Below are 72,089 nucleotides of genomic sequence, written 5' to 3' on the forward strand. Positions count from 1 at the left end.
AATAGTAACCGGGTTCTAGAAGGATCTCAAATCACCGACCTTCCTTTAAGTCCACTTCAGTGCAACACCAAGTGGTTGACCGAAGCTTCCCTAAATTCCAATCTCAAAGAGTGTAGTATCGAGTCTCAACCAACCCCAGTCGGAACCGAAGTCAGTCATCTCACCACTTTCTAATGGCCAGGATGAGTCAATTAGGGTTCTAAAGGTCTGGTTAATGCTTTGATGACACCACGCGGAAGCCAAATTTTTCCTCAAGTAACATGAGGAACATCAGGACAACCAAAGTGTCACATTAACCGTAGCCATCATTTTAACCATTCCAGTATACGCCGGATAGTCGCGATGATCTATTGCTACTTACCTAAGGTACACTAGATCCGGGTGTAGGATCTTTCACTCAAAAATACCCAAGCAATCCCTTAAAAGTAAATCAGACAATTTGGAATAAGTGATCTTGTTTTTAAGGTAACCTCTCTTTTTAAAGTATTCCCCAGCAGAGTCGCCAGTTCTGTCATACGGTGAACTGACTTTAATGTGTTTTTAATCGCAATGTCGCGGTTAGCAAGAGTCGCCACCGACTTTTCTTTTATCCAATAAGGAAAGGTGGAAAAGAACAGGAAAGACCTTAATTTAGATTCTTAGGTTCGGGAGGTACATTATACAAAGGGAAGGTGTTAGCACCCTTTGTATCCATGGTTATCCATGGGCTCTTAATTGCTCAATCATTTATGTTTTTCTAGTTTGAAGAAGTGTTTGAGAAATGTATAGGAAATGTTTTGAAAAGGAGAATTTAACTTTGTAATGATTCTTGTATGAATGTATACAAAGTGGTTATCTCATTTAGTTTTGAAAATAGTTTAGAAAAATAGTTTGGAAATGTGTGAGGTGTGAAAAGTATTTTAGGTTATGAATGAGCAATTAAGGGTTATACCTGTCCGAGGTCTTTCCGGGCATTTCCTATCCTTATGAGGGTAAAACTGTCCCTACTATTGAGAAGTAGGTAGTTTTATCCTTTGGATGTAAAAAGGGTCATCGTAGGGTCATCGATTGGTCATTGAAGGCAACAGTTGTAAGGATACCTTAGCATTCGAAGGGACGATCATCATTTAACCGTAGGCTACACCGAAGGGTCATCGAGGGACAAAATCGTATTTTTGAAGGCAACATCCGAGGGACCATGATTTATTTTATGATGATTTAATCGGAGGGTCTTTGCTAAGTGTATCCCTACATTCGCGGGACATGACCATAATACCGTAATCGTAGGGTAACAAAAGAGAGGTCCGAGATCGCATGTTTAACGGCAAAGTTTTTCAATTAATTATATAGTCGTAATCAATTAAGTAATTAGGTCCACATTAAAATTGATGAAATCAATACATTAAAATCAGCTAGGTAATTTAGGATTAAATAATTCAACATCCATCTCCATAAGGGTATCCCACACATAAAGTGGAATACCTAGCCGGCCGTTTCTGCGGGAATATGTAAGCCTTTACACAATTCAACACACGGGTTAGAACATCGATATAAAGTGCAATTGAAAATTGCACTTATAAAATGAACACAATAGTCATAAGATCAGGCCAAAACATGCAGAATTATAATAAATCTTGATTAGATAAACATAAAATGGAACAGCAAGGAAATGAAACACCCACTGCCTCGTTCGCCCCTGCTTCGCCTAGCGAAGGCCTAGCGAGTACTCGCTACCGGCTCGCTTAGCGATGTGCTAGCGAGCGGCTGCTGGTTTTGAATTTGATATCAGTACAATCTCAACCAATTTCATGCTTTATGGATTTCATTACTGCAATTATATGGTTAATCATTTGAGGTCTGCAGGTATATACTAAAGTTCACATGCCAATCTTAAGGTATTTCATAAATCTAATCATGAAGCCATATGCAACTTAAGAACATAATAATAATAGCAAAGTAAACCTGTTAGCAACTGAGTTGTGACTTCGAATCGGCAAATTGGATTGAATTGGGCAGAGATAGACCTTGGTGCCGCCGAATTCCTTCAGGGTTTGCCTCCTGTGAGTATCAGGGTTTGCTTGCTAGAGCTCTTCTTTCTCCGTTTTCGTTCTCCCGTCTCCGTTTTTCTCCCCCTTTTCGTGACTGAAGGCTTGGCTATTTATAATGCTCTTGCTATGACCTAATGAGCTCAGAATGAGGCCCAGAAATTCTGATATTCGCAAGCTTCGCTAGGCGAAGGAATTGCTCGCCTAGCGAGCAAGCTATTTTGGGCTTTTGCTGGATCTGGCGCTTCGCTGGAGCGAGTGTCATGACGAGGGGTTCGCTAGGCGAAGGAATTGCTCGCCTAGCGAGCAAGCTAGTTTGGGCCTTTTCTTGGATTGGGCCTATTGTGAGCTGGGCCTTTGTTCCTTTAAGATCAGTGCCTTGCAGAATAAGTCGGAGTGTCTTGAAAAATGCCTTGTAATATTAACGGGCAAATTTTGGGGTATGACACATACACATACACATAAAAAAAAATACACCTAGCACTCAAATGATTATAACATGTTGTCATACCCTAATTTTTAACCCTAAGATCTCACATATCATTTGCACCATTTTCATACAAGCAAGGTCACATTTTGATCTTTCCCCTTATCCATCTTTGGATTTGCTTTTGCAGGGATCACCAAGCACCTCTTTGATGGTGTTTTTACCTTTGTATTTATATGATTAATTTCTTATCTAACCACTAATCAAATACAAAAAATATGTATTATTTCCCTTAAGTCTATTATGCAAGGTAGGCTTCTCAAATCAAGAGCATCTCAAAGTTTAGTTGCTTACTTCTCAAGGAAAGTCAAAGGTTCATGTGTTTATTTCCATGCCTTCTTCAACAAGCAAATTCAAGATTTGAGAAATTTAATCAAGAGGCTATCAAGAACACCTTATTTTGAGTTCATATGATCACCCATGTGCTTTGGAAAGCAAGAAAAGTCCAAGTACACAAGCTTGTTCCAAGAAGTTTGACCTAAAAGTCAATATTTTGAAGTCAAAGTTCCAAGGATTACAACTCCCACAATTCTTAACATTTTTGAATTATCCTTTTTCATATGAATCTTCTCAAAGTCCTCTACGACTTATCTTTACATGACAAGATCCAATTATGCTTGGAGGATCATCAAAAGTTTGGAGACATTATAGGTCATTTATGGACTTAGTGAATTTTGACCCATTTTCAAGTGACTTTTCCTCAACTTTCAAGGATCATAATTTCCTCAATTTTCAACATATGGAGCTGATTCTTTTTTCACAATGTCATTTATGACGCCATCTACAAGTTTTCTTCAAGGACCAAGGTCAAAATATGCTTGGAAGACCATGGAATGCATTGGGACATTATAAGTCATTTTCAACCATGAAGCACTCAAAATTTTCTAAGTTATGTGACCAGTATTTTATGCCAACTTCAACATGCCATAACTTTGTGCTCAAACATCCAAATACAAATTTACTTGGCACATTGTAAACTTGGACATGATGTTAACACATTACGAAAAGAATGGGATCAAAAAGCCTCTTTAGTATGATGCCCCATTGAGTTGAACATGGTGACTTGGAACAAAAGAAATCACCATTGCCCAAAATTTGATAATGAATAATCTCAACTCCAAGCCAAATTAGCAAGTGTTTTGGTCCTAAACATGTCTAAACAAGTCTCAAGAAGTTAATTGACACTTAAAATGCATCACTTGGCTGAGGTTTGATGAGTTTCAAGTCACACTTTTCATACACTTGGATCAAATTCGTTTTGCACGAATTATGCATCATTCCACACGTATTTGGATCCAAACACATTCCTTATAAATAGAGGAATTTATTTCCTTCATTTGCAAGCTTTGGAGAGCCAAGAAACCCCAGCTGTAAATTGAATTTTTTTCCAGAAAATTCAACTATCGTGTTTTAAGTTTCAACTTATTTCAATCCAATTTCTTGATTCCATTAGCTCCATCGGCATCCTCTGAAACTTTTGCAATAATTCCCAAGCTCTGAGACCTTCTTAAGTGCTCTAACCAGACCGAGCTTCATCAACTTTTGATCACCATCTAGACAAGGTAGTTCTAAGCATCATTTGAACTCAAACAAGTTACCATAATGTACTGCTTCACTCTCTGATGCTTTCCCCTAACTTATATGATGTTGATTGATCATGTTCATCATTTAATTTTATTTTTCGTAGATTGCTTATTTTTGAAACTTCTCTGATATTGCCTTTGCTCAATTTAGATAAATGAATTTGGAGCATGATGTTGAATTCGTAATGAGAAGGCGATCACATTGGTGTTGGTCTTGTGTTCTGAATTTACCAAACGATGAAGCTCCGGTGAAGGATCATCGAGGAAGATGACTGAAGTATTTCAGGTCGTCTAAGTTTGATTGGTTGGATTTAAACTAGATCCCATGTTTAGCTTGCAGCGTGTTCAACCATGCATCATAACCTTTGGAGTGTTGGATCTGCCACATCAATTAATGAGGCGTGATCCAACGCTCCATGTTTTTTCTGATTTTAATTCTTTTTCTTTTATTATTTTAAATTTCTTTTTCTTTAAAAATTCATAGTAATTAAATTTTTTTATCCAAAAAATCCCAAAATAGTTTCTAAAATTCTCTTTTATTTTTCTTCATCTGATTTTTATTTTTCCATATTTTATTTCATTGATTTCCTATTTTTCATGAATTTTCTCTTTTCTCCTTTGTTTTAATTGGTTTAAAAATACTTTTCTGCCTTTTAAAATTCTAAAAATTTATTATATGTTTCTTATTTTATTTCCAACTTTCCATGATTTTCTTGGTTATTTATTTGGTGTTTTGGAGAACTTTATAGATTTTCCATTTTATTTCTATTTAAAAATTCATTTAAAAATACCTTTGATGCATTTTTATTTCTTTTAATTGCATTTTATATTTGTGTCACCTTATGAACTTTTGTTGGTCTTGGATCATGATGGTTTGGACTTCAAGTCCCATCAACCTCAATGGATCTTGGTGTTGATAGGGTGAAAACCCTAATCCACCAAAATGGATGATTGATTTTGATGATGACTTGATCAAACATTTGGTCCAATTTGGGTGTGACTTCTCTTGATTCCTTCTTCTTCATCTCCTTTTTTCCCTTTGATCAATTGGATGGTTTGTGTCCATCTTGTTCATGATGTGTGGTTTGATACTTGATGAACTTTCATCATTTCAAATCTACCTTCTAAGTGATCATGAATCATTTAAGGTACTTTGGATTGATACATAAGTTTTTTCTAAGTATCATAAGTATGGATTAAAGTAATGAACCATCCTCCTAGCCTTTGTGCTTGATAATCCCCTTTTTCTTTTCTTGTGTGACATGGCTTTAGGAGAATGATTTACATATCATTTCTCTAGCATGTATTAACACAAACATTATTATTGACCGACGTCGGACAGTTGTGACTTCTACATAAGTCCAAATACGATTGTTTAACATAACCCTAAATTTGTTCCCAAAGCAAAGACATTTTTATAAGTGAGATTGTAAGTCTATTATTCCTCATGGTATTGTGTGAAAATGTTGCTTCTTTTCCATTTGTGAGAGCTAGTGACAGACTTGTTGATTTTATCCAAGTTGGAGCCCTTCTCACAAATGATGTATAGGTTCATATTTTTATGCTTGTGAGTGGATAGTTGAGTGTTCCCCCAAAAATGACCAAAAAACATCTTTTCATTTTCACTAACATCTTTTACCAACTCTTCACTTGTATTAAATTTTATTTCCGAGTCATTTACTTTACGCCATTTACTTATACTTTATGTTTAACATTTCATATCATATTGTTTGTGATAATGTCATTTTGTTCTTTGTCCATTTGGACCTTTCTTTTATATCATTGTATAGAAAATGTTAATAAGAAAAAACCTAAAAAGAAACTTGTTTCTCCTAACTCATGGACTTGTGGTTACTATCCTTAGCATAATTATGGAGTTATGAACTTAGAATTAGGATCTAGACCTTTGCTTTGGGACTTGTGATTTGAGACCTTAGAATTCATCTGATACCTATGACTTTGGTATTCTCTGTGAAGACTTGGTTTGGTTACTTTAGTCTCATCTGATACATGGATTATTATTTGGTTATTTTGCTTGCTTAAGGCTTAATCCAAAGGAGATAATTCTTTCTTGACCTATGTCATAAAACTTTCTATCTCTTGGTTAGATCTTTCCTCCTTAGCTTTTACTTTATGCTCTAGGATAGTCTTTTCTTCTCCTCCCCTTCTTCAATTTTCAAATCTTCTCCCCCTTTTTCAAAACCTTCTTGTTTTTCAAACTTGAATCATCTTTCTCAATAAACCTTGACTTTTGTTAAGATATTTTCAAACCTTTTTTCTTAATAAATATTAATCTATCTTAAGCATGTTTAGACCAATTTTAAAAGACTAAAAAATACCTAACTCATTCAAACCATTTTGCGCCCTTGTGCATTTTTCCTTTTAAAACTTTTCTCAAGGCATTAGACATAAGTCATTTCCATGGTTGAGTTATAATTCTCCTATTTCCATAGTATTGATGATAATTATTTTCCATCTGTGGGAGCTAGTGGCATACTTGTTAATCCTTATCCAAGTTGGAGCCATTCTCATGATGATGCAAAGTTCTCATATTTGTGGGTGACTAGTTGAGTATTCTCCTTAAAATGACAAAATGTATTTTTCATAAAAATGAGTCAAAACAAAACCCCTTTGTTATTTTTACCATGAACTACGAGGTTTTGATCATCCATTGCACTTTGTTGGTATGTTGGCATGAGACTTCAAAAGTCTTGGCAAACACAAAAATAAGAAAAATATACTTCTTTTCCTATCTCTCCAATCTTTTAGCAAAACAACACCCTTTTTTCAAACCAAAATATACACATTTTCAAAGAGGTTCCCATGGTGTACCAAGGATGTTTAAGGTGCTAATATTTTCCCTTTGCATACATAACCTCGTACCCTTGTTCTCTTTTTATTAGTTTTATTTTAAAACTTCTTTGGATTTTGTTCATACTTTTTTCCCTTTTCCTTTGGAAACAATAAAAGTGTGGGGCCGACTCTTGCTTTGAGAGTTAACTTAATCAATAACTTAATCTCAAAATTTTACCTACACATGTATACAGAAAAAGAAATTAAGGAGGGCTTGAACGATCATACCAATTTAGACGATATAGACTTAACTTGATACACATGAAAATGGTTAGTAATCAACAACAAGAATATCATAAGCAAAAACACGATCAATCATACACTAATTGGATACAAATCCTCTTGCATGTCTAAAGAATACTATGAGACTCTCCTTCATAAGGTTTCATATGAACTCGAATGACGATTGTTACAACTATCATTGATTGACACATCTTATCAACCGTGAATAACTAATTTACCTATTTGAATATTATTAGCACTTCAAGGAACACATTTCTACCCTCGAATCTTTTATAATTTTTGAAACTTCAGAGAACATTGCCAATGGTCATGAACTGCCTTCATCTTCTTTTTACGATAACCTTGGAAGAATAGGTCGCTTAGAAGATGCTTTTTGTTTATTTATTTTATCTCTAAAAAACTTCAAGCATGTTGTCATATGAATGTGTCGCATTACGCGAAAAACCGGCGGGAAAACAGAACAACAGAGCCGCCACCGTGCGTTATTTATCCCAAAAGAGGGAAAGGAAACGCTCAGAGTAAACCTGGAAAAGAACATGGTCTCGCGACCAAAGAGAAAGGATTCGGGAGTCGGTTATGCGAAGGGAAGGTATTAGCACCCCTACGCATCCGTCGTACTCGACGGGATCCACGCACAATAGAAAGGAAAATGGTTGCTAAAACGCTGCTCACACACACACACACTGGCTGAAAGAGACACAAGAAAACAAGACTGAAACTGACTCGGCAGGATGTCGCATCCTGGGCCTACTTAGTCTATCAGGCATAGACATCAGAGTCGAAGTAGTTCGGACTGGGGAAACGACACATGCTCGCTAGGATATCGCATCCTATGCATACGTATCTCCTTGGACGAAGGAGAATCAGAGCATTCGTAGCTCAGCTGACACGCACGCAAACAAAACAAACACAGGCAAACATGGAGCCCGAATGCCAATCACTGGACTTACATCAGCATCCGAACCAACAAACACACACAGGAAACCAACTGCCAATCGCTGGACTTACGTCGGACTCCAACCAAAACACACACACAAAGGGAGACTACGACTCGAGCCTAGATGTTGTCATGCAAAATCGTCCCTAAGTTAAGGTTTCTAGCTAACTTGCACAGGAAGCAAGCCTATCCTAAACATGACTTGCACAGGAAGCAAGCCACACCTAACCTAACTTGCACAGGAAGCAAGGGTCTCGATTGCAACTAGGGCAAGAGAAGGGGGAGGTCTCAATCGCAACGAGGGCGAGAGAAAGGATCGCAACGAGGGCGAAAGCAAACAAGGATTAGTTGTTAGTTGTTAGTCAAACTCGACAAGACATCGCATCTCGTGCCTACGTATCTCATCTGAACATGAGAATCAGAGTTGCCGTAGTTCGACTAAACTATTCCCGTTGGTTTGTGTTTTTTAAGTGGACAACGTCACTGCGCAATCTACCTGATGCTCGACCTTTGGAGACTTACTCACCTGTAGTAGAAGGAGTGGACGTATCCTTTAGAGGGGATAATGTGTTTGTGTTTTAAGAAAGCTCAAGCAAGAAAGGAAGTCCTATACGAAGGAACCGTGCTACCTTAATTGACATGCAAACGAGACTACGCGGAGTCTAGCAAACCTAGGGGATACAATCACACCACACAAGCACATACAGCATGAAATAAACACACCAACAAGGGGCTCAAACATCAAGGCTAGGTTTTAGTCGAGGGGTCATATCAACCTCAACAAACAAACCTCTGGAACGGGGTAAATGGTGCTCTTAACCTTGCCATTGAGGGGCTAAGGTGAAGCAGATGAAAGGAGATGAGGGGTGTGCCTCATTGCTCTTATCCCTGGCCAGGGAGAGCATTTGACAAGAATGTGTGGGTTCAGAAGGTGGGAACCCTTCTACACATTTGAAACTGACTCAACTGTACAATTGTACAAGATCTTGGGTTTGTGTCTGCAATGCATCAACACAGTGGTGTGAGCAAAGCAGATGAAACACAGAATAGCAGGGGATAGGTTGCATATCCCTTGGGTTCTGCCAATTGCCTCTTCACTTAGGAGGTCTTTGACTATGTACAGGGACAAATTATAAACATACACAAACATTGCCTCTTAAGGAGGACTTCAGACAGTTGCCTGGCCAAGTAACGGGCCAGGTCTTCCAGACTACATGAAGATTAGAAGTATACCTCAATGCAAATTGCTTATACAAGCAAAGCAAAGCAAAAGTTCACAAGGAACTGAGCAACTAAAAGCACCTGAAATAGTCAAGCAGATGTTAGTATACAACTTCAGACAAAGCAAAAAGAAACAGACATCAACAGTTAATCAGAAGCAAATGGATGTGCAAAGCACAAGGCTTAAGGCATGTGAGCCAAGCCACCTACAAAACAAACAAGTTAGTCAATGATATTCAAGCAAGCTCAATCAAAAAGAAATGGTCTCATTGGTCATTTGTTGATCAACCTGAAAAAATGAACTCAAAGGTAAGTAACAGGACCACTAGGGCAAGCCTAGGGTCAAAAGGGAATGAAAAAAGTCAAAACAGCAAAGGGCAAGCATCCAAAATCATGTTCAAACAATCAAGAATCAATGCCAATTTGGTTCACATTCATATCAATCACTATCATCATTTCATGAACAATTTAGGTCAAGGTATAGCAAACAAAAGCTCATAGGAGTCAACAGAAAGACTTGCATAAAAAGCAAACTAAAACATTTCCAAAAATCACCAAATAAATCATGATCAATCCTAACACATAGCATGGTAAGCATGTCAAATTTCATCTTATTTGGACAAGTGGAAGGCAGTCAATGAAAATCAGAAAGTCAAAGCAATTTTGAACATGCTCAAAGAAGTCAACCAAACATGCATCAACTTGAAAAATCATAAATCAGAGATGGCATATGATAAATGAATGGGACTAAAACCATGGCAAAGCTTAGGATGTCTAGTCATCTCATGTAAAATTTCATGTCCATCTAATAAAGTATGAGAATTTCACAAATGAAATGGCAACATGTATCACACAAAGTCAACATTTTGGTCCAACAGGGGAGAAAATCTCAAACAATTAGGAAATGGCACAAATAATTCCAAGAAAAATCACATGTAAACTAGACATACAAGAGTAGGTTCATGCAAAAATTCAGATCAATTGGAGGTCAATAGGCATGGCTATAAAAATCAACAAGTTACACATCAATGGTGTGACACTAATTGTCACACCCTACTTCAAAAATTCACAACTCACAATCCAGATAAGATAAATTCACAAACTCTACATCAAAATAAACATGAATGTGTCTAGTTTGTGCTCAAAAAGTTTCAAGTCCATAGGATAAGTCATGACTATTTCACAAATGATTTGGTGGAATGTGCAAAATATGTATACATGTTACAAACCAATATGCCAAATAAAATCCAATGATCACAAAATTCTGGAAAAAATATGATAAAAAAGTAGAGATCATGATGAAGATAATGCAAAAATTCCCACGAAATTTGGATCAAAGATGATGATGATATGATTTTGTAAGTTAGAGATCAAAAGTGAAATTAAAATGAAAAGAAATAACTTAATTCCAATAAGCCATGTGCCACGAGTGGCAAACTTGTAAATAAGGACTCCACTTAACAAAACGGTCGCGTTTAGGGCCACGGAAAGAAATGTTTTCATTGGCCAGTATGGGTGAATAGTGGCATGCAGCACGTGAACAGGGGACAGCCATGGAAATTAGGGTTTGGCATGTACAGTACAGCAACTTCATCTTCCTAATTCGACTCAGCACGAAATTTTTCCAGAAATCTCGATTGGATATACCAAACGACTCAGCAAACAACCAACAACATGAATCCAACAACAATTTCAACAAAATCAAATCACACAGCATGAATCGAGCAAGAACATGTTTGAACATCAACATTCATTTCAACATAACTTGCATAATACTTAGCCATTTTTAGTGATTTCAAGTTCATTGTGACCAGCAAAGCCTACTCTAACTAAAGCATGGCATAATTTAGCGAATAGTGAGAGTTGAAAACTTACCAAAATCGAAGAGCAGCTGCAATTCTGATGTTGTTTGGCTCCAAATACTCAAAACAGGTGAAGGTCCAAGCTCCAAAAGATGAATGGTGGAAGATTTTAGCTCAGTGATGCTTGAAACAGACCAAATCGAAACCTGCCATTGATGAGGTTCTTGAATGCAACAGTCGTGCCCCTTGGTTCCAGTTGGGAAAAGGTGATGGAAACGTGCTCACAATGAAGAGAAATGATGAAGCAAACCAAGCCAGGCTCGAGGGTTTTGAGTTTTTTCAAGGAAAGATTCAAAATGCAAAATGGAGTTTTTTTTTTGAGAGTGAGAGGATTCTCTGTATTTCTGGAGGCAGCTAGGGCTTCACAATGAGCAGAAAATGTGTTTATATCTTCTGTTTATGCTTTAATCCATGTATGCTAATCATGTTTTGCTTAAATGAATCAATTTGCTAAGTTGCCACATTGGTCCAAATGGTGGGGTATGATGGTAGGAGCACGAATTTGGGCCTTGTAGCAAGTCACAAATGACATTTCAAATCAATTCCAACTGGCCATTCTGATTGACAATGCTTACTTCAACAATTCAATTTTGTACCACACTTGAAAATAACCATGTAAGTTCAAAAAAGGCCATTTTGATCCATAGAGTTTTGGTACATGAAAGTTACATTTTTGGAAAGAGGAGGTTAAATATGACTTGTTGGAAAAAACCTCACCAAATTTGGCCAAATGGTTTGAGAGATATGGCCTTTTGAAGTTCAAGAATTTTTGAAAATGAATTGATCATATCTTGCCAACCACACATGGGAATTGAGAGTTCTTGGACTTTTTGGAAATGGGAGAACAAGATCTTCAACTTTCATGTTGGGCAAAAATTCATTTGAAGCTTGTATCATGATGTAAGTTTAGGATCAAGAAGTTTCCATTTTTGGCAGTTAAAATTACAGGTCCAGTTTCTATTTTTGGAAATTTCTGATTTTGCTTCACATTCTTCAATGATGTTGTTTGCCATGATATATGAGGCCTATTTGGACATGAATAAGCTCTCTCAAACCAAACCCATCCATCAAAACCATAAAATCAATCACAGTTGACCAAGTTTGACTTTTTAAGGTTTCTGACTGACTGTGCATGGACTGATGACCTCTGAGCCTCCAATCTTTGACCTAATCACTTCAAAAGGATCCCCAAGTCATGTGAACATGTTGGACCAACCCTAGGGCCTTGGCTCCTTGAGAAACACACTTGCTTGCTTGGTTGACTGATCTCCTGATCAGTTTGACCTAATTTCTTGACTGGCTTGCACTTGAGGCAAATGGGACAATGCAATGCTATGCAGTGGACCATGTTATGTTATGACCTAATATGAGAATGTATGTACAATGATAGGTGCAAATTTGAGGTGCTACAGAATGCACGTCCATCTTTAATTAGGATCAATCAATAACAACTTTTAAGACATAGTTTCAGGTTTTCGATTACACTATACATACCTTAAAATATTGCCAGTTCAATCATGTATAAATCAAAACTTAGAGAATATCTTAAATACAATTAATGTTTGAAGAATAAAACTAGTAAGGTTTTACTTTAAGCTAATCAATGTAATGTATGGAATGCATGATTAGTCATCAGGAAACAAATGTAACAATGTTGGAATTTATTGAATTACATAAGCTTCGAAACGGATAGAAAAACTCATATATGATCGAAGGAACCATATCCTTAACTTTTGGAGTCACAAGACTTTGACCATAAGCCCTACTCTTATACCAATTATTAGGTGAGAATATGGATACAACATTAAATCCTTATAAGTATGGTCTAACCTAGATGATATACAATCGAAAGATTGACCAAAGAGTGCATGAGATATATTATCTATAGCCGTCAGAACGTAGATAATAACCTCGCATGGAAGATTATCCAAAATCGGGTTGTAGGTTGTTAAATGGATAAACGACCGAAAAGAAAGGCATCGGTACCAGGACTAGGTATGCAAAGATGACCAATCAGAAGAGGATAAAGTTGCTAACTCGGAGCAAGTATCCAAAAAGAAAGGGAAGACCCAAAGGGGACAATACTGCTTGATCAAGGCAAGTATCCAGAGGGGAAAGAATATCAATATCACAAACCGGATACTGATAACTGCAAAGAGGGGATTACATCTACCGGTTAGTAGGCAGAAAACCACGGAAAAGTAACCAGTCATCGATAGGATGAGCACAAAGGGTTAACTCCAACAAGGGGAGGAAAGTGGGATTTTACAACTACCAGCTAGTGGGTAGAAAACCACGAAGATAGGACTTACAGCTACCGGTTTGTAGGTAGAGGCCAACAAATTCCACTGAGGATAAGATGAATGAATGCCGGTTAGTGAGCGACTATTCATTTATGCCCCAAGGAAGTACAGGAGACAGCCAACAGGAAGCCAATTTAGGATCGATCCAAAAAGGCAGACTGAAACAAGACTCATCCTAATGAGGAAAGAACTCAATAGGGAAAACCCATCCCAATGTGTGTTGGGAGGGAACGGAAACAACCGTCATCCACGAGGATGTATCTCAGTGGGGAAATGGCAGGAAAGGATAGACACTTTCTGCTTAAGGGGTTGGCTCTACATGGAGAGATCAGACACACCCACATCTGCTAGGGGAAAATCTACTGGAGAGATTCTTATCACCAAACAGCAAGAGACAACCATCAACAGATACACGGCAACAGCTGCAACATGAGTACCTGAATGTTATGATTATGCATGTATGCTTTATACCTAAAATGTATGATGAATGCTGACAAACAGACATGCTCAACACACAGGTCCGGGAATCAACCACCCGGTACTACTCTTCTCCCATAGGGAAGGCCAAAAACACCAGAGAGCAAACGCGATCTGCTGGAAATCGGGATATCAGGGAACAACACCATCCTGCGGGGAGAGGAGAAGACTGCTCTGCTGGAGAGAGGAACGCTAACGTCTTCAGTAAACACTCTGCTTGGGGAACTTCCCCACAAAAGTATTTCAACAGCAACCTTGCTGGGAATGCCCCACGGTAGGGCTCAAACAAACCTATACTGGAGATGCCCCACAATAGGGCTAACAGGGATCTGGAGGAAGAATGTTGTATTGCCGGGAACGTGAAGATAAACAACTTCAACCAACACTGCAATGAGCAACCTTGCTGAGGAGAAACCAAGGTTCGACAGGAGAGAGATAAAGTTATGCTCGAGATACGAACAAATGTCTTACCTGTTGGTAATCATACCACCCTCGGGAGAGCACTGTGGATCTCCTAAGTATCCTTCCATCATTGTGAATGTTCCCTTTGTTTAAGAACAATTTTTGAAAAATTTGTTTATTTTGAAAACAATGATACTTTATCAATTAAAAACATGCAAAACATTTATTGAGTTGAAACAAATAAGAGTGCAAATAATTGGATAAAAGCTCAAATTGATGTGATGGAATGGTAGTCTGCAAAGGGCGAGACTCCATAGATCTGTACAAATTTGAAATCGGTGATATATATTGGAGAGGGCTACATTGAACATAATGACCTTTCCTCTACCATTCTGAATTTTCGATGTATTCAAAGCTTCAGTCGACGACGAATCGAGAATCCCTGACGGATGACAGATATAGAGCACAGTCTTGTCAAGATGCAGTTACTTGCCAAATCCCTAATTTTTGCCTAGATTGCCCCAGTGTGAGGTGATCAATCTAGCGGGATGCAAATTCTTTTTCAATGTCTCTAACTTTTGCCTGGGTTGCCCTTTCGGGTTTTCAATCCACCGAGACGCTCTTTTTTTGCCTAAGTCGCCCTTTGGGGTGTTCGACTTAGCGAGCTGTTTTGCTTTTTTTTTTTTTTTTTAGGCAAAGTATTTCTTGACTGCATCTGGATTCACAGGACGAGTGAACTTTTCCATCCATCGTTGTAAGTGTCAAAACATTGCCTGAAAAGGCTCTCCTGACAACATATGAACATTTATAGCTTGGAGTCCACTTGTCCCTGGAATCGGGCACGAAAGACAGGACTTTCTTGAGCACAGGGTCCTTTTCTCAGAACTCGAGACTTGACCTTCTTGTCGAATGCTTTTTCACTCTCTGCTGATATGACTGACCATGACACATGGCAGTTGATCTCTTCTTTTCGATCGAATTCAGCATCAGCCAACTAGGGACTTTGAGGGTGCTATTTTCTTTTATTTCTTTCTTTCTTTTTCTTTCTTTTGATTTCTTTTGATTTTGCACCCTCCTCTTTGTTGTTTTTTTTATTTTTTTATTTTTTATAAATGCCCCAGTTGGCTGTTCTGCTGATTCTCGAGATGCAGCTGAGTGATCTTCTTTTCTTGCTCAAGAAGTCGGGAAATCTCGTCAGGAATCCCTTCAACATCATCTTCGTCTGCTTCAAATACAGGGAATTCAAAATTGGGAGATGACGTCCGATCATTATGTTTAATGGGTTTGAGAAACAACCTGCATAAAGATTTTGATATGAAAAGCTCTTTGAAAATCAAACAAGACAATCGTTATGCAGATGAAAAGATTGCTTTTATTCTTGTTTTTAGGGTTTTTTGTGATCACCAATTTCATGCAAAAAGCGAAAAGGGAAAACAAATGAAAAACAAATGTTTAACATGAATTTATTTGAATGAAAATATCATTGCACAAAATGTTGCCAACAATGTCATCACTTCTCCTTTTGGCATGGGAGAAGGGTTTTTAAACAAAGTGATTATTACTCTGACTTATGAACAACTATAGGAACGCCCACAGTGACCCAATTGTGATAGATCCCACCGGGGATGACAACTGTCAGAATCTCTTGCATCAGTGTCATGAACCGGGCCATGTTCGCCCTCATCTCTGCGAGCTCTGCTTGTAGATTCTCCATTGCTCTTTGCTGATTTCTGCGGGTACCGTACCGGTGAATTCCTGAATCGGCTATCCTGCCCCTTGATTCCAGTCTCACGAGAAAATCGAGCCATAGATAAACTTCGGAGATCAAGATGCAATAGAGAGAAGGTCTTCATACAGATAAATTCAAAGAGAATGGTCTTAGCCAATAGTACATCAAAAGAGGACCTCCACAACAAGCCTGTGGATCATCACTACACAACAACAAAGCAATAAGTAAAAAAAAAAGAGGAGCAATAATCAGGACTCAGCCTCCCGTGTACAAACCATGAGGACTGCTCCTCACTTCAGCCAGCAATGCTATCGTGTCAGGATGATCTGGGAATTCTATCAAACGCCGGATAAGCAGATTCCTTTGGTGAATAACTCCATCCAACTCGTTGATGTGCTCTCTGTAGTAATTCCCATCATCCTCTCCGAATACCTCTACAAGTCTGGATTTCTTCAAACCCGCCAACACCTTAAGTTCTTCAATCTGTCCTCGAGCCTCATTGAGTTGATCGGTGATGTAACCGTTGGTAGAACGGGCACACATAAGCTCATGGTTCTTCTCTTTCAACAAAGTCTTCAATTTCTCCATCTGACCAGTCAGTTCGGTCACCATCTCCTCCTCCTTTGCCTTCCGAGAAGTTGAAAATGCATCCCATCACTCTTGCCACCCAGCTAATTTACCATGAGCATCCATTAATTGTTGCTTGACTCGCCTCAACTCAGAACTGGATGATCCCAAGGCCTTGTCTGTCTTCCTAGAGAAGTCCACCTCCACAGCTAATTTTCCTTCTGCTTCCTCTTGCAATCTGACGGCTTCCCCCTTCTGATATTCTGCCTCATGGAATTGATGCATATAGTCTTGCAATTTCACACTTAACTCCGAGTTTTCAATTTGAAGCTCCTCCATGGCTTTCTTCAATTTGTCATACTCCTCTCGGCTCACTACTGTTGACTGTGCAGGAGTCGGTGGATACAAAGGTTCTTCTATAGGAAACGGCAGACCAAACTCTTCAACTCTTCCTTGAAGCCACTCTTCATACAGAGGATAAGTCCTACAATCTCCTTTTCCAAGCACAACTCCTCCTCTCTTGATCACCTTGAGCCAGGCCTCAGCTGCCTTACGGGATACAGTCAAATCAGGCGAAGAATGGAAAAACAGTGATTCTTCCACGTCCTTTTCCAAAGGCGGAGTTCTTAAAGCATATCCAAACTGTCTAACTGCTAGAGAAGGATTATAGTTGATTCCTCCTCTTCTTCCTACCAACGGTACATTTGGGAAATTCCCACAACTGTGAATAATGTCTGCCCGAAGCAAGCTCCGATCAGACCACCAAGAAATATCTTCAGCTCTCAACCCCATCAATCTCTTCGACCAACTCAACGAGTCCTCGACATCAACGAACGCTCCTGATTTGGGTAGGTGAGAACTGAACCACTTATAAAACAAAGGCGCACAACAATTCAACAATCCTCCTTTTCTATTCTCATTCCTGTGGTGCACCGAATGAAAGAAATCTCCTAGCAAGGTCGGCACTGGATTTCCCAACACGAAGAGGCGTATTGCGTCCATGTCCACAAATTTGGCAACATTAGGGAATAGGACAATCCCATACACACAAAGAGCCAACACAGCATTGAAACCCCTCTGGTCACCATCTTCAAGTTTCTTCTTTGCCTCTCCCAGCAAGAAACTCAAATGAAAACCACTGACTCCTCCCTTCTGACATATATTAGCCTTCAAGACTGATTTCCCCAAATATGTGGCCGAAGCAACCATGCTGAGATCGGGTAGAAGCTCAGATCTGTAGAATAACAACTGTGACTTAATAGGAACTCTGAGAAAACTGGAAATCTCCTCCAAAGTAGGGACCAAAATATAATCCGGGAATGTGAAACACCTCAATGGAGGGTCATAGAACTACAGCAATGTAAAGAGAGCATCGTGTTGATCTTTGGAGAGAACTGTGACGAAGCTTAGAATCAAACCGTAATCCTTCCGGAATCCTTCTAGAGAATCGTGATCCATTGACTTCATCAGTTGTTGAATAGGCTCCAAACAAACCACTGGAAACTTGTAAGCGACGTGTCTCTTTCTGCCAATATCCATCTCAGGAGAACCAGAAAACCCCGACCGGAATCAAGAAGAAGATGTAAACCCCCTAGAAATGGATAAACATGTGTTAAATGATATAAATGCAAAATGATGTGATGCAAATGCATGAATGCAGGTTACTGTGCCACCAAGTCATCTGTAGACCCATTAAGTCTCTGAACCAGTCACAGTTATCTGAAGGACTAGGTCACCATAAATCCAACTTGGGGAAGTTCCGAAATAAACGGAACTGGAGATTACATCACTATCATCACAGAAATATCCACTGAACGGTTGACAGTCAGGTCCTCTGAACAAGTACTCTCAAATTCAACCCGGGGATCCGAAATAAACGGAACTCGCTGATAAACCACGGACAGAACTCCGGCGTCCCAGAAATAAATGTCCATAAATTCGGCTGAACCAAAGTCACCATCACAGCATCACTGGCAGAAACCGTGTCTGTAGAGATCAAACCCTCCCCTCACTGGTAGGTTCTAAGAACAGAAGTTTGTCAGCTTCAGCCCTTCAATCGAGAATAATACGTTTACCACTGAAGGTTTGGCATTATTACGGGATAAAAGACCTCTGCTAACTCCCCTCAACAGGATATCCTAGAGCAAGTTCCCAGTCTCGGGGTCCTCGGATTGAGCAGCGAGAATGCGCCCACCAGAGCTAACATAATCACGTCTCGGAGGAGAGGCCTCGACTAAGTTCTCGGGAAATGGTCACCAGAGTCGACGATTTCTAAAGGAATATCTGTCGTTATGGAACACCCATAGGACAAAATATATCCAACAGAAACCTCGTCTGGAATGTGGGTCTCATGAACGACTTATCATAGCAACATGCCATGCAAGCCTCATGACTATCCACTCTAACACCTATGTGTACACTCAAGCCTGGGTAGTGGGCTTATTTCTCACAAAATATCCCATCCCAACAAACAGACAACCGGCAGATGAATATGAATGCAAACATTAATGCAAACAATAAATGCAAACAGTAAATGCAAATATATACAAATGAATGCAATAAATAACAGCACAAAGCAACCAAAGCCCTAACCTAGAGAGCGCTAGGAGAGACTCGCTTAGGGAAGACGGACCAGCACAGGTCAACTTTCCACCCCAGCAGAGTCGCCAGCTGTCGCATTACGCGAAAAACCGGCGGGAAAACAGAACAACAGAGCCGCCACCGTGCGTTATTTATCCCAAAAGAGGGAAAGGAAACGCTCAGAGTAAACCTGGAAAAGAACATGGTCTCGCGACCAAAGAGAAAGGATTCGGGAGTCGGTTATGCGAAGGGAATGTATTAGCACCCCTACGCATCCGTCGTACTCGACGGGATCCACGCACAATAGGAAGGAAAATGGTTGCTAAAACGCTGCTCACACACACACACTGGCTGAAAGAGACACAAGAAAACAAGACTGAAACTGACTCGGCAGGATGTCGCATCCTGGGCCTACTTAGTCTATCAGGCATAGACATCAGAGTCGAAGTAGTTCGGACTGGGGAAACGACACATGCTCGCTAGGATATCGCATCCTATGCATACGTATCTCCTTGGACGAAGGAGAATCAGAGCATTCGTAGCTCAGCTGACACGCACGCAAACAAAACAAACACAGGCAAACATGGAGCCCGAATGCCAATCACTGGACTTACATCAGCATCCGAACCAACAAACACACATAGGAAACCAACTGCCAATCGCTGGACTTACGTCGGACTCCAACCAAAACACACACACAAAGGTGGTTAAGACACAAAGGGTGAAGAAAGAAAAAGGGCGGAAAAAGAAAAAAAGGCGCCCGGAGAGATCAGCTCATCTCCTGCCTACGTACCTCATCTGGTATGAGGATCAGGGCGACGTAGTTCCCCTACGCAGGGAAAAAGGACTAGCCTAACCAGATAACAGAGGGAGACACAACACTAGGGAGACTACGACTCGAGCCTAGATGTTGTCATGCAAAATCGTCCCTAAGTTAAGGTTTCTAGCTAACTTGCACAGGAAGCAAGCCTATCCTAAACATGACTTGCACAGGAAGCAAGCCACACCTAACCTAACTTGCACAGGAAGCAAGGGTCTCGATTGCAACTAGGGCAAGAGAAGGGGGAGGTCTCAATCGCAACGAGGGCGAGAGAAAGGATCGCAACGAGGGCGAAAGCAAACAAGGATTAGTTGTTAGTTGTTAGTCAAACTCGACAAGACATCGCATCTCGTGCCTACGTATCTCATCTGAACATGAGAATCAGAGTTGCCGTAGTTCGGCTAAACTATTCCCGTTGGTTTGTGTTTTTTAAGTGGACAACGTCACTGCGCAATCTACCTGATGCTCGACCTTTGGAGACTTACTCACCTGTAGTAGAAGGAGTGGACGTATCCTTTAGAGGGGATAATGTGTTTGTGTTTTAAGAAAGCTCAAGCAAGAAAGGAAGTCCTATACGAAGGAACCGTGCTACCTTAATTGACATGCAAACGAGACTACGCGGAGTCTAGCAAACCTAGGGGATACAATCACACCACACAAGCACATACAGCATGAAATAAACACACCAACAAGGGGCTCAAACATCAAGGCTAGGTTTTAGTCGAGGGGTCATATCAACCTCAACAAACAAACCTCTGGAACGGGGTAAATGGTGCTCTTAACCTTGCCATTGAGGGGCTAAGGTGAAGCAGATGAAAGGAGATGAGGGGTGTGCCTCATTGCTCTTATCCCTGGCCAGGGAGAGCATTTGACAAGAATGTGTGGGTTCAGAAGGTGGGAACCCTTCTACACATTTGAAACTGACTCAACTGTACAATTGTACAAGATCTTGGGTTTGTGTCTGCAATGCATCAACACAGTGGTGTGAGCAAAGCAGATGAAACACAGAATAGCAGGGGATAGGTTGCATATCCCTTGGGTTCTGCCAATTGCCTCTTCACTTAGGAGGTCTTTGACTATGTACAGGGACAAATTATAAACATACACAAACATTGCCTCTTAAGGAGGACTTCAGACAGTTGCCTGGCCAAGTAACGGGCCAGGTCTTCCAGACTACATGAAGATTAGAAGTATACCTCAATGCAAATTGCTTATACAAGCAAAGCAAAGCAAAAGTTCACAAGGAACTGAGCAACTAAAAGCACCTGAAATAGTCAAGCAGATGTTAGTATACAACTTCAGACAAAGCAAAAAGAAACAGACATCAACAGTTAATCAGAAGCAAATGGATGTGCAAAGCACAAGGCTTAAGGCATGTGAGCCAAGCCACCTACAAAACAAACAAGTTAGTCAATGATATTCAAGCAAGCTCAATCAAAAAGAAATGGTCTCATTGGTCATTTGTTGATCAACCTGAAAAAATGAACTCAAAGGTAAGTAACAGGACCACTAGGGCAAGCCTAGGGTCAAAAGGGAATGAAAAAAGTCAAAACAGCAAAGGGCAAGCATCCAAAATCATGTTCAAATAATCAAGAATCAATGCCAATTTGGTTCACATTCATATCAATCACTATCATCATTTCATGAACAATTTAGGTCAAGGTATAGCAAACAAAAGCTCATAGGAGTCAACAGAAAGACTTGCATAAAAAGCAAACTAAAACATTTCCAAAAATCACCAAATAAATCATGATCAATCCTAACACATAGCATGGTAAGCATGTCAAATTTCATCTTATTTGGACAAGTGGAAGGCAGTCAATGAAAATCAGAAAGTCAAAGCAATTTTGAACATGCTCAAAGAAGTCAACCAAACATGCATCAACTTGAAAAATCATAAATCAGAGATGGCATATGATAAATGAATGGGACTAAAACCATGGCAAAGCTTAGGATGTCTAGTCATCTCATGTAAAATTTCATGTCCATCTAATAAAGTATGAGAATTTCACAAATGAAATGGCAACATGTATCACACAAAGTCAACATTTTGGTCCAACAGGGGAGAAAATCTCAAACAATTAGGAAATGGCACAAATAATTCCAAGAAAAATCACATGTAAACTAGACATACAAGAGTAGGTTCATGCAAAAATTCAGATCAATTGGAGGTCAATAGGCATGGCTATAAAAATCAACAAGTTACACATCAATGGTGTGACACTAATTGTCACACCCTACTTCAAAAATTCACAACTCACAATCCAGATAAGATAAATTCACAAACTCTACATCAAAATAAACATGAATGTGTCTAGTTTGTGCTCAAAAAGTTTCAAGTCCATAGGATAAGTCATGACTATTTCACAAATGATTTGGTGGAATGTGCAAAATATGTATACATGTTACAAACCAATATGCCAAATAAAATCCAATGATCACAAAATTCTGGAAAAAATATGATAAAAAAGTAGAGATCATGATGAAGATAATGCAAAAATTCCCACGAAATTTGGATCAAAGATGATGATGATATGATTTTGTAAGTTAGAGATCAAAAGTGAAATTAAAATGAAAAGAAATAACTTAATTCCAATAAGCCATGTGCCACGAGTGGCAAACTTGTAAATAAGGACTCCACTTAACAAAACGGTCGCGTTTAGGGCCACGGAAAGAAATGTTTTCATTGGCCAGTATGGGTGAATAGTGGCATGCAGCACGTGAACAGGGGACAGCCATGGAAATTAGGGTTTGGCATGTACAGTACAGCAACTTCATCTTCCTAATTCGACTCAGCACGAAATTTTTCCAGAAATCTCGATTGGATATACCAAACGACTCAGCAAACAACCAACAACATGAATCCAACAACAATTTCAACAAAATCAAATCACACAGCATGAATCGAGCAAGAACATGTTTGAACATCAACATTCATTTCAACATAACTTGCATAATACTTAGCCATTTTTAGTGATTTCAAGTTCATTGTGACCAGCAAAGCCTACTCTAACTAAAGCATGGCATAATTTAGCGAATAGTGAGAGTTGAAAACTTACCAAAATCGAAGAGCAGCTGCAATTCTGATGTTGTTTGGCTCCAAATACTCAAAACAGGTGAAGGTCCAAGCTCCAAAAGATGAATGGTGGAAGATTTTAGCTCAGTGATGCTTGAAACAGACCAAATCGAAACCTGCCATTGATGAGGTTCTTGAATGCAACAGTCGTGCCCCTTGGTTCCAGTTGGGAAAAGGTGATGGAAACGTGCTCACAATGAAGAGAAATGATGAAGCAAACCAAGCCAGGCTCGAGGGTTTTGAGTTTTTTCAAGGAAAGATTCAAAATGCAAAATGGAGTTTTTTTTTTGAGAGTGAGAGGATTCTCTGTATTTCTGGAGGCAGCTAGGGCTTCACAATGAGCAGAAAATGTGTTTATATCTTCTGTTTATGCTTTAATCCATGTATGCTAATCATGTTTTGCTTAAATGAATCAATTTGCTAAGTTGCCACATTGGTCCAAATGGTGGGGTATGATGGTAGGAGCACGAATTTGGGCCTTGTAGCAAGTCACAAATGACATTTCAAATCAATTCCAACTGGCCATTCTGATTGACAATGCTTACTTCAACAATTCAATTTTGTACCACACTTGAAAATAACCATGTAAGTTCAAAAAAGGCCATTTTGATCCATAGAGTTTTGGTACATGAAAGTTACATTTTTGGAAAGAGGAGGTTAAATATGACTTGTTGGAAAAAACCTCACCAAATTTGGCCAAATGGTTTGAGAGATATGGCCTTTTGAAGTTCAAGAATTTTTGAAAATGAATTGATCATATCTTGCCAACCACACATGGGAATTGAGAGTTCTTGGACTTTTTGGAAATGGGAGAACAAGATCTTCAACTTTCATGTTGGGCAAAAATTCATTTGAAGCTTGTATCATGATGTAAGTTTAGGATCAAGAAGTTTCCATTTTTGGCAGTTAAAATTACAGGTCCAGTTTCTATTTTTGGAAATTTCTGATTTTGCTTCACATTCTTCAATGATGTTGTTTGCCATGATATATGAGGCCTATTTGGACATGAATAAGCTCTCTCAAACCAAACCCATCCATCAAAACCATAAAATCAATCACAGTTGACCAAGTTTGACTTTTTAAGGTTTCTGACTGACTGTGCATGGACTGATGACCTCTGAGCCTCCAATCTTTGACCTAATCACTTCAAAAGGATCCCCAAGTCATGTGAACATGTTGGACCAACCCTAGGGCCTTGGCTCCTTGAGAAACACACTTGCTTGCTTGGTTGACTGATCTCCTGATCAGTTTGACCTAATTTCTTGACTGGCTTGCACTTGAGGCAAATGGGACAATGCAATGCTATGCAGTGGACCATGTTATGTTATGACCTAATATGAGAATGTATGTACAATGATAGGTGCAAATTTGAGGTGCTACAGAATGCACGTCCATCTTTAATTAGGATCAATCAATAACAACTTTTAAGACATAGTTTCAGGTTTTCGATTACACTATACATACCTTAAAATATTGCCAGTTCAATCATGTATAAATCAAAACTTAGAGAATATCTTAAATACAATTAATGTTTGAAGAATAAAACTAGTAAGGTTTTACTTTAAGCTAATCAATGTAATGTATGGAATGCATGATTAGTCATCAGGAAACAAATGTAACAATGTTGGAATTTATTGAATTACATAAGCTTCGAAACGGATAGAAAAACTCATATATGATCGAAGGAACCATATCCTTAACTTTTGGAGTCACAAGACTTTGACCATAAGCCCTACTCTTATACCAATTATTAGGTGAGAATATGGATACAACATTAAATCCTTATAAGTATGGTCTAACCTAGATGATATACAATCGAAAGATTGACCAAAGAGTGCATGAGATATATTATCTATAGCCGTCAGAACGTAGATAATAACCTCGCATGGAAGATTATCCAAAACCGGGTTGTAGGTTGTTAAATGGATAAACGACCGAAAAGAAAGGCATCGGTACCAGGACTAGGTATGCAAAGATGACCAATCAGAAGAGGATAAAGTTGCTAACTCGGAGCAAGTATCCAAAAAGAAAGGGAAGACCCAAAGGGGACAATACTGCTTGATCAAGGCAAGTATCCAGAGGGGAAAGAATATCAATATCACAAACCGGATACTGATAACTGCAAAGAGGGGATTACATCTACCGGTTAGTAGGCAGAAAACCACGGAAAAGTAACCAGTCATCGATAGGATGAGCACAAAGGGTTAACTCCAACAAGGGGAGGAAAGTGGGATTTTACAACTACCAGCTAGTGGGTAGAAAACCACGAAGATAGGACTTACAGCTACCGGTTTGTAGGTAGAGGCCAACAAATTCCACTGAGGATAAGATGAATGAATGCCGGTTAGTGAGCGACTATTCATTTATGCCCCAAGGAAGTACAGGAGACAGCCAACAGGAAGCCAATTTAGGATCGATCCAAAAAGGCAGACTGAAACAAGACTCATCCTAATGAGGAAAGAACTCAATAGGGAAAACCCATCCCAATGTGTGTTGGGAGGGAACGGAAACAACCGTCATCCACGAGGATGTATCTCAGTGGGGAAATGGCAGGAAAGGATAGACACTTTCTGCTTAAGGGGTTGGCTCTACATGGAGAGATCAGACACACCCACATCTGCTAGGGGAAAATCTACTGGAGAGATTCTTATCACCAAACAGCAAGAGACAACCATCAACAGATACACGGCAACAGCTGCAACATGAGTACCTGAATGTTATGATTATGCATGTATGCTTTATACCTAAAATGTATGATGAATGCTGACAAACAGACATGCTCAACACACAGGTCCGGGAATCAACCACCCGGTACTACTCTTCTCCCATAGGGAAGGCCAAAAACACCAGAGAGCAAACGCGATCTGCTGGAAATCGGGATATCAGGGAACAACACCATCCTGCGGGGAGAGGAGAAGACTGCTCTGCTGGAGAGAGGAACGCTAACGTCTTCAGTAAACACTCTGCTTGGGGAACTTCCCCACAAAAGTATTTCAACAGCAACCTTGCTGGGAATGCCCCACGGTAGGGCTCAAACAAACCTATACTGGAGATGCCCCACAATAGGGCTAACAGGGATCTGGAGGAAGAATGTTGTATTGCCGGGAACGTGAAGATAAACAACTTCAACCAACACTGCAATGAGCAACCTTGCTGAGGAGAAACCAAGGTTCGACAGGAGAGAGATAAAGTTATGCTCGAGATACGAACAAATGTCTTACCTGTTGGTAATCATACCACCCTCGGGAGAGCACTGTGGATCTCCTAAGTATCCTTCCATCATTGTGAATGTTCCCTTTGTTTAAGAACAATTTTTGAAAAATTTGTTTATTTTGAAAACAATGATACTTTATCAATTAAAAACATGCAAAACATTTATTGAGTTGAAACAAATAAGAGTGCAAATAATTGGATAAAAGCTCAAATTGATGTGATGGAATGGTAGTCTGCAAAGGGCGAGACTCCATAGATCTGTACAAATTTGAAATCGGTGATATATATTGGAGAGGGCTACATTGAACATAATGACCTTTCCTCTACCATTCTGAATTTTCGATGTATTCAAAGCTTCAGTCGACGACGAATCGAGAATCCCTGACGGATGACAGATATAGAGCACAGTCTTGTCAAGATGCAGTTACTTGCCAAATCCCTAATTTTTGCCTAGATTGCCCCAGTGTGAGGTGATCAATCTAGCGGGATGCAAATTCTTTTTCAATGTCTCTAACTTTTGCCTGGGTTGCCCTTTCGGGTTTTCAATCCACCGAGACGCTCTTTTTTTGCCTAAGTCGCCCTTTGGGGTGTTCGACTTAGCGAGCTGTTTTGCTTTTTTTTTTTTTTTAGGCAAAGTATTTCTTGACTGCATCTGGATTCACAGGACGAGTGAACTTTTCCATCCATCGTTGTAAGTGTCAAAACATTGCCTGAAAAGGCTCTCCTGACAACATATGAACATTTATAGCTTGGAGTCCACTTGTCCCTGGAATCGGGCACGAAAGACAGGACTTTCTTGAGCACAGGGTCCTTTTCTCAGAACTCGAGACTTGACCTTCTTGTCGAATGCTTTTTCACTCTCTGCTGATATGACTGACCATGACACATGGCAGTTGATCTCTTCTTTTCGATCGAATTCAGCATCAGCCAACTAGGGACTTTGAGGGTGCTATTTTCTTTTATTTCTTTCTTTCTTTTTCTTTCTTTTGATTTCTTTTGATTTTGCACCCTCCTCTTTGTTGTTTTTTTTATTTTTTTTATTTTTTATAAATGCCCCAGTTGGCTGTTCTGCTGATTCTCGAGATGCAGCTGAGTGATCTTCTTTTCTTGCTCAAGAAGTCGGGAAATCTCGTCAGGAATCCCTTCAACATCATCTTCGTCTGCTTCAAATACAGGGAATTCAAAATTGGGAGATGACGTCCGATCATTATGTTTAATGGGTTTGAGAAACAACCTGCATAAAGATTTTGATATGAAAAGCTCTTTGAAAATCAAACAAGACAATCGTTATGCAGATGAAAAGATTGCTTTTATTCTTGTTTTTAGGGTTTTTTGTGATCACCAATTTCATGCAAAAAGCGAAAAGGGAAAACAAATGAAAAACAAATGTTTAACATGAATTTATTTGAATGAAAATATCATTGCACAAAATGTTGCCAACAATGTCATCACTTCTCCTTTTGGCATGGGAGAAGGGTTTTTAAACAAAGTGATTATTACTCTGACTTATGAACAACTATAGGAACGCCCACAGTGACCCAATTGTGATAGATCCCACCGGGGATGACAACTGTCAGAATCTCTTGCATCAGTGTCATGAACCGGGCCATGTTCGCCCTCATCTCTGCGAGCTCTGCTTGTAGATTCTCCATTGCTCTTTGCTGATTTCTGCGGGTACCGTACCGGTGAATTCCTGAATCGGCTATCCTGCCCCTTGATTCCAGTCTCACGAGAAAATCGAGCCATAGATAAACTTCGGAGATCAAGATGCAATAGAGAGAAGGTCTTCATACAGATAAATTCAAAGAGAATGGTCTTAGCCAATAGTACATCAAAAGAGGACCTCCACAACAAGCCTGTGGATCATCACTACACAACAACAAAGCAATAAGTAAAAAAAAAAGAGGAGCAATAATCAGGACTCAGCCTCCCGTGTACAAACCATGAGGACTGCTCCTCACTTCAGCCAGCAATGCTATCGTGTCAGGATGATCTGGGAATTCTATCAAACGCCGGATAAGCAGATTCCTTTGGTGAATAACTCCATCCAACTCGTTGATGTGCTCTCTGTAGTAATTCCCATCATCCTCTCCGAATACCTCTACAAGTCTGGATTTCTTCAAACCCGCCAACACCTTAAGTTCTTCAATCTGTCCTCGAGCCTCATTGAGTTGATCGGTGATGTAACCGTTGGTAGAACGGGCACACATAAGCTCATGGTTCTTCTCTTTCAACAAAGTCTTCAATTTCTCCATCTGACCAGTCAGTTCGGTCACCATCTCCTCCTCCTTTGCCTTCCGAGAAGTTGAAAATGCATCCCATCGCTCTTGCCACCCAGCTAATTTACCATGAGCATCCATTAATTGTTGCTTGACTCGCCTCAACTCAGAACTGGATGATCCCAAGGCCTTGTCTGTCTTCCTAGAGAAGTCCACCTCCACAGCTAATTTTCCTTCTGCTTCCTCTTGCAATCTGACGGCTTCCCCCTTCTGATATTCTGCCTCATGGAATTGATGCATATAGTCTTGCAATTTCACACTTAACTCCGAGTTTTCAATTTGAAGCTCCTCCATGGCTTTCTTCAATTTGTCATACTCCTCTCGGCTCACTACTGTTGACTGTGCAGGAGTCGGTGGATACAAAGGTTCTTCTATAGGAAACGGCAGACCAAACTCTTCAACTCTTCCTTGAAGCCACTCTTCATACAGAGGATAAGTCCTACAATCTCCTTTTCCAAGCACAACTCCTCCTCTCTTGATCACCTTGAGCCAGGCCTCAGCTGCCTTACGGGATACAGTCAAATCAGGCGAAGAATGGAAAAACAGTGATTCTTCCACGTCCTTTTCCAAAGGCGGAGTTCTTAAAGCATATCCAAACTGTCTAACTGCTAGAGAAGGATTATAGTTGATTCCTCCTCTTCTTCCTACCAACGGTACATTTGGGAAATTCCCACAACTGTGAATAATGTCTGCCCGAAGCAAGCTCCGATCAGACCACCAAGAAATATCTTCAGCTCTCAACCCCATCAATCTCTTCGACCAACTCAACGAGTCCTCGACATCAACGAACGCTCCTGATTTGGGTAGGTGAGAACTGAACCACTTATAAAACAAAGGCGCACAACAATTCAACAATCCTCCTTTTCTATTCTCATTCCTGTGGTGCACCGAATGAAAGAAATCTCCTAGCAAGGTCGGCACTGGATTTCCCAACACGAAGAGGCGTATTGCGTCCATGTCCACAAATTTGGCAACATTAGGGAATAGGACAATCCCATACACACAAAGAGCCAACACAGCATTGAAACCCCTCTGGTCACCATCTTCAAGTTTCTTCTTTGCCTCTCCCAGCAAGAAACTCAAATGAAAACCACTGACTCCTCCCTTCTGACATATATTAGCCTTCAAGACTGATTTCCCCAAATATGTGGCCGAAGCAACCATGCTGAGATCGGGTAGAAGCTCAGATCTGTAGAATAACAACTGTGACTTAATAGGAACTCTGAGAAAACTGGAAATCTCCTCCAAAGTAGGGACCAAAATATAATCCGGGAATGTGAAACACCTCAATGGAGGGTCATAGAACTACAGCAATGTAAAGAGAGCATCGTGTTGATCTTTGGAGAGAACTGTGACGAAGCTTAGAATCAAACCGTAATCCTTCCGGAATCCTTCTAGAGAATCGTGATCCATTGACTTCATCAGTTGTTGAATAGGCTCCAAACAAACCACTGGAAACTTGTAAGCGACGTGTCTCTTTCTGCCAATATCCATCTCAGGAGAACCAGAAAACCCCGACCGGAATCAAGAAGAAGATGTAAACCCCCTAGAAATGGATAAACATGTGTTAAATGATATAAATGCAAAATGATGTGATGCAAATGCATGAATGCAGGTTACTGTGCCACCAAGTCATCTGTAGACCCATTAAGTCTCTGAACCAGTCACAGTTATCTGAAGGACTAGGTCACCATAAATCCAACTTGGGGAAGTTCCGAAATAAACGGAACTGGAGATTACATCACTATCATCACAGAAATATCCACTGAACGGTTGACAGTCAGGTCCTCTGAACAAGTACTCTCAAATTCAACCCGGGGATCCGAAATAAACGGAACTCGCTGATAAACCACGGACAGAACTCCGGCGTCCCAGAAATAAATGTCCATAAATTCGGCTGAACCAAAGTCACCATCACAGCATCACTGGCAGAAACCGTGTCTGTAGAGATCAAACCCTCCCCTCACTGGTAGGTTCTAAGAACAGAAGTTTGTCAGCTTCAGCCCTTCAATCGAGAATAATACGTTTACCACTGAAGGTTTGGCATTATTACGGGATAAAAGACCTTTGCTAACTCCCCTCAACAGGATATCCTAGAGCAAGTTCCCAGTCTCGGGGTCCTCGGATTGAGCAGCGAGAATGCGCCCACCAGAGCTAACATAATCACGTCTCGGAGGAGAGGCCTCGACTAAGTTCTCGGGAAATGGTCACCAGAGTCGACGATTTCTAAAGGAATATCTGTCGTTATGGAACACCCATAGGACAAAATATATCCAACAGAAACCTCGTCTGGAATGTGGGTCTCATGAACGACTTATCATAGCAACATGCCATGCAAGCCTCATGACTATCCACTCTAACACCTATGTGTACACTCAAGCCTGGGTAGTGGGCTTATTTCTCACAAAATATCCCATCCCAACAAACAGACAACCGGAAGATGAATATGAATGCAAACATTAATGCAAACAATAAATGCAAACAGTAAATGCAAATATATACAAATGAATGCAATAAATAACAGCACAAAGCAACCAAAGCCCTAACCTAGAGAGCGCTAGGAGAGACTCGCTTAGGGAAGACGGACCAGCACAGGTCAACTTTCCACCCCCAGCAGAGTCGCCAGCTGTCGCATTACGCGAAAAACCGGCGGGAAAACAGAACAACAGAGCCGCCACCGTGCGTTATTTATCCCAAAAGAGGGAAAGGAAACGCTCAGAGTAAACCTGGAAAAGAACATGGTCTCGCGACCAAAGAGAAAGGATTCGGGAGTCGGTTATGCGAAGGGAAGGTATTAGCACCCCTACGCATCCGTCGTACTCGACGGGATCCACGCACAATAGGAAGGAAAATGGTTGCTAAAACGCTGCTCACACACACACACTGGCTGAAAGAGACACAAGAAAACAAGACTGAAACTGACTCGGCAGGATGTCGCATCCTGGGCCTACTTAGTCTATCAGGCATAGACATCAGAGTCGAAGTAGTTCGGACTGGGGAAACGACACATGCTCGCTAGGATATCGCATCCTATGCATACGTATCTCCTTGGACGAAGGAGAATCAGAGCATTCGTAGCTCAGCTGACACGCACGCAAACAAAACAAACACAGGCAAACATGGAGCCCGAATGCCAATCACTGGACTTACATCAGCATCCGAACCAACAAACACACATAGGAAACCAACTGCCAATCGCTGGACTTACGTCGGACTCCAACCAAAACACACACACAAAGGTGGTTAAGACACAAAGGGTGAAGAAAGAAAAAGGGCGGAAAAAGAAAAAAAGGCGCCCGGAGAGATCAGCTCATCTCCTGCCTACGTACCTCATCTGGTATGAGGATCAGGGCGACGTAGTTCCCCTACGCAGGGAAAAAGGACTAGCCTAACCAGATAACAGAGGGAGACACAACACTAGGGAGACTACGACTCGAGCCTAGATGTTGTCATGCAAAATCGTCCCTAAGTTAAGGTTTCTAGCTAACTTGCACAGGAAGCAAGCCTATCCTAAACATGACTTGCACAGGAAGCAAGCCACACCTAACCTAACTTGCACAGGAAGCAAGGGTCTCGATTGCAACTAGGGCAAGAGAAGGGGGAGGTCTCAATCGCAACGAGGGCGAGAGAAAGGATCGCAACGAGGGCGAAAGCAAACAAGGATTAGTTGTTAGTTGTTAGTCAAACTCGACAAGACATCGCATCTCGTGCCTACGTATCTCATCTGAACATGAGAATCAGAGTTGCCGTAGTTCGGCTAAACTATTCCCGTTGGTTTGTGTTTTTTAAGTGGACAACGTCACTGCGCAATCTACCTGATGCTCGACCTTTGGAGACTTACTCACCTGTAGTAGAAGGAGTGGACGTATCCTTTAGAGGGGATAATGTGTTTGTGTTTTAAGAAAGCTCAAGCAAGAAAGGAAGTCCTATACGAAGGAACCGTGCTACCTTAATTGACATGCAAACGAGACTACGCGGAGTCTAGCAAACCTAGGGGATACAATCACACCACACAAGCACATACAACATGAAATAAACACACCAACAAGGGGCTCAAACATCAAGGCTAGGTTTTAGTCGAGGGGTCATATCAACCTCAACAAACAAACCTCTGGAACGGGGTAAATGGTGCTCTTAACCTTGCCATTGAGGGGCTAAGGTGAAGCAGATGAAAGGAGATGAGGGGTGTGCCTCATTGCTCTTATCCCTGGCCAGGGAGAGCATTTGACAAGAATGTGTGGGTTCAGAAGGTGGGAACCCTTCTACACATTTGAAACTGACTCAACTGTACAATTGTACAAGATCTTGGGTTTGTGTCTGCAATGCATCAACACAGTGGTGTGAGCAAAGCAGATGAAACACAGAATAGCAGGGGATAGGTTGCATATCCCTTGGGTTCTGCCAATTGCCTCTTCACTTAGGAGGTCTTTGACTATGTACAGGGACAAATTATAAACATACACAAACATTGCCTCTTAAGGAGGACTTCAGACAGTTGCCTGGCCAAGTAACGGGCCAGGTCTTCCAGACTACATGAAGATTAGAAGTATACCTCAATGCAAATTGCTTATACAAGCAAAGCAAAGCAAAAGTTCACAAGGAACTGAGCAACTAAAAGCACCTGAAATAGTCAAGCAGATGTTAGTATACAACTTCAGACAAAGCAAAAAGAAACAGACATCAACAGTTAATCAGAAGCAAATGGATGTGCAAAGCACAAGGCTTAAGGCATGTGAGCCAAGCCACCTACAAAACAAACAAGTTAGTCAATGATATTCAAGCAAGCTCAATCAAAAAGAAATGGTCTCATTGGTCATTTGTTGATCAACCTGAAAAAATGAACTCAAAGGTAAGTAACAGGACCACTAGGGCAAGCCTAGGGTCAAAAGGGAATGAAAAAAGTCAAAACAGCAAAGGGCAAGCATCCAAAATCATGTTCAAACAATCAAGAATCAATGCCAATTTGGTTCACATTCATATCAATCACTATCATCATTTCATGAACAATTTAGGTCAAGGTATAGCAAACAAAAGCTCATAGGAGTCAACAGAAAGACTTGCATAAAAAGCAAACTAAAACATTTCCAAAAATCACCAAATAAATCATGATCAATCCTAACACATAGCATGGTAAGCATGTCAAATTTCATCTTATTTGGACAAGTGGAAGGCAGTCAATGAAAATCAGAAAGTCAAAGCAATTTTGAACATGCTCAAAGAAGTCAACCAAACATGCATCAACTTGAAAAATCATAAATCAGAGATGGCATATGATAAATGAATGGGACTAAAACCATGGCAAAGCTTAGGATGTCTAGTTATCTCATGTAAAATTTCATGTCCATCTAATAAAGTATGAGAATTTCACAAATGAAATGGCAACATGTATCACACAAAGTCAACATTTTGGTCCAACAGGGGAGAAAATCTCAAACAATTAGGAAATGGCACAAATAATTCCAAGAAAAATCACATGTAAACTAGACATACAAGAGTAGGTTCATGCAAAAATTCAGATCAATTGGAGGTCAATAGGCATGGCTATAAAAATCAACAAGTTACACATCAATGGTGTGACACTAATTGTCACACCCTACTTCAAAAATTCACAACTCACAATCCAGATAAGATAAATTCACAAACTCTACATCAAAATAAACATGAATGTGTCTAGTTTGTGCTCAAAAAGTTTCAAGTCCATAGGATAAGTCATGACTATTTCACAAATGATTTGGTGGAATGTGCAAAATATGTATACATGTTACAAACCAATATGCCAAATAAAATCCAATGATCACAAAATTCTGGAATAAATATGATAAAAAAGTAGAGATCATGATGAAGATAATGCAAAAATTCCCACGAAATTTGGATCAAAGATGATGATGATATGATTTTTGTAAGTTAGAGATCAAAAGTGAAATTAAAATGAAAAGAAATAACTTAATTCCAATAAGCCATGTGCCACGAGTGGCAAACTTGTAAATAAGGACTCCACTTAACAAAACGGTCGCGTTTAGGGCCAAGGAAAGAAATGTTTTCATTGGCCAGTATGGGTGAATAGTGGCATGCAGCACGTGAACAGGGGACAGCCATGGAAATTAGGGTTTGGCATGTACAGTACAGCAACTTCATCTTCCTAATTCGACTCAGCACGAAATTTTTCCAGAAATCTCGATTGGATATACCAAACGACTCAGCAAACAACCAACAACATGAATCCAACAACAATTTCAACAAAATCAAATCACACAGCATGAATCGAGCAAGAACATGTTTGAACATCAACATTCATTTCAACATAACTTGCATAATACTTAGCCATTTTTAGTGATTTCAAGTTCATTGTGACCAGCAAAGCCTACTCTAACTAAAGCATGGCATAATTTAGCGAATAGTGAGAGTTGAAAACTTACCAAAATCGAAGAGCAGCTGCAATTCTGATGTTGTTTGGCTCCAAATACTCAAAACAGGTGAAGGTCCAAGCTCCAAAAGATGAATGGTGGAAGATTTTAGCTCAGTGATGCTTGAAACAGACCAAATCGAAACCTGCCATTGATGAGGTTCTTGAATGCAACAGTCGTGCCCCTTGGTTCCAGTTGGGAAAAGGTGATGGAAACGTGCTCACAATGAAGAGAAATGATGAAGCAAACCAAGCCAGGCTCGAGGGTTTTGAGTTTTTTCAAGGAAAGATTCAAAATGCAAAATGGAGTTTTTTTTTGAGAGTGAGAGGATTCTCTGTATTTCTGGAGGCAGCTAGGGCTTCACAATGAGCAGAAAATGTGTTTATATCTTCTGTTTATGCTTTAATCCATGTATGCTAATCATGTTTTGCTTAAATGAATCAATTTGCTAAGTTGCCACATTGGTCCAAATGGTGGGGTATGATGGTAGGAGCACGAATTTGGGCCTTGTAGCAAGTCACAAATGACATTTCAAATCAATTCCAACTGGCCATTCTGATTGACAATGCTTAATTCAACAATTCAATTTTGTACCACACTTGAAAATAACCATGTAAGTTCAAAAAAGGCCATTTTGATCCATAGATTTTTGGTACATGAAAGTTACATTTTTGGAAAGAGGAGGTTAAATATGACTTGTTGGAAAAAACCTCACCAAATTTGGCCAAATGGTTTGAGAGATATGGCCTTTTGAAGTTCAAGAATTTTTGAAAATGAATTGATCATATCTTGCCAACCACACATGGGAATTGAGAGTTCTTGGACTTTTTGGAAATGGGAGAACAAGATCTTCAACTTTCATGTTGGGCAAAAATTCATTTGAAGCTTGTATCATGATGTAAGTTTAGGATCAAGAAGTTTCCATTTTTGGTAGTTAAAATTACAGGTCCAGTTTCTATTTTTGGAAATTTCTGATTTTGCTTCACATTCTTCAATGATGTTGTTTGCCATGATATATGAGGCCTATTTGGACATGAATAAGCTCTCTCAAACCAAACCCATCCATCAAAACCATAAAATCAATCACAGTTGACCAAGTTTGACTTTTTAGGGTTTCTGACTGACTGTGCATGGACTGATGACCTCTGAGCCTCCAATCTTTGACCTAATCACTTCAAAAGGATCCCCAAGTCATGTGAACATGTTGGACCAACCCTAGGGCCTTGGCTCCTTGAGAAACACACTTGCTTGCTTGGTTGACTGATCTCCTGATCAGTTTGACCTAATTTCTTGACTGGCTTGCACTTGAGGCAAATGGGACAATGCAATGCTATGCAGTGGACCATGTTATGTTATGACCTAATATGAGAATGTATGTACAATGATAGGTGCAAATTTGAGGTGCTACAGAATGCACGTCCATCTTTAATTAGGATCAATCAATAACAACTTTTAAGACATAGTTTCAGGTTTTCGATTACACTATACATACCTTAAAATATTGCCAGTTCAATCATGTATAAATCAAAACTTAGAGAATATCTTAAATACAATTAATGTTTGAAGAATAAAACTAGTAAGGTTTTACTTTAAGCTAATCAATGTAATGTATGGAATGCATGATTAGTCATCAGGAAACAAATGTAACAATGTTGGAATTTATTGAATTACATAAGCTTCGAAACGGATAGAAAAACTCATATATGATCGAAGGAACCATATCCTTAACTTTTGGAGTCACAAGACTTTGACCATAAGCCCTACTCTTATACCAATTATTAGGTGAGAATATGGATACAACATTAAATCCTTATAAGTATGGTCTAACCTAGATGATATACAAATGATGCAATAATGCACTAACATAATAGAAATATCAATGAATGATGAAAAATTAAGGAGGTAAGGAAGAGAGAAAATATACACAAAGATATATAATGGTTCGCCATTCATACTCACTTTGCCTATTCCACTCTTCAATGGTGTTAAAGAATCATTGGGAAATAATCACAATCTTCCATTATTTTGATAAGTTTGATACGAGCATTTTGATTATAACAAAATATAACATGATAATTCTCGATGTTGATGCAGGCACTCAAACTGTTAACAAAAATAATATCCCCAATGATCTTGATCCAATAACCTTGCTATCCACAATAATTCTTCTCCAAGTCTTCATGTATGGCAATCCACCTTGATCCCCCCGATTTCTTGTCTGAGCGATTGCCATATCTAAACGTTAATTAGATAACTCCTAAATTAGTTTGCGACGGTCTTTCCATAATATCACCAAAGTTGGATAACTTCCAACTCCCCATTACGAATAATATGTACTAGACTTATCCAAAGTCTTACATGAATTATAATGAAAATCCCTTCTTGATAAGTACCAATAAGATCCAAAATGAATTCAAGAAATTATACATGCGCACATTACAAATAACAACTTCACACAAAAACATTAGATACCCTAATGTACCACTAGTCTCCCTCAAACACTCAATCTTTAGAGACGAAGGTCCACAACAATGGAAAAAGACTAAGGATGAATATGATGAACAATGCCAAAGTAATATCACAAACACTATAATTAACTAGGTGTTAATCAAGGAATTAGATGTAGATGAATGAAGAACACAGACAAGGTTCTCTCAAATTTCTGGATAAATGGGTTTTGGTTCTTGTTAGATATCATGAGATTGATCAATCATGAATCACTACAATATTGATCAACTCACGCTCTCTAACTTCTCTCAAGCAACAACAAATTACATAATAACAAAGTGTAACGAAAATAAGTGAATCTGACATTGATTAACACTTAAGAAGTTGTTTTAGAAAACAAGAGAAAGATAGAAGTTGCTTGAAAATAGACACACTAGAGAAGAGATGACAAATTGACATTTTGTCTCTATGGGTTTCACCTACATAGTTTCACCCCTCTTATATTTGGATCAAAGAAAGAACTATTTAAATCTAAGATGGAAAATTGTATTTGCGAATATATGATTCGAGTCAAGAAGAAATCATGATTCAAGTTGCAAGGTATTGTGATTTGAGTCAAGTTAAATTCATGATTCGAGTAAATTTAAACAGAGCCAAACCCTAGCTTCATGGAGAGTTGTGATTTGAGTTAGGATTACAACATGATTCAAGTCACATGAGGTTGTGATTCGAGTCAAATTCATTTTGTTATTCGAATCAAATCATCCAGAGGCAAACCCCAATTTTCACAAAGTCCATGATTCGAGTCACACTTAATACTTGGTTCAAATCAATTGACTTAACATCATGGTCTAAGAGTTTTAACTTGTGATTCAAGCAATAGTTGATGAAATGACAAAACAACAATCTTCAAGGCTAAAAAAGGAACACTATCACGGATTAACATTCTAATTTTATTGAGCAATGAATGGTCTTAATGGTACAATACTAAATAGCCAAAATGGATACAATATAACTCAAATGCGAATGAAATACAAACACACAAATATATGAATGATAAGAAAATTAAAAATAAGCGAATAACCATATACACTCTAATTGACAAAAACATAAAAACAATAAAAAGATACCATACGATAACGTGACTGCACTTTTAGTCTCCCCTTTTTTATGTTTGGAAAATTTGGAGATATTATTGTTGATCAATTTATTGGAGCGATTATTGGGAATTTGAAGATAAAGTGAATCTGGTGGATTTTCTTAGTGCACTACAAATAAGCGTACAACACATCACTTGAGCTCTAAAGCTCTTCCTTCATTAAACACTTAATGCGCGTGAATATTGATAATATCTTGATACCTTATCCACCTTTGACAAATATCAAAAAGATAAAAGAGAAAGAGAAAAAATGCAAACAGCTAAGTCCATGATAGCATAAAAGCCAAAACAACATAATGTCATACTAGCACTCAAAACATACGCCAAAATAAAACCGCATACTATAGGAATTACCGCAAACACACAATTTCAATTAAATTATCAAGATAAAGATAACATATTTAGAATTGAAAAGATACCACAAAATACATGACTACAACACGTCACTAGGTACATAATCAAAACATATAATGTCAATATCACAAAATAGCCGGTCAATCCAAAATTACATATTTATCCAAAATTCAAATTTATGATATGTCATGCATGAAGGATCAATAGAAAAAACAAAAGTGGTACTACGAAAGAGGTCAATACCACATTTCACAATCTCCACTTCAACCATGACTCGAGCTTCACTTGCTTGAATCTCAGTCTTGGCCTCTTCCTTTATCTTCTAACAAATTTCTTTAGCATCCTTGGCTACAAATTCAGTCTGGCTCATGATCTGGTCTTCTCGAACTTGATTATCTACCATGATCTTCTCAACTAACTCATCAAAATAAGCTCTTGCATTTGCAGATAACACACCAACAGTAGGTGAACTATCTTTATTAATTTTTCCCTCGCTACATAATCCAATCACCATAGACTTTCCTGCCATACTTCTCTAGATAATAATAAACACCATCAATATCACATTACTATCTCATCATAGAAACTCCACATTCCGCCAAAACCTTTTGAGCTTCCAACAAGTCTTCTTCCTTAGAAACAATCTCATTGAGCTCCAGAATCAATTGAACAAAGGAAGTGAAAAACAAGGACCTGTTTGAATTTTCCTTGCAATGAAGCATTCTTCAAATGATGAATTCTACCCAATCAAATACATCATTGGAAAGAAGAGACCATATAAAGTTGAGGTAAAAATCTACAACCCTAGCCTAATTTAGGAAGACCATTGAACCATAGTCTCACCGGTCCAATTAGTGTCAACATCAAAAATTTACATTTGGAAGCATCGTCAGCACTGTAGTAGTTGAGACATTCATTGAAAAGTTACACGTGTTTGTCGAGATCTTCTTTTCCATTGTATTCCTTCAATTTGGGAGGCTTTTTGCATGGATTAAGGGATTTTGCTTTCCAAGATCCGAGCACGTAAAGGATGTTTAGGTTGTGCTCAGTTAATTTGATGTTCATGAAGATCTAGGTAAGAGGCATGACCACCTCGGTCTCCACCCGGACTCCGAAGAGGAGAATTACGCTTTCAACCCTTAGAGTGTTCTTTTAGTTTATTGATTTTCCTTTCCTCTTTCGTTGCTGATGGCTTAAGCCGTTTAGAGCGATTTCTTCTCGAGTTGGATTTTTACACCGTACTCACTCGGGGTTGAATGTGCTAGAGGATTTCTTCTAGATGGATAAACCTTTCTTACACTGCTTTAGAGTTTTGTTGCTAAACGATGTTGTGAATGACGTTTATCAACTCAGTCACGCCTTGAGATCCTAGATTCGCCTCAAGAATGCCAAAATCACGTGATATCTTTGGTCACTCCATACGAATTAGACATTGAATCTAAAGCGACGATATTTGGATTGCCCTTGTCCGCGGCGGAAGGAGGATTAGACCTAGTTGCTGAAGAGCATTGTATTGAGGTTCACATTACCAGTAGGATGGGTTATTTTCAGCCGACTGATGGCTACCAGAGCTACACCAACAGTCGCTAGAACGACTTCACGTGTGGTGGCGGAATGAGTAACTCATGACCAAACCATTTCAATGGATCGACGAAGTCAATATATGAATGATTAGAGAGTATTCAAATTGTGTTTGAAATTTGTTACCTGAAATGTTGTTGTTCGTATATATAGGGAAGATAAATAACTGCCTTGCTACTTTCCCAACGTGGAATGCAGATGACCATTAGATGTGTTGGAGGTACATATCTCCTACTTCCTAATCTTTGAGGGTTCATTGGTCAGTAGAATATTCAAGAAACTTAGCAGATATCTGACTTAAATCCAGGATGTTCTTGTCTTATGATGGTGAAATCCAAGGATGAGTGGCCAGATCAAGATAGATATGATCGGCCTGAAACATTCACCACCTTATTTTCACCCTCAACAAAATAGAAAACATATTGAAAAATGAAGTAAAACACTTTAACAAGATTTAACTTATTTGTTTTGTTCCACCTTTTCAGTAATACGAGAAAGAGACCAACGCTTTGAAAGAAGAAAGATCAGTGATCTGAAAGAGAAAAGATCGACTATCTGGAATCATGGTGAATAAGCGGTTGTTCTTTGTGGAAATTCGCAAGAATTAAAAGTAGATTCTCATAAATGTTGTCACTCTTTTAAATGGAACTAGAAATAAGAAGAGATTGAATTCAATGGAGTTCTGGTGCAGTGGAGTGAGCTTTCGGCACGCCGAAGCGGATGTGGATCTACAAGGTTAGCACTCTAACGCCAAAGTCAATGAATAAGTGAGAAAGTAACATGTCTCTGTGAATAAGGGAGTATATAAAATGATGCATGTTGAGCTTTATATAGTATGAACCGTTAAAACCGTCTCCGTAAGATCCGATTAAATCTAACTATGAAAAATATGCTGGAATATGAAATCACGAATCCTTAACTAAGGTTTTGTTTTTCTGATAAGCAAAATTTATATCAAGAGAAGGAGTACAAAAGGGTACTCATCCATACACGTGAGAATTAATACAAGGAAAATCAACTGATTCATACACTAGATTTATACACCAGTCAACCCAACAGTAAGCCTCCGCACCTTTGGTTCTAGCAGCAAACCAATTCCAAGTCAGGACTTTGGCCCTATTAACCACATTAACTACACGAACGACCGTTCCTTGAAATACAATCTCATTTTGCTCAACCAAACAACCAAATAAACCGCAAGTCACACCAACAAACATATGTTCTTTTATACTCTACCTTTGATCATAAAACTAAAATTACTGTAATTAGTATCCGAGGGGTTCCATTCGAATTGAAACGACATATCGAACCACTTGTAAATCTGTTCCCAAACCTGAAAAACAAGCCAACAATAGAAGAAAAGATGGAGTATATTCCAATTTATAACTAAAAAGTTTACATATTTATAACTATTAAGTATAAAAATGTTTATATATTTAATAAAAAGTTATTTTTGACAGAATTTTATTAAAAGTTAGCACCATGAATTTATTTATATTCCAATTTTGAGAGACTACCGAGTCATAATGGTCTTTCCAAATCCCTTCAACCACTTGACTCGACTCAACTCAACTCTCCTAGCTTTCCCTGTCTGAATTCTCTGAAATAATGCTTCCCAATCACTCCCACCCACAACAACAACAACAACTCACTACAACACAAACTCCATCTTCAAACCTAAACCCACACACCACTTGACCACTACAATTCCTCCAACAATTCCCACTTCACAACACACCCTTGTAATCTTCTAACCACCTTGCCGTTTTCCATCTACAACAACTAATTCCAAACACTACACACCTATATTTCAGATCCAACCCCACTTTTAACACCACCAACATCCAACACCATAATGGCCGATTTAGTAAAACAGCTTTTAGCAAAACCGATCCAACTAGCTGACCAAGTAAGCAAAGCAGCCGAAGAAGGAAGCGCATCCTTCAAACAAGAATGCTTAGAACTCAAATCTAAAACAGAAAAACTCGCTTCACTTCTCCGACAAGCCGCAAGATCAAGCTCCGATTTATACGAACGACCAACCCGTCGCATCATCGGCGACACCGAACAAGTCCTCGAAAAAGCACTCGCCTTAGTCCTCAAATGCAAAGTCAACGGTCTCATGAAGCGTGTTTTCAGCATAGTACCTTCCGCCGCTTTCCGCAAAATGTCTTCTCATCTCGAAAATTCAATCGGCGATGTCTCCTGGCTCCTCCGTGTCTCCGCTCCGACGGAGGAAGGTGGATACGAGTGTCTAGGTCTTCCACCTATCGCTTCTAATGAACCGATTCTAGGTCTAATTTGGGAACAGATTGCGATTCTTCATAATGACTCTATTGATGATCGATCTGATGCTGCTGCTTCTTTGGTTTCGCTTGTTCGCGATAACGATCGGAACGGGAAATTGATAATTGAAGAAGGTGGTGTTGGTCCTTTGTTGAAACTTATTAAAGAAGGTAAAAAGGAAGGGCAAGAAAATGCTGCTAAAGCTATTGGGCTTTTGGGCCGAGACGCTGAAAGCGTTGATGTTATGATTCATGCCGGTGTTTGTTCGGTTTTCGCCAAGATTCTTAAAGAAGGTCCTATGAAAGTTCAAGCTGTTGTAGCTTGGGCTGTTTCTGAACTTGTTTCTAAGAATCCTAAATGTCAAGATGTTTTTGCTCAGCATAATATTGTTAGGTTACTTGTTAGTCATATTGCATTTGAAACTGTTCAGGAGCATAGTAAATATGCAATTGTTAGTAATAAGCCGAATTCGATTCATGCTCTTGTGTTGGCTAGTGGTAATAGTAATAGTAATAATGGTGATAACTCTGGTTCTATTGATGTGAAAAAAGAGACCGAAGATGAGGTGAAGATTCGGATGCAGCATCCTTTAGGGGATAGGTCTACAAATCAGATGCATAAAGTGGTAGCAAGTACTATTGCAATGCATGCTGCAAATGCGAATAACAACAAGAATCAACAAACTAGTGTAGGGAATGAAGCGAGTCTGAACTCTCATTCTCAGGTGGCTAGTCATTCAAATGGGAGCGGGAACGGTGGTAATATGAAACAAAGCTATTCTTATTCTGGAATTAGCATGAAGGGAAGGGAACTTGAGGATGCTGAGAGTAAGGCTGAGATGAAAGCAATGGCTGCGAAAGCTCTTATGGTTCTAGCAAAGGATAACTCGGGGATTTGTCGTAGCATAACAGAATCAAGGGCTTTGTTATGCTTTGCTATTCTACTTGAAAAAGGACCTGAAGAAGTGAAGTACCATTCTGCCTTGGCATTGAAAGAGATTACTGCAGTGGCTGAGAAAGATCCTGAATTGAGAAGAATGGCATTTAAGCCGAATTCTCCTGCCTGTAAAGCAGTTGTTGATCAAGTGATCGATATTATCGACAAAGAAGATAAGAGACTTCTGATTCCTTGTATTAAGGCAATTGGAAGTTTGGCTAGGACATTCAGGGCAACCGAGACAAGGATAATCGGGCCGTTGGTTCGACTTCTCGACGAAAGAGAGGCTGAAGTATCCAAAGAAGCTGCAGACTCACTCACGAAATTTGCCTGCATTGACAACTACCTCCACCTTGATCACTCTAAGGCAATTATAAGCTCTGGTGGTGCAAAACACTTGGTTCAGCTTGTGTATCTTGGGGAGCAGCCGGTTCAATATTCAGCCTTGGTTCTGCTATCCTATATCGCATTGCACGTGCCAGACAGCGAAGAACTTGCTCGGGTTGAGGTTCTTGGAGTTCTTGAGTGGGCATCCAAGCAACTTAACGTGACTCAAGATGAAACCGTCGCCATGTTGTTGCAAGAGTCCAAGAGTAGGCTTGAGCTTTACCAGTCTAGAGGTTCAAGAGGGTTCCAAAAGTTACATCAATAGGATGAGATTAGTTCTTATTGTTGTTGTTGGTGTGTGAGGTTTTTGAATGATTTGTATCTGGTATATTGTTCTTGTGAAGAGTGTATATACAATCCATTGCCTTCTTCAATTGTTCAGTTTCATTTTCAACTATGAAGAAGATCATTTGTTCTAGCTATATTAACAATGGTTTCAATGTAACTATTTTAACATTTGTTTATTTTATCCAACTTGTAAAATATGACTGCATAGGATGTTTGTTAGATTGGATTTTCACAGTGAAGAAACCATTTGGTATAATTGAATTCTTTCTAGCAAACCAAAGTTGCATTATTTGTTACATAAGTTAAAGGAATATTGCTATCATATACATAAAAGTATTAGGTCCATAGAAGTTACAATCATTTTTAAAGAGTATCTCCTTCAATGATTGTTGAACTTATCATTTTGTGGGATCAAACTACCCCATAGTATTTAAACAGTTTTTAAGCAATAAAATTAAACTTTATTTTAATAGTGATAAAAATTACTTTGATATTTAATATTTTCTCATGATGACTATTTTTTTAACTGTGACTTTTAATTATTACTCTGTAAAAATAATGATTAATTTTCTAATTATATTTCCTTAATCTATGTACAAAAATCTTAAACTAACTGTCATTTTAAAACGGAGAAAGCAGCCAAGTTATGATGATTGCCTCTACAAGCTCTGAGATTTATGCTTAAGCAACTTTAAACTCCACATCAACACACACCAGTGATAAAAAACAATAAGCTCTAGATCTTATCTTTAAGGGATCTGCCAAGTTTCCTGTATCAGAGATGTTCCAAGAGATATAGGACCAAGGCTAAGAGAGTGACAACGTTAGGTATCTTTTAAGGCAGGAAAAACTGAAAATTGAAGTAGTACATTCATAAAGGGAAAGAGATCAAGCTTACAATAGAGTTCTAAATGAGAGTATTCATTGAGAAGTTATAAAGTGATACACTTCTTTTCTATTTTCTAGGACAACTTGTCATCAAACAATTTTTTGTAAATATATAAATGTCCAAGTTAAATTTTACTATAATATCGTTTCATGTGATGAGTAATTAATTTGAAATTCAATTAATTTTCTCATACTTAATTAATTTATAAAATTTGTGATCATATATTTTAGTTCTTTAACTTAATTTAATTTAATGTTCCGTTTTAAGTCCTTAATTGAAAAATATTACAATTTAGTCCCTTAATTTCATTTTTGTTATTCTATTTGACTCATTCGGTCAATTTCTGGCAAAAAAAAAATGTTAAGTTCTGATGACGTGGTATTTGAGGTGTAATCGTTCGATTTGGATCGATTTTTGATAAAAAAACATCCGAACCATAAATACCTCCATCGATTTAGTTTGGTTTGATTTTTAGTGTTTTTCAAAATTGAAACCGAACCAAACGAATCGGATTGATTGATCGGTTTACAACACTTTTTTTTCTCCAAATATTATATTCATATGTTTATTTTCCGCTCATTTTTTTCGATGTATTTTTTGCTATTATTTTTTCAAACCAAAATAAATTCTTCATCACATATTAAAGTTGACATTTGGAAGTGACTCTTACAACCAAAATATTTTGACCATCACATTCAAAAGTTGGCACTTGATAATGATTAATACAATCAAAATAAGTTCACCATCGTATCAGATCTAAAATACAACCAAGTTCATTAGTTCACCATCAAAAATTGACAATTGACAATGATTGGTCAAGTACTCGACCACACGTACTAAAAACTGACTCAGAGAAAACAATAGACACTGGTATAACTAATATATCTCTAGCCATGCGAGAAAGAACATAATATTTCATAGATTTTCCTTTTCATCAACCCAAAATATCAAATGAAGGATCCTTGCAATCTTCATTTTCAGCCCCAACATACCTCTCTAACTCACTCTTTTTTACATCAACCTGCTTTTGCTTCATTTTCAAACTAAAAACATCATCCCAATCAATATCATCGTCATCTTCAGCAACACATTGACTTGTGTTAGCTTGTATAGAATAGCTTGAGGATGCACTACTAGACACAATAGGAACTGGATACTCAAATAATTTTTGGACACGTCTTTCAATGTTTTTAGCATATATTTTTCCTTTGCCCTACCATACATCTTATTAAAATAAAACTCTATGTAATCATATTTATAACGAGGATCTAAGACAACAACCACAACTATCCCAATACTATTAAACTTCAGTTGCATATTTGTAGTCATCAATCTTAATATATCATCCTCACTATTTTACCATTTATGTAATGACTTCGCAATTTCGCACAAATTTTTGAAAAAAGTATTAATAGTATCATATAATGAACCCGAAAATGAAAGAGCTGCATCATAAAAGACCTTAAAAAATTTCACAAAAGCACGAGTACGTTCCTAATCAATATTCATAGGAACATCCGCTCTTTCACCAACAATAAACAAACTAAATGAACTCTCTTGATATCAAAGTCGGTTAAATGCCTTTTCATATTTGACAACAACTTATAAAATCAAATATGTGGAGTTCTACCTTGCTGTCACATCAAGTGCTATCATTGTCTTACTATTTTACGTTACACTCATGTGCATCCTGTCTAAAAGAAACTAATCTAGCTGGAGATGACTTAACAAACTTACAAGTTGCCCTTACCTTGAAACTAATCTAGCTGGAGATGACTTAACAAACTTACAAGTTGTCCTTACCTTGCTAATTGATTCATCAATTGCTTTCAACCCATCACTAACAATCAAGTTTAAAATGCGTGTCATGCACCTCATATGCATGTACTCCTTTTAACAAAGTATGCCCATTCTAATCACTCATTCCTCTAATTAGATATGTGAGTGCAACATTATTAGCACTTGCATTATCAACAGTTACACAACAAACTCTTTTAATTCCCCATTCTTTCAAGCATGCCTCTAAGTTCTTATCATTTTTTCCCATTGTGATATAAAATCTCATTAAAACACAATATTTTCTTATTCATCAACTTCCAACCTTTATCAATGTAATGATCAGTTACACAAATATAATTCAAATTTTATACCGATGTCCAACAATCAGTGATAAGAGAAATTATTTATTTATTTGCAGACAATATGCTCATCAACTTTTCTTTCTTATCATTATAGAAAAGCATGGAATCTTTAGCAATAGTGACACAAGTAGGAACTTTAAATCTAGGACAAACCAGACTAACAAAATACCTAAATCCTTCATTTTCAACATATTTAAAAGCAAGCTCGTCCATAATTATCATCTTTGCAAGGGCTAATCGTCCCAATTCTTGACTAAATTCGACAAGTTTAAAACTAGCAGTGCTATTAGGGTCATCTTCATTATTTTTCCCAAGAAAAATCATTTTTTGTCTCTTATCAGTTTTCCTATTTGAATTTTTAGGACATTTCAAAAGATGTTTGTTTAAGTTAGTAGTTCTATTATTAGAAATATTGCATGCATAAACTTTGGTACAAAATATAAATGTATCCTTATCATTGTCCCTTGTGAAGTATAACCAAGAATTAAAAGGGGTCTACTAGATTTTCTCTTAGTATTGTGTATCTTCTGAAATTGTACCTTCAGTTGTTCCTATTTGTGTTGGTGTTCGAGCTTGAGGTTCTTGTTGTTCTTCTTGTGTTGAAATAATGACATTTGTAGGAGAAGCAATCAATTAACTTATTGCATAAGAATCAAGTTGTGTGTTGCTTTCTGTGACACTTTCACTTGCTATTTACCTATGTAATCGCAACAACAAAAACAATTCAAATTTTATGTACCATTATATTTGTAAATTGTTTTTAGGTTGTGTTGTGGTTTATTGACCTATAGCTACACAATATAAAAGCATTATAGTAAAAGGCTTAGTTTAAATATTGTTGTTACAGTATCGAACAATAAAAGGCTCAATTATCTTTATTGAATTGAATGAGTTTAATATCATGAAAAGTAGTACTTACAGACCCACATTGAATATATAATATGTTTTATTAATCCTTACATTATTTAACAATGACATATCATTCTAGTACACTACAGTATTGAACAATGAAGTGATTTTATATATATATATATATATATATATATATATATATATATATATATATATATATATATATATATATATATATATATATATATATATATATATATATATGAATAATTTCATGAAAAACGTTAAAAAATTTATATACTACTCAAGGTAATATTATTATTATTCATACGAAAACAAACAAAGAATCTTGAAATAAGAGAAGGTAATAGAACGACGGCTGCAGCTAGCTAGAAAAATAGTGTGTGACTTAGGATTTAGTTGTCACTATTTCTTGACGCACCCTATATGTATCTACCGCAACACATAAATTTTCAAAAATGACTCATATTTTCGGAGATGCATCTTCAAACGTACCTCTTACGTATTCAATAAATGACATTTTGAGAGGTATCCTATAAATTGAGTTATTTTTATTCCGGAGATGCATATCCGTAACATTTTAAAAAATATCTTATTTATTTATCAGTTTAGTAGAAATTCTAGAGACGCATCTCCAGAATTATGGACGGGATTTTGAAATTTTCTGTCACCTTTGCATGTCAGATATTTTTGGAGATGCATCTCCGGAATTATCTGATAAAAAAAGCAGCTGCATGATCACACAACCATTGTTGTCATAGTTGATTTTCAACCAAACCCTTCACCAAAAAACCCTCTATATTCTTAATCCATTTTTTCACTCTAAATCTCTATTCTTTTGGTTCATCACATCATAGGGAGCAAAAGAAGATAGAATCAGGTAAAGATCTTTTATTTCCTTCTGCATTGCTCACATTAATCAAGTTTTTTTGCTGAAAAAAAGAGTGTCGTGTCCAAAAATGTATTTCCGGAACATGTATGAACTTGTCCAGAGATGCATCTCTGGAACTAGTTTGTGTTCAGTTTTCGGTTCTGTTTTCAACAATGTCACTTACATGTTGTTATGTTGTAATTATTTTCATTAGATATGGTGCACCCGATGTTTTCCTAAAATAAGTTATTTCTCTGGATGTCCAAGGTGTTGTCGTGAAGATGTTAGATATTGACAACCAATTTAAAAACAAGCAAGAGGTTGAATCTCGTGATCAAATGCTTCAATGAATTCTTATGGATGCCTCTGAACTTGTATTTGGTGTGGTTATAGGAAGACCCGATAATGGTTCGGATAGAAGATACGCTTTTATGATAATGACGTGCGAAAGAAACGAGAAATATAGAACTCCTCTCCGGAATTTTTAAAGAGCGACACTGGATCTAGAAAATGTGAGTGTCCATTCAAGGTACGAGGTTACATGTTGGCAAACAAAAACTGGATATTTAATGTGATATGTTATTTGCATAACCATGATTTGTGTGAAAAATTAGCTGGTTACCCTAGTGTGTATCGGCTCATGCCAGAAGAGAAGGAATGTGTTACTGACATGACCTTGAATCTGGTTCAACCGAAAAATATACTTGCAACATTGAAACGGAAACGACACGAAAATATATCAAATATCAAGAAAGTGTATAATATTCGGTACTTAACTAACAAAGCGCTTATGGGGGATAGAACTGAGATGCAACAATTCTTGAAACTGTTGGATGATAACAGTTACGTGTCTAGGTACCGAATGTGCGAGGATGAAGTTATTGTTAGAGATATATTTTGGACTCATCCTGATTCCATAAAGTTTTTCAACATGTTTCCTTCATATTTCCCGATTCACCAACTCCAAAATCTCAAAAAAGTATTGTCAAAGGAGCTCGGATTAGAAAACCACCTCCGCTCCCGCCTCCACCAAAGATTCCATTCATCGACGAGATGCCGATTTTTATGCACAAATATATCGAGCGGATCGTCAATGTTGAGGGGGATGATAATTTTGGTTATGGATCCGTTTCGGTTTTACTCGGTAAAGGAGAAGATAATCATACACTTGTCTTTCATCAACTTATCAAAGAGTTGAAGACGCATAAAGAATCATACACACGGTTGTACAGAAATAAAGCAAACTTCAACAACGTTTATGAGTCACTTGTTCCTTGCCTTAGCAGACCGACTCCAGATACAAAATGAATGTGCTTCCCTGAAATGGGTCACCTAATAGCATGTGCATATAATCGAGTGTGTGTTGATCTGACACAATATAGTTTTTCGAAAACCTTTTTTTCACTGCGTACCACCCCACCTCAAAATCCAAATGATCTTATTATGTATATTGGGTGACTCTAAAACTTAAGTTATTTTGTTAAAGTTTACTTAAAACCGGGATGCTCTATATCACTTGCATCACCGAAGTGGACGACTTATTCAACAACAAAAGTCGAAACTTGGCCAGATCATTTTATAAAAAGGATGCAAGAGTTCGAGAAATTGAGCAACATTGAAAGATGATCAAATACACAAAAGTCCAAGGGGGTACCACACATAGATTTAGCCGGCGACTATGTTTCAATTCTTTTTAATTTCTTGTGTAGTCAAACAAATAAGTGTATGTAATTGTGTCTCAATATAAATAAAGTGTAATATATTCAACAGTTGTTCATATTGTGTCTTAATGCATTTTTAATATTCCCCATAACAACAATTGTTCTTTTGTTAAAAAAACCAGGTTCTGTTTCGAAGGTTCTATCTTGAAACTGGTTCAGGAGAAGTTCCGAGATGCATCTCTAAAACAAGATAATAGGGTGCGGTCCTGGAGATATATCTCCGGAATCAGCATGACAGTCATTGAATGGTCCATATTGATCTATGACTTCTATAAGTTAAGATGCTCTTATTTTATATTTCATACAAATTGAAAATGTATCAAATGTCACAACTAAACTTAACTGGTATATAACAATGTCTTGTTCTCCAACTCTACACCCGAGTGCATGTTCAAGCTCAACGACTTCACCTCCCTCTAAAATATCAAAGACGAAATCCATTATCTCCTACCTTTACAGAGACAATTGTGAAGCTCGAGTACCGTTCACCGTTGATTGACAACAGAGGGAAAATTGAGTTCAACAAATTTGAGCTCAAGACGCAAACGGATGTAAGGTCTATGTGAACTACGTTTTTCCATTTTGAAAAAAAAGTTTCGCTCGAGTTTGAAACGACGATTTCAAGATCGGCAAAAAGATATTTTGAAGATGTTGAAGCGTCCACCTGATAATTGAAGTGTGATGTTGCATTTTATGTTGAAATCATCTATGTAATCCTAATTTTATTTTATGAACCTTAATTTCAATTTGGAAAAATTCCTTGTTTTTGGATCTAGTACTGATGTGTCTGACTTACGGGAATGTAACTACGAGAAATTTTCAGAGATGTATCTGCAGAATAAAATAAACCAAACAATAAGGCGTCATTCTGAATGGTCTTACTTGAGTGTGTGTTGGGATACGTCCGGAGATGCATCTCCGAAAATAAGGGGCATTTGTGAGAATGGTTAAAATCACAAAAAAAAAAATTAATGTTGAGTTAAAATTGGACAAGTTAAACCCTTACATATTTTATTACAATATGATTAATTAAAACACTAAAGTGAGACAACAAGCCTACTTGTCATGTCATGTGATGCCATCTTCATGAGTTTAGATCAAAATGACAAGTCTTGACTCATTTCTTTCAATTGATTCATTATTTTCATTAGTTTAACCATAAATTGTATTAGGACTCTATTCATTATCCTCCTAATACACGCTTTTGTCATAAAACTTCATTTAGGTCTTGATGCTCTATGTTATTATTCTGATCACTCAAATGCTAAAGAAAGTTGAGTATGTGGAAAAAAAATTCACCAAAATCTAATTATGCATCAAATAATTGGGCTCATATGATATATGGGTTTAAAATTAAGGGATGTCAGTATCATATTGAAATAAAATATGTTTGCCTATATCATATTGAAAAAAAGAAGATGTTTTTGCATCTAATGTACATAAGAGATGTCGTGACTAATGACATAATTATAAATGATTAACGAGATTAGGCATGACAATAGAGTGAGGCGGAGGCGGATTTAAGCATTAGCAGCCCCGCCTCGACCTTTCTATACCAACCCCGTCTTTACCTATAAATTTAGTCGAGGGTAACAATTTACTCCCCGTTCGTGCCGCTAACAAGGAACGAGTTTCCCTGCCCCTGGCCTGCTTGCATAAATTGTCCTTTTTAAACAAAATATTTAATTTTTTATAATAATAAAAATCAATAATTATAATATTTAACCATTTTTATTTAGTTTGCTTTTCTAAAAATAAAATAATAATAGGAGAAGGATTCAATAGACATTATGTTGAGAGCAACCTATAAAAAAATGTCTAAATTTTGATGAGACATATTAAATTATGGTAGAAATACATAATCACATGTTGTATCACTTTCAAGTCATGGACTAGTTCAAAATATACCACCAAATGATCTTCATGCATCGATAAAGCCATGTCCATTTAGAGGATGAGTGTTAAATTTGATTGGTTAAATTTTTTCACATTTTTTTAAAGACCATAAATATATCTTAGTTATTGTTAATTATTTTACTAAATGGATAAAAAGGCATTCCTTTCAAAGATGTTACACAAGATGATGTAATTAATTTTATATTGAATTATATTGTTTGTAGATTTGACATTCATCAAACAATCTCTATAAATAAGGGGTTTATGTTTATAGAAAAGAAAATTGTTGAGTATGTCAAATCTAGAAAATATCAAAATGTTAGCTTCTACTCCTCATTATGACCGAGCAAATGGTCTACAAAAATAATTTGAGAGGAGAAACAGAAACATCACCAAACAAATTGGTATATAGTCATAAAATGCAATGTTGCGTGTTGAGGTTAATTTAGAATCTATGTGCATTCGGAGAGAAAATGATTTGCCAATAGAGTTATTGGAAGATATTATTTGATAAATTCAATGAATGGCATGATGATATATTAATTGTTGTGGAGAATATTATTCAGCAAAATGAGTGTATGGTAAGAACTTAATGACAATTATGTGAAATTCAAATCTTTCAAAGTTTGAGATTTTAAATGAAAAATCATATTCACTATAGATAAATCTTGTCGACAATTCGATAAAGATAGATAAAGTGAGAATGGTCATTTAAATATTTAAATATTTTTAGGTAATGCTTATGCAGTGGTATATGTCAACTTTGATTTAATATTAAGAGATATCAATGAGAAATATTGGAAACATACAAATCTACTATGTGCAAAATGATAATAAAATATAAGAATAATGTAAAACAAAAACTTCTTCATTTAATATATTTCGACAATGTTACAATATGTTACGATATCACATAGAGAAGTAAATCTATATTCTAAAAGATTACTTTGTCAAAAGACAAAAATAAAAATTGAATTTCCTCATTTGAACTATGACCTCTTTTAATGAATAAATCTTATTTTTGATGTATATTTATTAAGTAAACATGAGAGAGATGTGTGAGAAATAAATAAATCTTATTTTCAACCTAATCGACTCCTTTGTAGTGAAAACTGATAAAAAGAAGAAAAATGTGTTGAATATGACAAGTTACAAAACATTTGTTGAGACTTCCCCTGTGTAAAAAAAAAAAAAAGATTCAAGTTCCATCTTGTCAATATTAGCTATTTTAGGCTTGTACATATTTAGCCTATCTGTGTTTGACACGTAGCTAGTTAGTTACATTCTTCTATCTATCAGTTATTTCTGTTATTACCCTTTGTGTATATATAGCATAGAGTGTAACCACTTTACTAATAATAACAATAATCACATCTTTAATCTTTACTTTCTTCCTCTTCTTCTTGTATTACTACAACTTTTCCATGGAGTTTGTGGCCTATTCACGCATTATCAACATGGTATCAGAGCTTGCATAGCTCTGGTAGCCATTGTTTCTCCTTCTTCTTCTTGCTTCCGCATACTCTGGTTTTTCCCTTTCTCTTTTCTGTCCTTGATTCTTGTTCATCAATGGCTTACCAGAATTATATCGATTACTCCACAAATTCCATAAACCCTTTCTACTTACATCCCAATGAAAATCCAGCAATTGTTCTTGTTTCTCCATTGCTTGATGATAAAAACTATCACACATGGTCTCGATCAATGCACATTGCATTGATCTCCAAGAACAAGGAGAAATTCATTGATGGAACACTCACCAAACCTCCAGTTGCAGATCCGCTCTATGCACCGTGGATTCGTTGCAATACCATGGTCCTTTCATGGCTGCATCGTTCAATCTCTGAATCGATAGCTAAGTCCGTTCTTTGGATCGATAGTGCTGGGGGTGTTTGGCGTAACTTGCAGACTCGCTTCTCACACAGCGATATTTTTCGCATCTCAGATATACAAGAGGATTTGTATAAGCTTCGTCAAGGTACTCTCGACGTTTCAAATTACTATACTCAATTGAAGGTTCTATGGGATGAACTTGACAATTACCGTCCGATTCTTGGATGTTCTTGCGCAATACCGTGTTCGTGTGGTGCTATTGCTTCGATGAAGACATATAGAGCACAAGATTATGTTATCCGTTTTCTCAAGGGATTGAATGAAAAGTTCACTCATTCCAAATCACAGATTATGATGATGAACCCGTTACCGGATATTGATAAAGCTTTCTCCTTGGTAATTCAACAAGAACGTGAATTAAATCACTCTGTTCCTGATACTACACCAGCCACTAGCAATTCTGAGGAAGTTGCTTCTTTTCACATTAATTCTAGCACTGCACCTAACAAGACAGGTAACTCTAAGTGGAAGAATCAAGGCAATTCTGGTGCTCGAGGCAACGATCGCATATACACTCACTGTGGAAGAACAAATCACACAACTGAAACTTGTTTTATCAAACATGGTTTTCCACTAGGTTTCAAAGGGAAAGCTAAGCCTCAAAGTAATGGTAGTTCTTCGCAGAACAATGCTATCCTCAACACTGCTGCAGAAGTACCACAACAAGTTCCAGTTACATCCCCTTTTGGGTTCACTCAAGAACAGTACAACAACATCATAGAATTGATCCAACAGTCAAAATCCAACCCAAAAGCCAACTCTATATCAACATCCCCATTTGCCATGACATCTCTTTCCTCCAATCCCAATGGTAAGAATCCCAATCTTTGGATCCTTGACACTGGTGCAACAAATCATATTTCTTTTGACAAACATATCTTTTTGCATTCAAAACCTATAATACCTATTCATGTTAATCTACCAGATGGCTCACATCTCATTGCATCCATGTCTGGCTCTGTTGCTATTTCAGCCAATTTAACATTGCATAATGTCCTCTATATTCCTAGTTTCCATGTTAATTTGATTTCCATAGCTAGACTTGTTAATGGACATGATTGTTCCGTGCATTTCAATGCTAACTCCTGTACCATAATGCAGAATCATTCCAAGGAAATGATTGGTACAGCTAATTTGGAAAGAGGACTCTATATTTTGTCATCCACTCCTCAGTCTTCAATTCACAATTCTATTTCTAAAGACAATTGTAATCTTTGGCATTTAAGATTAGGACACCTTTCTGATTTAGGCTTGAAAAATATGTCAAAAGTTTATCCTTTTATACCATGTAAAAATACTCATAATCCTTGTGATTCATGCCATTTTGGTAAACAAAGAAAATTGCCTTTTCCTATTGTTCGAGGTCGATTTTGGCGAACAACCTCTGGTTTTCCAATACTTGTCGAATTGGGTTACTTGCAGGATCAACCACACAAATCCTAGGACATGTGCAAATCTAAATAACTTTACAAATCTCTAGAACGACTTTTGTATCTTTCATTTGGCTCGCTAAGTCTTTCATGTCGAAAGATATTGATTACAAACGTTTAAATAAAAGTAAACTTAAACAAGATTAAGATAAATGGCAAAATATAACTGGCGAAACATAAAGTGTCGAAAAAAAAATGCAAAAAGATAAATGACTGGTGAATGTAAAGGAAATTTGGTAAAGAACTTTGAATTTTATAAAATAAAACTTTGAAATAAATGGTGTTTGTTTACACGTACATGTTCCACATATGACTCTTTTCTCTCACACGGGTACTTTGAGTATTTCACAGGAATTTTGTACAAGTTTTCACACACACTTTTTCTGATAACAACTATCCTATTTATATACAAACAAAATAACTGTTACTAACGAACAAATCCTAAAACTGTGACACTTGGCTTTCTTCCTTTCGCCAGATGCTTCCACGCGTCTTCTGCCAAACGTCACAACTCTTTTGAATTTGAAATTACACTTTACGTCAAAATGACGTCTCTCTCCAGACTCTGTCGAATTGTCGAAATAACATCATGCCTGACAAAGACGTCTTTCCTTCTGCAAATATCTTGTCGAAATGTCGAACCATTATTTTTTCGAAGTGTCGAACAACACTTTATCAATTAAACTGTTAATTCCATGGCGTCATTTGTCGAAAGAACCATTCTACATACTAATCTCATGGCGTCAAAAACGCACGTATACAAATTGCCCCCCAGCAAAGATGTTTCGACTATTTTGGAGAAATAGTCATTTGTTGTCAACCAGTGTTTTGATGCCATGTCATTTAATTTCATTATTCCCAAGTTTTTGTAATCTCAATTTCCAATACAGATTCATCATTACACTTTCTCCAAGACGTCACGTCTAGCCCACGTTCAGACTCTACCTCCACCATTTCCTAACATCATGGCCTCTTTTCCACTTCCACCTCTTCAATATCACCATAAAAATCGGCCACGTGTCCACGATCATCATTAACATTTCAAAGCATTTTTATCATCTTCCTTCTATAAATACCCATAAACCATTTTCTCTGAACTCTTTCAACGCTTCTGAACTTTTTCTTCATACCCATTTCTTAAACTTTCAACTTTCCCGAGAAAAATTCCTTTATTCTTCTCAACAATGGCTCCTCATAAACCTTCCAGCAACAAACATTCCAAGAAGAATCAGAATTCAGCTCCTTCTCCTGGGCATGATTTGAAAGGACCAATGACTATTGAAAACCAGCAATATGTTCCTGAACCTCCAAATGAGAGAGAAAAAGAATGTATCTACAAATCTCAGGTATTGATTCTTGTTCTTGTTTCTGGAAACTGTCATGCTATGTTAGGTCCACTTCCGAATCCAGAGATTAAACCAGATCGTTTAAAAGAATTTTTTCCAACTTATTTCCATACTAAACCCATAGGTGCTGGAGTGAAACCCCAACCTAAAGAGAAAATGATAGAACAACAAGACCCATCGAGTTCGACTGATGACGGAGAGTTGAACTTAACTTATTTGAATTATACCAGGATATTTAGAACTTGTCCAAGGTAGAAAGACCCTTCTGACTACTTATCTTGGCTAAATAAAGTTGAAAAGATTAAAGGGAATTTCTGGAAAGAAGTAGGTATTTTCGACCTTATTCAGTTGTCGAGAGCAGGACCCAATATTTGTCCCAATATGCTCTTGGCTTCCCTCTACTTCTGGGACAGTACCTACAACACCTTTCACCTTCCTTGTGGGATGGTTACGCCCACTCTTTTCGATGCAGCAGCCATCGTTGGCCTTCATCCCAATGGGATAGATTTCAACCTTACTAACCTGAACGAAGATACCATCGCTTTCGACACCAGTCTTGCCCCATACTCTTTATTTACGTCTTACTATCATGACAAGAGTACTACGAAAGTTTCGGATGTCGAACACATAGCCTTTTTGACTCTGTGGCTATCCAAATATGTGTTCTGCTCTCGTTCCCTCCAAGTTGCCAAGAGATTCATCACCATAGCCAATCAGCTTCACGCAGGCATCAAACTATGTTTGAGCGAAATGATCTTGGCGAACCTTTACGAATCTCTGAGTGAGAGCGTATATCTTTTGAAAATCATCAAAACCCAAGGTAAAATCAATTTATCAGGGCCTTTCTGGCTTTTACAATTATGGCTCAATGCCACATTTGAAGCTTCTCTTCCTGTAGAGCCAGAGGTGGATGAAGAAGAAGTGAAAGGCAGGACTGTCAAATGGCCAAGGTTGGTGCAACTGACGCCAACTGATGAAGGGATTAGCCTTCGATAGGCCTTCAAAAATTATGTCATGATGTTTGCCAAACGATATCAGTTTACTTCGACCATGGCACCTTTTGCTGATAGAAAAATTGGACCTAAATGGTTTACCCAACAACTGCCCTTGGAAATGCAGAAGGATGAAAATATATTTCTGAATGTTTGGGAATCATTTTTAACCCCTAGGCTCCTTTTCTCTTATCGTAACGCCACTAAAACCCAGATAGCTTTGATAGTCTATCAACCCAATCTTGTTGCTAGGCAGTTTGGCTTGATCCAAATAAAGCCTCAACCCGTATTCCCCAAGAAAGGGTCCATCATTTTCTACAACTCCCTTCATACTGAAGATGAGAGCAGAGAACTGTCGAAGAAACTGACTGATGACTTTCTTGACATTCGACCAGTGATCTTTCGACCATCTTTTCTATGTACTCCTGAGTTTGATGAATGGTGGAAAGATTATTATTCCAACAGATTTTTTGACGTAGGAGCTTTCACTACGCATTTAACAAATGCTTTTGCTTTTGTGCAGGATCGGACCAAAAAAGGTATTCAAAGACACATTAGAGAAATACAAAAATTTCAAAAATATTTCGAAACTGTGTATAGACCTGATGATCTTAGTCGAACCATACACGAAGCAGTAGCAGAATTAAAACGTAAATTGACGGAGAAGTTTGAAAAATTGTCATTGCCTTCAAATGTTCGACCAGAGGCGCGCTATGACCTGGCTTTTAGTTGTCATCCACCCAAATTTCCTCCTTTGCCAACTGCTGAATTTGGCGTGGCATTTAGCCCTCCATTTCCAGATTGGTTCGTTTGTGGGGACTTTATGAAAATTCTTCGTCAACAGTACAAAAAACCTGCTGAGCGTGTGGTTCTGACTAAGTATCATCTGGGCGAATACCAAGGACACCTTCATATTGGAATAGAACACGTTCGCGTGGAAGATCCCATTCTTGAAGGTGTTCACAGAAAACATGATTTTTCCTTTGTTATTCTAACTGTATTATCATGTATCTCTTATATTCGTTTCTGAATCTTCTTTCTTTCCTTAGCCGTGAGGATTCCTGCCAAGAAAACTTCTGTCGAAGCGTCGCCCAGTGCTGCTAAGAAACCTTCGACAAAGGTACAAAACTCACTCTTTTCATTTATTCTTTTTCCTTTTAAGAAACTAACTGACTTTGGTCTGCATGACTAGGTAAGTCGAAAACCCCCATCAGTCCAAAAGAGAAAGAGTGAAGAGGAGAAAGAAGAGGATAATGTTCCTAATGAAGAATCTGGTGACGAATCTCCAGAGCTAATCCCCCCTCCTCCTCAGAAGAAGAAAATCACGAAGGTCTCTTCCCAAAGATCCATTGTTAAATCAACTAGGAAGGATTCTGCAAGTACTCCCACTGCTAACCCTCAGTCGAAGGATACGGAGAGTGGGAAATCTAGCTTTAACACTGAGATTCCTGAGGTAAATCTTTATTTTGACCGTATATATTCACCTTCTTTGCATCTCTTTCTTCTAACTTAGAATTATTTTGCAGAAACAAGTGGCTGTCGAAAGAACACCTGAGAAAATTCTGGAAGAAACAGTCCAAGAAGAAAATATCCCCACATGTGATCATGACAGACAAACTGTAGCAGAATTCGACGCTACAATGGGTGAAGCTTCTAAAGACGAATCTCCTCCTCATCCAGGATTAGATGTTGCAACTCAGGGTGACGATACTGACATGGAAGCTGGGGTCGAAGATGACCATGAAGACGAAACTGCCAAAGATGGGGGTGACCAGTCGAAACAAACAGAGGCTGAACAAACTTTAGAGCGAAACATTCCACCTGCTCCTGACCAGACCCAAGGAAGTGGCAAATCAACTGGTTCGACTAGTTTCTCTCGCGAGGAGCTTGAAAGTCTCAAAGTGCAGAAACCCTTAGAGTATCTGAAGGTTATGCTTAGTGCTCGTTTTAACTTCCAAGATTCTTCGCATAGCAGTTCGACTACTTCTGGGGCCACTTCTGAAGCACCATCACTTGGCAACATCTTGACCAAGATTAAAACGAAAATCCTTGATGTTGATTTGTTCAAAATTTTGGAAGAAAACGCCCTTGCTCACCTTGAACGTAAGAAAATTTTGAAACAAGTAAACATCTTGGAAACTTCTACTGAGGTTGGAAGTTTTGTGATGGAGCTGATGACCCTTATTGACTTGGCGACTACAGACCTTCATCGTCAAAGAGATCTTTCCCAACAAATCTCCTCAAAATCTGAAACTCAAACTGCTGAATGGGATGCTATTGCGACTTCGACTGACAAAGTTTCAAAGTTGCAGCAGCTTTCTGAAACTTACGTCAAAGAAGTTGTTGTTTGTGATGATAATATCCAAAAATGGGAGAAACAGATAGTAACATTCAAGAAAAGATCTCCCAAGAGAAGAAACGTAAAGCATCCATACAACAACCTAAGCAGAATGAGATTGACGACGAACTGAGGGTGGGTATTCGACATGCAGAGAAGGCCCAACAACTTAGTCAAGAGATTGAGACTCTCTCCACTCACAAAAGTCTTTGTGATCATCGACTCCAGTTTCAGAGGAAGAAATTCGCCACGTTGAAAGAAACTTTTGCCAGTATCAATTTGTAGTCGAATTAATTTAACAATTCTCATCCCTTTGAGGCTTTCTTTGTAATAACTTTAGTGCCCTTTTTATTTGGAAAAGCTATCACAATTATGTTTACAATTAATCTACTGTTATTTTTATTTCCTGCAATATTGGCTTATATTTTTTCAAATACTTGCCATTTATCTTTAGGATTCTTTCATCTTTTCCTATTTCTTCAATCTCATACGCGCCATTTGAAAAACTTCTCACAACCTGGAAAGGTCCTTCCCACTTAGGAGACCATTTTCCCATTAACTTATCTTTTCGATCCATAGGAAGGATCACTTTCCAAACAAGATCACCAATTAAGAAGGTCTTGAATTTTACTTTCTTATTGTAAAACTTTTCGACTCTTTCTTTTTGTCTCTTTATTAGATCTAGCGCACGCAACCTTTCTTCGTCTAGATCAACTAATTTGTCCATCATCATACTCCAATATATATCTGATGGGATTTCATGATGCCTTTGCACTCTAACTGACTGCAAATATATTTCGACTGGTAAAACTGCATCATGTCCATAGGTCAACTTGAATGGAGTCGAATTTGTTTCTTCTTTTGGAGACGTTCGACAAGCCCACAAAGCTTGATCTAAACTTTTATGCCAGTTTCTAGGTTTTTTCCCTACATGTTTCTTGATCAAGTTTATCACTACCTTGTTGGCTGCTTCAACTTGCCTGTTGGCTTGAGCATAGTAAGGTGTCGAAGTAAGGAGTTTAAACCTTGTTTCTTGTGCAAATTTCTGCATATTTTTACCAGTGGACACAGATCCTTGATCTGTTGTTATTGTTTCAGGCATCCCAAATCTGTGAATTATGTACTTTTGGATAAAATCTATAACTGCTTCTTGATCCACATTTACCAATGGTATAGCTTCAATCCACTTAGTGAAATAGTCTATCCCAACCAAAATGTACCTTTGCCCTTTTGAAGAGACTGGTCAAATTTCACCAATCAAGTCTAAAGCCCAACCTCTAAATGGCCAAGGCTTTATAATTGAATGCAACTTACTTGCAGGAACATGGGGTATGCCTACATGTACTTGACATTCCTGACATCCTTTTGCAAATTCGACACAGTCCTTCAGCATTGTTGGCCAATACATTCCTTGTCGAAATAATAACCATTTCATTTTATGACCTGCTTGGTGTGCGTCACACGCTCCACTGTGCACATTCGACAAAGCTATGTAGGCTTCATCCTCACCTAAGCATTTCAACAAGACTCCTTCTGCAATCTTTTTGAACAATTCGTTTCCAAAAAGTACATAACTTAAAGCTCTGTATTTTATCTTTCTTTCTGCTTTCTAATTTGGGTCTTGTAGATAATTCTTGATAGGCTTTCTCCAATCTTCAATTCCTGAATCATCTATATTGAATATCTCGAAATTTTCTTCGTCACTGTATCCTAATCTTATTGACTCCAAATCCGATGGGGACAACTTGGTGGATACGACTCTTCCTCTGACTTCAATAGCCTCTTCTAACTTTTCCTTCGACACTTTGTATCCAGATGCTAGTTGAGCAAGATCATTCACCTCTTGATTCTCCAGCCTGGGAATGTGCCTAAAGGCCACATTGTCGAATTCTTTGAGAAGTCTATTGGCTATTACGAAGTACATGATTAAATTTTCCTTCACACATTTATATTCTTTAGTCAACTGCTTTATCACCAGTTCAGAGTCACCCATTATTTCGACTCTTGTTGCCCTCAATTTCAATAAGATTTCAAGTCCAGCAATCAAAGCTTCATATTCTGCTTCATTATTTGAACACAGACTTTCCACTTTGTACTTGAATTTTGTTGGAATTTTGTTAGGAGAAATAATCAACATCCCAACACCAGTTCCATTCTTATGACTGGAACCGTCAAAATACAATTTCCATGGTTCTAATTCGACATACTCTACATTCTCATCTATAGAGTGGTCAGCTATAAAATCTGCAACCACTTGTCCTTTCACAGCCTTTAAAGGCAAATATTTCAAGGAATATTTTGTTAATGCTAAAGCCCATTTTCCAATTCGACTATGTAAAATAGATTTAGATAACATATATTTTATTACGTCGAAATGGGAAGAAATGTACACATCAACAGGCTTTATATAATGCTTTAATTTCATACAAGAGAAATATACACATAAACATAGTTTTTCTATAATACTATATCTAGTTTTAGCATCATTTAGGACTCTGCTGAGATAATAGATGGCCCTTTCGACGCCATTCTCATCTTCTTGGCACAACATACTTCCTAATGTTTTGTCTGATGCCGAAATGTACAATCTCATACTTCTTTTTCTACAAGGAGACATTAGAATTGGAGGACTAGCTAGGTATTCCTCGATTTTGTCAAAGGCAGCTTATTGTTCTTGCCCCCATGCAAAGTCTTCCTTTTTTAGTCGAAGTAGAGGAGAGAAAGCTTGCGTTTTTCCACTAAGGTTGGAGATAAATCTTCTGAGAAAGTTGATTTTCCCTAGCAGAGACTGCAGCCCCTTTTTCGTTGATGGCGCTTTCGCCTCCATTATGGCTTTGGCTTTGTTTTCATTTATTTCGATCCCCTTCTTGTGGACCACAAAACCTAAGAAATCACCCGCCTGCACACCAAAAGCACATTTAAGTGGATTCATTTTCAAACCAAACTTCCTCATCCTTTCAAAGGATTGTCGGAGATGATCTATATGACTTTTCCCTGAAACAGACTTGATCACAATATCGTCAATATACACTTGCATGAAAGTTTCAATAAAGTCATAAAAAATGGAATTCATAGCCCGTTGGTAAGTTGCTCCAGCATTCTTTAAGCCAAAAGGCATTACTACCCATTCGTACGTTCCTATTGCTCCAGGACAGCGGAAAGCTGTTTTAGGAATATCCTCTTCAGCGATAAAAATTTGATTATAGCCAGAGTATCCGTCTAGCATACTTAGATACTCATGGCCTGCTGCAGAATCTATAAGCATTTCTGCCACTGGCATGGGATATTCATCCTTTGGGGTAGCCGAATTTAAGTCTCGAAAATCAATGCATACCCTAAGTTTGCCATTTTTCTTAATTATAGGAACAATATTTGCAATCCATTCGACATACCTGGTTGTGCGGATGAACTTGCATTTTAGAAGTCTTTCGACCTCTTCTTTTATTTTCGACAGAATTTTTGGTGCGAAGCGTCGTGGAGTTTGCTTTACTGGCTTCTTTCCTTCCATTATTGACAGCTGCAATTCGACTAAACTTCTGTCTAGACCAGGCATTTCGTCGTAATCCCATGCGAAGCAGTCTTTGAACTCTTTCAGCAACTGGACTATTTCGATCTTAAATTGGGGGTCCATTTTTGCGCTTATGTAGGTTGGTCTACTTTCTGCCCCCACTCCTAAATTTATTTCTTCTAATGGATCCTGCGCCACCATCTTCACGTTAGTTGACACTGGATCTTTTTCGAACCCCAGAGGTTCGTCATCATAAATGGCGTCAAGCTTTTGGTGTTGCCATTCGCCCATTTGGTTGTTATCATAATCTTCTACAACGTCTCTTTGGGGACATTGTTCGTTGGAATTTTCTTTGTTGGCTTTGATAGCCATATATTTTACTTCAGCCTTAAGGGCCTCTTTGAGTTTGTTTTCGGCTATGTAAGCCGTAATTCTTTCGAGCGCTGACTCTTTACTCGTCATCATCAAATTCGCTTCCCCATCCTGTTGGCGCTATATGAGTAGTTCCCCACATGTAAGATTCGCCAATTACTTCTTTGTCCCACTGAAAACCATGTGTAGGATGAAGGTACATGGAGCAGTAGGCGTTGTCTGTTGCCTTTAAGTCGAATTCGGTTGGGCTGCACGGAGGTATGTAAGCCAGGTTCTTGTCGAAACTTTGACTGTTGACATTGTTTACTTCTGTCATGAAATAGCTTTGATCAGCCTCAATATTTTCGACAATCCCGTCTGGCCTCCAAATGGCTATTCGCTGGTGCATTGAAAAAGGTACGGCTCCAACGCCATGAATCCACTCCCTTCCAAGTAGTAGGTTGTAATTCGCTCTTGAAGCAATGACCATGAACATCGTTGGCCTTGTTATGGTTCCAACAGTCAAATTCACCTGGATAATGCCCATAGTGGTTCCTACTTTTCCTTCATAGTTCGACAGCACCATGTTGTGAGGTTTTGCGTCTAAATCATCTTTTCCAATCTTCTTTAGCATGAAATGAGGCATCAAATTTACTGCTGCTCCGCCATCAACCAGTATCTTGTTTACACCAACATTCTCCACCTTTCCTTTTATGAACAAAGGCTTTAAATGTGCTTTCATGGAATCATCTGGCCTTTCGAAGAAAGCATTCTGCTCTTCGACGCACCCATTGTTCATGACGTAGTAGCAGACGGGCCTGTGTGCCATTATTTCCTCTTCCATCTCATCTTCTTCGTCTTCGACCTCCATGGCTCTATCATAATCTCTAGGGAGGACAGAAACCACATTGCAGATTACATTAAAGGACGCTTCTAAGTCAGATTCGAAGTTGTCCGTTATTTCATCGTCTTCTTGCATCTTCTCTTTCGACGTCACTGGTTCGACAATGCTGCCAAGGTTGATCTGGTGGGAAGCCTCTTTTCTGCTTACTATCTGAAGATTGTTACTAGATTCTGTTTTATCTTTGCTGTCAGTGTCTTTTCCATTCACGCTCTTTTCTGCAACCTCTTTTTCTGCCCTCTTTTGCCTCTGGAATCTTCTCCATTGGGATCTTGACATAGGGTTTTTTCCCTTGTAGTTTTCTGAAGGATATGGTCTTGGCTTGTGCTTTTCCATTTCCTTCTTGCCTTCCATCGAAGCGCCTCTCTGAATCTCAAATTTTCTCCATTTTTCCTGCCCTTGGGCATCTCTAATGGGTTGAACCCATTTGTCATCCGTTGCTTTGTTAGATGGTTTGTAAGTGTTATGGTGTCTTTCTCCATGCCTCCATTGATGATAATCACTTCTCCTTGGGTCATATCTTGTTGTCCCCCAATTCTCTTTTCTCTTGGCTTTATCCACTGCTTCTAGATTGGTTGCTGCCTTCCTGTCGAAGATTGCACTGTAGCGTGGGCATAACATCACTTCAGTCCTCATCTTTTGGCACCTCTTGATGAATTCCACTAGATTTTCCTCTTCTTTAGGATACACCAACCTTTGGTACTCCATTCGACGACGATCTTCACCCACTTCGGCTTGGTCTCTCTAAGATACTTCCACCATATTTACCCCCACATTGCGTTCGTCAGCAATGCTTAATTCGTTCATTTTCTTAATGAGTCTTTCTTCTTCGACTTCGACACCTCTTGGTATCTGGTCAAACTCCTTCTCTGGGCAGCAACACCAAGACATGTTCCTGGGACTATGTTTGCAACAACACTTGTTCCAACTTCTTTTGGGGTCCTCCATTATTCTGTGCAGGATTCCACTGGTCACAGGCTTCATAGGACCATTCACAGCTTCTGCTTTGATTTTTGTGACTTCTTCATTGAAAGGCCCCATAGTGTTGACGCAGTTTGTGACATCAATTGTCTGTATTTGATCAGGATCAAGGCCTTCAGTAGCCTTGTTTTCAATCGTGAGGTCTTCAGTAACCTTCTTTTTGATAATAGAGAGATTCTTAATTGTCTCAAATGTTTTTTCATTGTTGCTCAAAGGTACATCTCCCCAACCGGTTGGTTGGATTGTATCGATGTTGACGTGAGAGCTTGCCGGCGCATTATATTTCACGAGATAATCGTATTTCCCACTTGGTTGTCCCAAGCAGTCCCAATTCTCTCCTTGTCGAACCATAACCTCTTCAGCAGTATTGTCACTGTCCTTTTTGTCGAAACCTTCAGTAGTTTCCATCTTTTTCTGGTCATCGAAGCCTTCAGTAACTTCAATTTTGTTCTGGTTTGTGAGATCATCAGCAATCTCAACCATGTTGATATTTGTGTCGAAACTTCCAGCAGCTTCCAACATCTCAAAATTGCCATCAGGAGCAACTTCAACCTCCACCATGTTCACAATGGATGGTTCAGCGTAATGGGCTTCGACTGGCTGCATGGGATTCGAATCAATCCTCATCTGTTGTTTTGGCTTATCACTAAACTTCAGCCTTCCGTCACGGATAGCATTTTGAACGAGATCCCTGAAAAGGAAACAACGAGACGTTTTATGGCCCAGAAAATTATGGTATTTACAAAAACCTCTCTTTTTCTGTTGTTCCATAGGCGGTTCTTTAGCGCCTGGTGGTTTTATTAATTGACCATCTTTAACCAACAAATCGAAAATCTCGTCACATTTGGTGATGTCGAACGTATAAGCTCTTTTGGGGAACTTATCATTGGTTTCGACTGGGTTTCCGTTCGACGGAGTTAGTACTTTACACGAATAAGGTGGACCTTGCTTTAGTTCTGCTAAGTCAATCTCTTGTTCGTCGAAGTTACTTGGTTCGTTTTTGTCGTATTCATCATTTTGACAAGCTCCTACATAGGCCACCCTTTCTTTTTTATTCTTATTTGCTCTGAATTTTTTGTCTCTTAACCTTTCGACTTGCCTTACTCTATCTGCTAATTGCGCCACATCCCTTAGATACTGGGTGTCTAGTTTCTTTCTTATAGAATAATCTAGTCCCCCTGCGGCCATTTCGACTAACTCATGTTCTGGCACCGGAGTGAAACATCTAGCCTTTAGCAATCTGAACCTATTTAAATAATCATCAATTGGTTCTGAGTGTTTTCTCTTAACACTGGCTAATTCCTTCAGACTTATTTTGGTTTGCCCCATGTAAAATTGTTCATGGAATAACCTCTCTAATTGGATCCACATATACACTGAGTTTGCAGGCAAAGATGTAAACCAAGTAAACGCGTTTTTAGTCAAGGAACTAGGGAAGTATTTTATTTTCAAATTTTCATTACGGGCTAGCTCTCCTGCTTCGATTAGATAACGTGCTACATGTTCTATGGTGGACTCACTAGTATCCCCTGAGAACTTGGTGAACTTAGGAACTTTCCATCTGGGGGGCAATTTTTCTTGCAGAATATACTCCGACAGTGGGGAAGCGTAACTGGGCCTTTGTAATCCCATGTTCACCCCATTTTGTGCCATTATCGTTTCGACCATGGCCGCTAAATTGTTTTCGATAGGCAAGTTATTATACCGGATTTGCTGTTGCAACACAGCATCCGCGTCTTGGCCTCTCTGGATCACTACCCTTCTAGGCTCTTGTGGAGCAGGGATTTCGACACGAGGCTGTTCGACCATATCCTCCTGGTTTCTGACGTTTGTCTGAGGGTTGTCTAAAGGTATTTGGTTTATCGTAGGTTCTTCCTAGACCGCTACCCCTGGGTTCTGAACCCCTTGTTCTCTGTGTCGAGTTTGAGGGACCCCAAAAAAGTCAGCAATGCGCGTCATTTGCGCTGCCAACAATTGGTTCGTTTGGGTGGTGTTTTGTATTAGAGGATTGAACACCGCCCCCATTTGTTGTGTCAACATTTGGACCATATCATGATTACTCTCGTCCATTTGTTTCCTAATTACTTGTGCAGAGTTATTCGTTATCGCTGGCATGTAAAGGGGTTGTTGGTTTAGTCTATTCATGTTTCCGCCATATCCCGACCCTTGTAAAGGTGAAGACATATTGGCCATAGAATCAGAATACACTACCGGGGAATTGTGTAAATTTGCCATTACTGAAGTTGGCATTCCAAATGGTTGTTCCCTACCAGGCAGAGGCATGTTGAAATTTGTCACAAAAGGCCTAGAGGCATTCCCTATAGGAGGAGGTGTCCCAACAGGCATTTGTTGTGCCCTAATGGACGAACTAGACGCATTTTGCGAAATTGAAACCGCTGGTATTGACCCTGTTGACGAAGGCACAACCTCTGACACAGGGACTGATCCCACATTTCCTCCTGTCGAAGGGATAAGGTTGGACACTGGGATGGCTTCATTTGGATTTGGATTATTTGGACTATTTGGCTGACTCGCCATTTTCCTTACTCTTGTTCTTTTAGGTCTTTCTACGTCAGATACGGCTAATTTACCGCTTCTTAGTCTCATACAATGAAGAAGAAACCTTGACTAACGACTATTTAAGTTTTAGATTTATGCACTGTCCCACTGGGTGTGCCAATTTGTTCGCGGTCGATTTTGGCGAACAACCTCTGGTTTTCCAATACTTGTCGAATTGGGTTACTTGCAGGATCAACCACACAAATCCTAGGACATGTGCGAATCTAAATAACTTTACAAATCTCTAGAACGACTTTTGTATCTTTCATTTGGCTCGCTAAGTCTTTCATGTCGAAAGATATTGATTACAAACGTTTAAATAAAAGTAAACTTAAACAAGATTAAGATAAATGGCAAAATATAACTGGCGAAACATAAAGTGTCGAAAAAAAATGCAGAAAGATAAATGACTGGTGAATGTAAAGGAAATTTGGTAAAGAACTTTGATTTTTATAAAATAAAACTTTGAAAGAAATGGTGTTTGTTTACACGTACATGTTCCACATATGACTCTTTTCTCTCACACGGGTACTTTGAGTATTTCACAGGAATTTTGTACAAGTTTTCACACACACTTTTTCTGATAACAACTATCCTATTTATATACAAACAAAATAACTGTTACTAACGAACAAATCCTAAAACTTTGACACTTGGCTTTCTTCCTTTCACCAGATGCTTCCACGCGTCTTCTGCCAAAGGTCACAACTCTTTTGAATTTGAAATTACATTTTACGTTGAAATGACGTCTCTCTCCAGACTCTGTCGAATTGTCGAAATAACATCATGCCTGACAAAGACGTCTTTCCTTCTACAAATATCTTGTCGAAATGTCGAACCATTATTTTGTCGAAGTGTCGAACAACACTTTATCAATTAAACTGTTAATTCCATGGCGTCATTTGTCGAAAGAACCATTCTACATACTAATCTCATGGCGTCAAAAACGCACGTATACACCTATTAGCAATACTACTTCTTCTGCTATTTTTGATACGCTACATGCTGATGTTTGGGGACCTTTTTCTACCATATCTTTTTTTGGACACAAATACTTTCTTACACTTGTTGATGATCACAGTAGATACACTTGGGTCATCTTTCTTAAAACTAAAGACCAAGTGAGAACTAGCATTATTCAGTTCATAGTCTACATTGAGACTCAATTCAATACTTCTTTAAAATGTTTGAGAACTGTTAATGGCACAGAGTTTGCCACTCTAGCCAACTTCCTATTATCCAAAGGTATCTTACACCAAAAGACTTGTGTAGAAACACCCCAACAAAATGGGATAGTTGAAAGAAAACATCAGCATATCCTCAATGTAGCTAGAAGCCTTTATTTTCACTCTCATGTTCCATTAAACATGTGGAACTTTTGTGTCCAACATGCCATACACTTGATAAATAGGCTCCCTACTCCCTTACTCAATTCCAAGTGTCCTCATGAAGTTTTATTTTCAGAACCCCCCTCCCTTATCCACTTGAAGGTTTTTGGCTGTCTTGGGTATGCATCCACCCTCACCAATCACAGAACAAAATTTGACTCAAGAGCCAGAAAATGTATATTCTTGGGATACAAAGATGGAACCAAAGGTTTTATTCTGTACGATTTGCACAGCAACACCACTTTTGTCTCTAGAAATGTGGTTTTCTATGAAAATACATTCCCTTTTAAAACAGCTAAAGCTTCTTCTCAAAATACGCAACCTTTTGTTGACAGTCATCTCACTCCTTTTGATGACATAACCAATACTCCACACACAGCTGGCCCCACTGATATGACCCTTGACAATAGTAATAACCCATTTGTTATTCCTCTTCCCAATGACAGTCCTCGTTCTGACATTGACGTGTCCCTAGGTTCTGCTACCCCTACTACTGACTCTAATAACCATACACCCTTAATAACAAATGACCAAACTTTTACATCTACACAGCCTATACATACTGATACCAATTCCTCACCTCAGTCCAACACACAAACTACACCTACTACCCAATCTGCTACACCCTTACCTGATACAGACAGTAACCATAATGCTATTGTACCTTTAAGACAATCCACTAGGAATTCCAATCCACCTAGTTATTTGAATGATTATCATTGTTATTCTGCATACAATGCATTGCATTCTTTACATCCTTTTGAGCATCATATCAAATATCCTTTATCATCTGTTCTCACTTATAATAAATGTGCTCCTTCTTATAAACATTTCTATTGCACCATATCCTCCAATACTGAACCTAAAACATTTTCCCAAGCCAACAAACTTGACTGTTGGAGAAAGGCTATAAATGTTGAACTACTGGCCCTTGCAGAGAATCACACTTGGGATGTAGTTGACTTGCCACATGGTAAACATCCCATTGGTTGTAGGTGGGTTTATAAGATCAAATACAAAGCTGATGGATCCATCGAAAGGTACAAAGCAAGACTAGTAGCAAAAGGGTACACACAAATGGAATGGCTGGACTATTTTGATACTTTTTCACCTGTTGCTAAAATCACAATAGTTAGAGTCCTTTTGCCCATTGCAGCAATCAAAGGTTGGCACTTGGAACAACTGGATGTGAACAACACATTTTTACATGGGGATTTAAATGAAGAAGTGTATATGTGTCTCCCACCTGGTATGTTTGCTAATTCTCCTTCTAAAGTGTGCAGACTCCATAAATCCCTGTATGGATTGAAGCAAGCAAGTAGGCAGTGGTATTCCAAGCTCTCTTCCTTTCTAATCTCCATAGGATATTCTCAATCACAAGCAGACCATTCCCTTTATATTAAGGCCTCTCCTTGTGCCTTTACTACTTTATTGGTATATGTTGACGACATAGTTCTTGCAGGAGATTCAATGTAGGAAATTCAATTTGTCAAACAACAACTAGATACCAAA

At 38.3% G+C, this 72,089-nt stretch overlaps 2 protein-coding genes across 2 annotated transcripts; one reads left to right on the forward strand and one right to left on the reverse strand.

The window, feature by feature from the left end:
• The first annotated feature begins 42,102 nt into the window (after nucleotides 1-42,102).
• Nucleotides 42,103-44,680, forward strand: LOC127074697 (uncharacterized). The gene has a single exon (XM_051016039.1). The coding sequence runs from the start codon at nucleotides 42,458-42,460 to the stop codon at nucleotides 44,474-44,476; it is 2,019 nt and encodes a 672-aa protein (XP_050871996.1). The 5' UTR covers nucleotides 42,103-42,457; the 3' UTR covers nucleotides 44,477-44,680.
• Nucleotides 44,681-46,322: 1,642 nt separating this feature from the next.
• Nucleotides 46,323-47,853, reverse strand: LOC127136790 (uncharacterized). The gene is made up of 2 exons (XM_051063310.1): nucleotides 47,683-47,853; nucleotides 46,323-46,601 (listed from the first exon to the last, which is right to left on the reverse strand). Exons 1-2 carry the CDS (start codon nucleotides 47,851-47,853, stop codon nucleotides 46,323-46,325), a joined length of 450 nt encoding a protein of 149 aa, XP_050919267.1.
• Nucleotides 47,854-72,089: the final 24,236 nt, after the last annotated feature.

Source organism: Lathyrus oleraceus, chromosome 4 (genome assembly GCF_024323335.1).
Source record: "Lathyrus oleraceus cultivar Zhongwan6 chromosome 4, CAAS_Psat_ZW6_1.0, whole genome shotgun sequence".
NCBI classification, from domain to species: Eukaryota; Viridiplantae; Streptophyta; class Magnoliopsida; order Fabales; family Fabaceae; genus Lathyrus; species Lathyrus oleraceus.

Bases quoted from the DNA above. Each gene is read 5' to 3' on its own strand.
- LOC127074697 (XM_051016039.1), top strand. From the start codon at position 42,458: ATGGCCGATTTAGTAAAACAGCTTTTAGCAAAACCGATCCAACTAGCT.
- LOC127136790 (XM_051063310.1), bottom strand. From the start codon at position 47,853: ATGATTTTTCTTGGGAAAAATAATGAAGATGACCCTAATAGCACTGCT. The intron at 46,602-47,682 runs GTTTGTCCTAGA...GATGTATGGTAG, and splicing joins TTAGGTATTTTGTTAGTCTG to GGCAAAGGAAAAATATATGC.